We start from the raw sequence: 70343 nt of genomic DNA, 5'->3' as shown, positions 1-70343 counted from the left end.
TTTGAGGTACTGTGACTGTCGAAGATTATAATGGCGGATCAAGTGGAAGCTGGGCAAAAACAGCGCTTCCTATCCCAAAAATTGTGGATTCAAAATGAATCACCATAGAAGACAAACATATATACAGAAATAGGCAAAAAATTTTACGACATCTCGCAATTTATCTAAGAAAGACCTGCTTGCTAAACTAAGATAACACAATCTTAAACATACACATATTACGAGGAACGCAGAGCGAGAGGATTATATGCCACGAGCATGGATCGCATCGGATTATTCTGAAACAGTTGAGCTTGAATTCAAGTGCATCGAAAAGCCACTTGCTCGCAAAGTTCCCCATGGGATTTGATTCGTATAAGGTGCAACAGCATCATAGAAAAGAGCAGGCTCTCTATTGAAGTAGAATCCCTCGGTAACGTTACAGCTGGATTTAAAAAAGAATGAAAAGCTAGAACGTGAATAAACATCTAGTAGACGTCGATGAAAGTGAATGTCTTCCAGAGCAAGCGGAGGAGGTAATGGGGGAGAGTCACTGCGCAGAGCAATCTATCCCGCCACCTCCTTTCCCTTGAGGAGAGTAGAAGCGTCGGATTCCTTAAAATTTTTTAATAGACAACCTTCAAGACAAGCCCCCATAGTGGGACTGCAGGTACGTACAGGAGCGGGCCATATTTTCTGTTTGCACTGCCTTACTTTTCGGCCCAGGCAAAAGGCTACAGACCCATACAGGCTGTTTCAGCTATGCTGGGCCAAACTTTAAAAAAAGTGCAAGTATGAGTTACTACAAGGCAACCAAGTTGGTATTATTCACTTTCATCTTGACCAAATAAAATATTTCTTGGTCGGACCCCGTTTAATTACTTAACGATACTTAATTATTCAACATTTAAAGCCTTATTTTAAACGCAAAACATTCAATCTTGAAGCTGCAGAACCTACTGAGTATATCCAAATAATCTATTTCTGTGCTGATAGCTGCTATCATTTTCATCTTTCCGGTCTCAAAAAAAAAGCGCACAATATTTGGAAATAATACAACGTGACTACGCGATTATGCGCACTGACATTACTCCCCTCAAAGGTTCCACCAACGAAGAGCCGACGCAGCATGAAGACTGAAGGCATGAGTAGGCCGCACAAAAAAAATTACAGGCGATGACCATACCCTTCATCTTACAATACATTCCCATCTGCTGCCAAAACCTCCGCACCCTTTACGCTGCCAACAGCAAAAACCCTGACAGAGCTTCAACAATCACCTTGTGTGATTTATCGCACATTCCATCGCTTCAACCGACAAGATATCTCTGCAAGAGTGGTGAGAGTGACGAGGGATCCATCTCAGTTGCTCAAGGCCTGCTCTTGCCGTCGGCCTGCGTGCAGCATCGATCATTTGTTCCTGGGATGTTTGAATGCACTAATGCCACCATGACTGTGTGCGTATTCACGCGGTACTTTTTTTTACAGTGAAGCTGTATACCTCTACCGTCCAAGGAAATTTTCGTGTCATTGTAAGAAAAAGAACTCCCCATACGTGGGCCGATCCAGAAGATAGCTAAATGCCGGGCCGACCCGCGGCGTAGGTGAAGCAGCTGGACGTTAAGCACTCACCATACGTGGGCCGATCCCGAAGGAAGTGCGATGCCGGGCCGACCCGCGGCAGGAGGTGCAGGTCGCCATTAAGGGGCCCACATGCACAGTTTCGCTGGCCATCCTTCTTCACAGAGTGGAAGGGCTCTGAGATTTTTTTTCCAATCTCACGCACCTTCTTTAACGCGCGAAAGAATGAAAACGGCAGCAGCTATCCAAACAGAAAAAAGATAATTTGGTCTCAAACGCTCTGAAAACTTATACATTGAAGATTTCGCCTTTAAATTGACGCTTAAAATGTTGCTTAATTAAACGTGGTATTTAATTTCCTAAGCTCACATTAAAGATACATTCAGTTGCTTAACAGAGCAGTAAACAATACCAAGTTAGCTGTATCCTCGCAACATCGCGTATTTTCTAAAGTTTGGCCGACTTAGCTGAAACAACATGTATTCCCGATGCGCAAAACTGGGCGCAACTCGCTGTGAAGACGTTGGCTTCAGGCAATGCGCCCGATTCGGCAGCCTTGTGGCAAATTGCTAATCATCTGGCACGCCGTTCACAGTTGCTCTTTGTTTGAAGGATTCTTGATTACGTTACCTCTGGGAAGCAAGAAGTAGAATGATCAAGAGTAGCCTTCGCGCCTTCATAGCGATGCCCAGTAGACCACGCGTACGCCAGGCCGATCTAGCACACAGGCCTCACAGCCGGCCCCTGGAAATCAAGTTTGCAGTTTGTCGCTTAGCAACTTGCTGAAGGTCGACGGTGCAGCACCAACGTTGCAACAAATTTCTCGAGTGATTGCAAACTGACGTGTGCCAGGCACTTTGTTAACACGGTGCGATTGATTTTTCCTGGACAAGGTAATAACACGGCGTTTATTCTGTGCGTAGATGGCCTGTTATTCGTCGGAATTTCTGTCATGCTGCTATGTAATAATATTCTTGTGAATCGATGACCTAATGTTGTGCACGTGGTTGATGTTTAAGAGGCACCTTATCCTTGGCAGTTGCCATCAAAATACATGGTATCTGAGAAATCGTTGTTCTCAGCAACCACTGCACCGAATTTATTGAAGTTTGTTACATTTAACACAAAAAGGTTAACATCTTGTGACTGTATCATGCATAGTTCTGTATTAAAGCCGTCAAATGCCCCTTGCGAAAGATTTTTATAAATGGGAGGAATGAAAAAGCACGCGTCTATCACACTTACAACTGTATAGAACAGCCCCAGAAACTTGGAGGGCGCATAAACTTCACCTTTAAGATTGGAAAGCGGTAGCATTCAAAGATCCCTCACTGCTTCTCACGCTTGCCGGCAACTGCAGCTTACGTAATCGCAATCTTCATTGGGAAACGCCAGCGACGAACGCTATGCACGAAGGCGAGCTTACTGGTAGAAACGCGACCTCCTGCGTGGACTAATGCCGGTCGTTGTGCACCGCTGCGCCAGAAAATTTACATAATTTTCAGGTTTATGTTATCGTTTCGCACTTCTAATATTTCAGTCTGACAAGCTTTCACATAAAAGACATGCACTGTTGTTGTATAGTTTCATGACATTTGTTTATGGGCTGTTATTCTCAAACTTATGAGGGCTAACTTTATCAAGAATGTAGGACAACGTGCGAGCAACTTTAGTCGTATAATGGTGCGACAATATAACCCGCTTATACCGCATGTCATATAGCAAGGCGTGGCATATACATATACTTAAATATATACGGAAGTTTTTGCTCACGGGTACGCTAGCGCCGAACATAAACACCGAATATTCTGCGACATAGGGCCCTTGACGCTATCGCATTAATACTGCTATCACAATTTTGTAAACTGTTCGAATAACACATATAAAGTGAAAAAAATTTTTGCATTAATACTAGCGCTCTCAAATATACCATTATGGTGATAGGGCTTTTGCAATACCGTTGAGAAAATGCTAAACAATTCACATTCGCTGCCAAACGTGTCTCATTTGGATGCTCTATAACGGACGCAGTTTACAGAACTGCGATAACTGATTTTGGTGAGGGGTTACAGATTTGTACACTTCAAACTTATGTTTTCAGAAAATTACTAATTTTTGGCAATGCGGGGAAAGAAATGCAAGTACTAAATAAACATTTCACTTCCTGTAGTCAATAGAAATCAACTCTGTAACGCAATCAATGTCATTCTATCTTTGAAGGGGCTGTGTCGGTCATAATTTATTTGTGCTATTTAGATCAATTTGTGTCGGGAATTTATAATTGGTACAGATCTAATGCTTGCTCTTATCACTTGCGCCATGGAAAACCCTCTTCACTGTCACGAACCTCAACTTTGCCCACGAAAGTCTGTACTCAGAAAGTGGACGGTGTTAACGTGGTGTACACTGTGTTTTTGAATCCACAATTACGCGCGTAATAATATGCCTGGTCAATTTTATTGTTAACGATCTTATTGAATTGTGCTGTGTGCATTGTGTGACAATTTGTATTTTTTAATCGCGATGCAGGGTCATGATGACTTTTCCTTGCTTTCAGAAAGCCGGTTTTAAAGACGCCTCCTTTTTCTTTTTTTTGTAACAGAAAGTGTTTCCATGTCAGCGAGATTTTGTGTGATTTGGAGTGGTGTTCTCTTTTATATCAATTTAACACCGCGGTGACTTTCTTTGTGTCACTTAAACTTTGTGTACTTTGAGGTGAACTGAAACTTTTGCAGCTACACATGATTGCGAATATATTTTCAAGTCTATGTTACTTTCTTAGTTATTAGTGAGTGTCGTTTATGTCACCTTACTATGTTTCAAATGTTTCTGTTCATATTCAACTATGTTTTCTTGTTTACAGCTTATTAGCTGTGATATTGGGATAGCGGCCTTTTTTATAGACGTGTCTGTTTTGCCGCAGTTAAAACCTATTATAATCATATGTGGATTTATAAACGTCATTAAGAGGTAGTGTCATTTATTTATTTATTTATAGATACTGCAGCCCTAACCTCCGTATTCAGAAATGCAACTTGAAGCTCATGCTCGACTCGATATAAGTGACGCCTGGTGCGAACGCGCCCAAGACGCTTATTGCGTTTCTTTTGCTGCGTTGACGACAAGCGTCGTTGAAATCAAGTCAAGCATGGGCTTCAAATTAAGATGCATTTCTGAATACGGGGGTAAGAGGGTTATCGCAGGAGTGGGGTACAAAATCAAGGGTGCCATACACAGAGCAAAAGGGGGTACACAAGTCAAAGGTACAAAGCAAGGCACTAGTATAAAGAATTTGCTAAGAAAGAAAAAAGAAATGGTTTCAATACGTACATATGTGTATATAAACATAGTGAATAATACATGGTTTTAGGAATCACGGACATCAACCAGTGATTGCCTTAACAAAATTATCAAATGACAATTTTCGTATGTTTGAAGGAAGTTGGTTCCAGAATTCATTGAATCAGGGAAAAAACTATATTAGAGTTTGTCAGTGTGGGTGTACAGGGTTGTTATATTTAGAGGGTGAAAATTTTGTGCGTTAGAAGCTTTAGCAAACTTAATGTAGTCCAAGGATGGGTAACGTTCACAGGTAACACTGGTGCAAAACAGTTTAAGACTTTCTACGTTACGCCGGTCTAGTAGCAAAGGGAGGTTCAAGGAGGGAAGTTTAGAAGAAGGGAAGAAGTCCTTGTCGTAATGCCGGCGTATAAATCAGATAGCTTTTTTTGGACGGATTCGAGTTTCTTTATGTCGGATTTCAGGTATGGATTCCAAATGGAACACCCGTAATCCGAGATGGGCTGCACAAAGGTTTTATAATCGAGCAATTTTGTTTCTTTGGGGGCTGAGCGCAGAGAACGCTTTAGGTAATCTAGACGTGCTAGAGCTTTAGAACAGGTTGCTTCAATATGTTTGGACCAGGATAGGTCGTGTGTAAATAGAATGCCAAGGTACTTATATTGTGAAACGTTTTCTGGAGGAATAAAATTGAAGCGATAATAAAGACACAGTTGCGTAGTACTAGTCTAGAAGGGCATAGAGACAGTTTTGCGAAAACTTATATTCATCTGGCACTCGTTACGCCAAGTACAAAAGTTGGAAAGTGCTTTATTCAGAATGCCGTGATATTCATGGCTGGTAATTGTGTGATAGATAACGCAGTCCTCGGTGTAAAGACGGATTTTAGCTGGTAGCACGTTCTTAGGTAGGTCATTTATATACAGGAGGAAGAGAAGCGGGCCTAAGACGGAGCTCTGAGGAACGCCAGAGGTAACGGCCACCGTAGGTAATTTTGCAGAATTGAAACAAACGTATTGCGATCTATCTGAGTGAAAACTAGAGATCCAGGCAACTAGGCTAGGATTAATTGAAATACTGTTGAGTTTATGCATAAGCTTGCAATGTACAACTTTCTCAAAAGCTTTGGAAAAGTCTACGAATATGGAATCGATTTGAAGGCCTAGGCCAAGTGGGTTGAGGAAGGCGGAAGGAATAGTTCACTAAATTGAATCTTGGCTGCTGGGCCCATTCATTCTGCGTGCAGTGTTTTTTTTGATAAACGCTTACTATAGGGCACTGCGTTTGATAATATTTTATATGAGGCGTGCACTGAGAGGCCTTTCGTCACTCTTGACACAATTTTAGGAAGGTAGCCACGAATCGTCGACGCGTGGTCATAAGCGCGCTCTTCAAACGAAGAATATTCCATCTAGCGACGTCATCGCACAGTGACTTTTGAGCACAATTTTGAGCGCACCGCAGAATGGTCAAAACAGCTCAATTGTGCGGCACCCACAGTATTATCTCTCACACCTGCATAGAAGCGGTTAACGGAGATGAACCATACTGAATTTGGTTAGATTTATATTATTTAGGCTACAAGAAACAAATACTCGCAACCGGAAACAGACGAGTCGTTGCAGCATGCATCTTGTTTCATCAATAGGGAAATTTCTTGGTATACATTGTACGGCATGCAGCGCGTCATGTGGAAGATATAGGGTTGATGGGCCCCAGCGGCAATTTGTCTATTCTTTTCTTGAACTCTTATTTCATTCATCTAACTATAAGAGCACACACGTCAAAATGCAATGAGTAAAAAACAGTCCGAACCATCGCAACACTAGCTCTCTAAATACCACTTTGTACTAGCTCTCATTGTTAGTTACAGCTCGCTTACAAATTGGACCAATGTCACGTCTCGGAGCTGCGCACGAATACGTCACAGGTGACGTCACACAGTCATTTACCGAAGTGACGTTGCTCTACCTTGTAACTCTCGCAATTTCGTACACGCCATGACGATATTGCGTACGAAATATGGTCATGGTCATCACATTTGGAGTGTTTTATTAGATACGCCGAATGTTTGTGAAGTCCGCATGTAAAGCTATAAAGAAACATAAAAAGCGGGATGGTTCGTGGGAATAAATATGTCTTCCAGCACAGCAGCTCAATGCTATAATCATTAGTCCTCGATCGCAGGACGCTTATCTTGTGCCAAGGTCCCTGTTGAGTGATTCCACGCGAAACGTCCCAGACCAAGAAATGGACCATCGCCGATTCTCCTGGGAAAATTGGGCTTGTTGGCGATTGTGTGTACAAGGTTTCACCAATGTGTTTTCCTCGCAGAAAAAAAGGTGATAGTTTTGGTGTCGCAAACGCTCACTTGAAGTTTTCGCGAAGGAGCAAAAGTCGGTTAGAGGTAAACGTTTTTTAATCAATTGTGAAACTAGGTGAAATGAGAAATCTTATTGTAGAATATTGTGCGGGGTTGGTTCATCTGTGCGACGTCATAGGGGAACACATTTATCAATTTCCCCCATTTCCTAGGCTCAGTAAAAAAAGAAAGCAAGGAATTGTGCGTTTCGGGAAGAATTTTCTGAGAAAACTTCACAGACCGCTTACGTCAGCAAAAAAAAAAGTTTTTTTTTTTCGCCAAAAGTAGTTTGGCGGAGCCTCATTCATACGATAGCCAGCTAGCCGATTTTTTCCCCGAGACATCCGGCGATGGCCGCTTTTTGAGTCTGAGACGTTTTGCGTGGAATGAGCCTCCTTGAAACTTCAAGCGCGTGCTTCACGTGCTATTTTCTCGTGTTCTTCCTTAATGATATCTAACGCTCTGAGACGCTGCGTTATAGATTGCAAATAAAGACTTTATTTGTAAAACTCCAAGAAAGTCGAAGAAGCCGCGCCGCATTGTTTCAAAGGAGGTCCCGGTTGCGTCCCTTTCAGGAGGCGTGCAAATCTTGGCAGAAGCGCTCCGTTTACCGACGCCAAGAGAGTACATTTTGAAGAATTCGAGGTGTTTTTATTGGAAGGTAAAGTATTAGTTGCCTATCTTCAATAAACCTATTGCCTAATTTTCCGGACACATCCTATATCCGCATGCCAGAAGTTCCGAAATGATACTGATGAGAAATTCGCCGTAGACTTAGCGCAATTGTTTCTGGGCTTAGGCAAACTGCAAGCTATTGTTCATGCTTTAGCTATTAGTTATACATCGCAAATAAACGAAACCATTCATTTCTCTTGACTTTCTTTGGCTGTATGGTCTGTCGGCTTTTATTCGTTGTTATTGAGAATTTATCAAGCTCCACGGTTCCCGTGAATATTCGAATGTAAGTAGTGGTTCGCATTCCCTCTGCAAATAAACTCCTTCTTTTCATTGATTCATGGCTGGGAAAGCTGGCACGTATGTTGCAAGTGCTACGCCAAGAGAGGCAGAGAAATTACGCCAGACGCTTATGCGTCTCGGCGTTGCCCACAGCAATATATAACGGCTGCACATAATAGCGGTCTAGAGGACTTTCAACAATGATATAGCTTTTATTGTTATGTTGGTGGCACAGATTCGCATTGCGATCATCAGCGAAGTGCTCCTTTCAATGGAGCCCGAAAACTCACTGCAACAACTGCGAGGCTCAGGTCGAGGCGTTTAATCTTCGCAGATGTGGGGGCGGAGCTTGGTGTTTTTATTTAATCAACGCTGGCATTGGCCTTCGGCCACAACGGCATTTCACGCTAGGCTGGAAACGTAGCGGGCCTGAGGAAACAGTTGTCCGGAATTGCTGACGTCCGCATTTGTCAGGAAACCTGACAAATTCTGCACGGACATGAGTGAGTACGGAATTCACTGATTTCAAAAAACAGGGTCTCACTGAATAGCATTTATTTTTTTCCCTTCAGATCTTAGCGTAATCTACAAAACATAACTTGCAACCGATTACGCGGTGTACCTTGCCTGGTGGAGATTATTCGAGAAGGCGGACAATAATTGCATGAGAAGTCAGGTTAGTTACCCAGTTAATTGTCAAAGATTTTTTAAATATATTTTGAACAAATGACACTACGATGTGTGTGGTGGTGATCGACCGAAACATGTGTATACTTAAGCCATGTGCATTTGGAATGAATGAAATAATAGCAGCAGCTGCTATTTTGCCGCCAGCTGCTTTAAACTGGCGGCAAAATAGACTGTTGTTCACTGTCCTTTCATCAAAACGCCTTGTGAAGTGTTGCAGTACAAATTTAGTTGCCATACAAATGGGATTCGTTGTGCAGTTTATAGGAAGGGTCATGTTGAGCTGGTAGCAGTTTCATAATTTATTTTGAATGCGAATTGCTTGCGAACTTGCCGGGTGGAATTTGTGGATTTTAATGGTTGTCCTCAAGAGATTTGGTAGCTTTTTATCGATCATATGGTACCAGTTAAATACGCATTTCGTTTTCTCGGGCAAGTAGTTCGTCAAGAACCGCCAAGAACAGTAACCTATAATGGTTTTATTTATTCGTACCTAGGTCTCAAGGAATGTAAATGCAGCCCATAACTTTCAATATAAAACAAGGGACTAAGGAGCAGCGCTCACAGACGTCTTAAAAATAATTGGCGGCAGAGAGGGAAGCTTCTGTTTATATTTCTGTTTTCATAACTACAAAAGGCCAACCCTTTCCGCGCAAATAATACACCTTAGAATACCACACCACTGTTTGTAGCACCACTGAAGATTAAAGGAATCGTTCATGTGTCTTTTGACAGGACCTTTGAAGCCTGTCATTTGGCCGGCGAATACGCCGGCAAAGAAGCGCGGCAGCCTTTGGAGGAAGCTTCTCAACTGCAATCCAGCTACCGTTTGCAATCACGATGACAAAGATTTGCGACGTAAACACGCCAGTGGCACAATGTCACTCATGGCTCGAAGCTTCCGATGTCACGCCCTGCTCTGCCGCCTCGGTGGTTGCTTCTTCATCCGCGACCTGTTCCGAAAGGACGACAAACGCTCACCTAGGGTCGTCTGGAAGAGCTGGTACACACTTTACTCCGGCTGCTGCATCGGCTTCCTCGTATGGATGCAGGTCGGCAACGTCGCGAGCGCTGGCCACCAGGCGACCAGGGCCAATCACAGCTTCGAAGGCTCGCTCAACGTAGTGGCCCACGTCGTGCTTTTCGTCAAGGTTATCGTCAACGCGACGTCCATGGTCGCCGGCTCTTCCAAGATGCTGGAATTCTACCTGCGCGCCTCAGTGTTCGAGAAGCGGGTCGGTATTCGCGGGTGCTCCTGCTGCGCCCCCAAGCGGTACTTTTGGTCCGACGTCCGACGATGCTGCGTCTTCGTCGCCTACTGCGCCGCATTCTCGGCAGCCCGACCGCTGGTGTCCCAATCGCACGTACTTTCGAGCGTGAGAGTGCAAAGCTCCTGGACGCAGGTCTCGTCCTGGTTCAAGGTCCTGCTACTTGTCATGCTCTATTTTGTCTACGACAGCGTCCACATCGTGGCGCTGCGATCGGCTGGCAAGGTCCTTGTCGAGTACCTCAAGAACCAGCTCGGGGCTCTCGAGGAGTGCCTCGCTGGTCACGTGCGGGGCGTCGAGTTTTTGTCGATTCGAACGAGCGACGCTGTGCGCCGCGTGGAAGCCATTCGGTTCAACTTTTACGAGATACAAGAGCTGAAGGATGCCGTCAACCAAGTGTGGAGCTGGTCTCTAGTAGTGTCGAGCACCTGCACGCTGCTGGTGTTGTGCACGTCACTCTACGAGATGTGCAAGAACGGTCGGGCCGTGTGGGAAAACTACACGGCGTTCCTGTACTCTTCATACATCACGTACGACTTCATCACACTAGCTAGCACCAGCCAGTCGATGACGGACATGGTGAGTCAAAAATATCTGCAATCCTTTGAGAGCGAAAAACAAATGCAAGAAGAAAACTCTGCCAGAAAGACCCCATATCTTATATTCAGTTATTACAGGTTAACTTACGGGGGATACCATATCAAACCCCGCATGTTACCACATATATTATGAGGCATGTCCCGTATCATAGAATACCTGTCCCGTATAATATATGGAAAAACATCCTTTTTTATATGAAATTCCCGCATGTTCATACAATTGTACGGAACATGATTGATATGATATATGGAACCATAGTGAGTTTTATGGTGGAATCCACATTTCTTCATGTGGGATTAGCAAGAAAGAGTGCGTTACGACAATCATGCGGTAACAATTCTCACGTAAGCTAATGTTCTTTAGAAGCGGAGCCGAGCTATTGGACTCACTGTGTAGACTTCTCTCACGGCCACGAGCCTATCTAGAACTGGAGATTCAAAAAGAGCACTGCCTTCCAACTTATCGAGGGCAGTCTCTATGCGCCTGCCTATACGCCTGTCTGCATTTAAACGGGAGAATTCGCTCATAATATGTTCGATCTTTTCATCAGAACCGCATGATTCCTTCACTATATTCAACAGCTTAAAGCGAATCGTACCCTTTAGCGGTCTTCCTTAGCTCTACAATATTGGAAATAGTTGCCGTCAGCAACAGATTCGTGGGGGACATTTTCCAACAGCGCGAGAAAATGTGCTAACAGTGGCACTGCCTCAAGAAGCAGTAATTGTTGTGCATGCATATCGTGAGAGTACGTAGTCCTTGAGTGCCTGGAACCGTGTTACAGTTTATGGAAGAGCGAAGCACTAGAGACGACGACAGCACACTGGTGGTCCCATGTTATGCGCTAAAACGTTCTTGCGTTTCGTGTGCTGCTCACGTCGAAGCCGAAAGATCCACTAAACAATAATGTTGACGCTGCCGCCGACGGCTATTATGCCGTCAACTGTGTGCTATACACAGTCCGTCAATGTATTAATAATTTTCCACGCTCTCTTGTTGAACTGAGAGTGAGTACATGGCAGAACTGGCGCTGGTGTTCGTAGTTCAAATCGATACCCTCAGTCTCCTGTCAAATGATTACGTTCACGGACAGGCTAAAAGTTCCTGGAAACAAACGAGCATCAATGTAGACGAAGTAACTACGGTCCCGCGGTTCGAAGTTAAAGGAGAAGTTTAACTTGTCTATGAACTTATCAGAGGTTACGAAATACCAAGTTAACTGAAACATGGACAGATGTAGCAACGCTGTTGGCGACATCCGGTGGGGAAGAATTGAACCATATTCATATTGGCTGCTGATGTAAAGTTTCGGCAGCATAAAAATCGTTATAGCGCTGCCTTTGAGAAAAAAAGCTTTTTGAACACCTGCGCAAATACATCTCTAACGGGTCATTACTCGACAAAGCGCCACATTCTACCGCTAACGCCGTTGTTACTTATCATGCTCGTCTGTGATAAGCCGGTATTCTGTAGAAGATGCGCGGGCAAACCCAATATCTCTAGAAACAGCATGAGAGTCTGCAAGAGCAATGAAGCATGAAAATCTGCGTGTTCCAAGCACATTGTTCAAACCCTCGTGCAACTGATTACAAAATTTTGTGTGCCAGTTTCGTGGCGCGTATTAACACATTAGTTTTTGTTGAAAATGCAATGTATTTTTGATGAAATCAGTCCTTTATTTCTGTTGTTTTTTGTTTTCTCAATTACTCTGCAGGGGAAAAAAGTCAAAGAAGCGTGTAAGACTACCGGTAGCCTCAGCGACGACCAGTACAGATATCAAGTACCTTTCATTATCTTCCTAAAAACGAACAGCTCTGCATTCCTACATCTGTATATAGAATGTCTTGCTTTTACTGTACATCACAAGCATTTCTGTAGCAGGTACACCACGCCAGAAACAAAAGAATAGGCTTGGTGCCGCGTAGGCTTCGCTGTAATTTTTGTCGTTCGAGAAGCTCATATGTCTCTGTATATATGTCTCTACGAGCTTACTTCACTGAATGACAAAAATGTGAATTGACATCGCTCGTTAAAATGAGTTATCGTCTAGATAGCAAAGAAAAAGTATAAGGGACGCAAAGTTCTAACATTTCTTGTCTATTCCTCAGAATATAGGTATTAAAAGTCCATACTGCGAGAGAAAGTGTGGATGGATGGGTGGTAAGGAAGCTAGTAAGGTTTAAGATGGCGGCGCTCCAGGCACTACTATACTACAAGAAAAAGTGACTAGCATGGTGTGTCGCACACTGAACATATCCCACTCACACACTATATATATTCACATGGACTTACAATATTGTTGTGGTAACTATCAGTTATCATTGGACAGATATACGAGAAGGGACACGAATGACCCACCGGACAGGCGCTAGTGCCTGTTTTACTATGAGAATGAACCAAGTAGCCTAGAAGCAAGAAGCAGTGACTACCAAACACACCATTCATACTATTATCCTCCCCTTTCTCCCCCCTTCTTCCCCGCATTCCAGAGAATTCAGAGCATGCAAGAAAATTTCAGCTCGTAGGATAGGAACGAAGTCAGGTCTGAAAAGACGTAGTTAAAAAGTAGAGACCAGAAGATACGTGCCTCGACAGCGTTCGCTCATTTCATTACGGAATGCAACCCAACCTTAATATGAGAGTGTGGTGTTTCAACTAAGCTTTCTGGTCCAGTTGCTCCTAGATGGTCGTTGTGTGCTGGCCAACGCAGATCGAGTACCTTCACAGCTGCATTGATCCGGAAGAGCTGAGTCTGCATGGTGGCGACTTCTTCAAGCTGAACATGTCGTTACTCGTGTCGGTGAGTACCTGTGCGAAGAAATTTAAATGCGCCGGAGCTGTGTGTAACGCTGCACGTGAGAGACTGCAATTAGCAAGGTAAATGTACATCCCAGTTTGGAAGTACAGCAGTCCCGTATAAGCACAAAGATAGAAAAACATGAGAAGTTGTAGAGGCCCGCGGGATAAAGAAAAAGGGGGCAGGGTGTGTCAGTTTTTCTTGGCGTGCTAACAACGAATAATAGTCATGGATTTTTTTACCTGCTCTTTTCATGACGTAGGACATGTCGGATTTATAAAATCGCTAACCTTTCCGATAAACTTCGAGCTGCAAGTGCTTCCACGCCAAATCGGCCATTTTTCACTTTTGATTAAGTTAAACATCAGCTAACTGCAGAACGCCGAGCCGCCGATCCATTGCGGTGGATGCCCTCTCCTGACAAGGATTGTCGTACCTCCCGTCAGCACGAGGTTGCATATTGAATGACCAACCACGTTCGCTGCTGTTCAATGGCGGTGGAATGCAGAAATCCTCGTGTGCTGAGACGATGACGTAGAAAGAGCGTGAGGTGGTTAAATGCTATCCGGAGCCTTCAGTCATAGCGGCACTTATGGCTCGAGTGTTCGTAACCCCGAACTAGATCTACAAATAAATAAATAAATAAATAAATAAATAAATAAATAAATAAATAAATAAATAAATATTCAGTCACTGAATCAACCGATCAGTCAATCAATCTTACAACACTAGGCACGTGCTGCTCACACTTGGTGAACGAACTCAGGAAACGCAGAGAGCGTTCTAGAACTCCTTATCCCAAAATTACGTTAATATGACATTTTGTGTGATAATTTTCCGACGCTACATTTTCCTACTGATATCTCCCCTCACAAAGAGGATTGCGCCTGACTGACCACCCGTGTACGTAAAAAAAGTAATAATAAAGTGTCTTTTCAGAACTGTTTCAGCGAACTTACGCGGCGTTGTTTTTCGGCACAACGGCGGAGACGCGAGCTTTTTTGCAAAAATTGTTGTTTGCTCCCTTGTGTTTCTGACCACGCTCCTTCACCTGTAGCCTGCGTCAGCCAGGATATTGCTGTACCACAGGAAGAGCTGTTATATCGTAGAACGCTGAACATAGTCGTCTTTTCTTTTGATTCACTTTATTTGACATCTGTGCTTCTGTTATCAATCGTTGAATGTATTTGATTCCATTACTAATAATTAAATAAACCATGGCATGTACGTATAATATATATATCTTGCAAAACAATCGTCAACTGTGTGTCAGCGCTTGTTTGTGCTTGCCTTATTTTTCGAGAGTTGGAATTAATGCATTCGACTGCCCTTAATGACCTTTGACTGTGTTTCCTGCAGATGGCGGCAGCGATAATTACTTACACCGTCATACTTGTGCAGACGAGCCAGAGTGTGAGAGACATTCTTCAGCAGAACACAACCTGTCCGGTAAACAACACTGCAATGGCTTGACGGGTGTCTCTAAAGCCTGTTGCCATGCAAATAAGGGTGAAGACAAATTACATATGTGTACGAGTACTGAACTCATGCAAAAAACTTTGCGATTTATGCACTGTTGGACTGTATATTTTTGATTCTTCCAGTGTCCTACTGGGTGTCATATTTTGTATCGCTATTCTGCCTTTTTACGCAAATTTGTTTCCTTTGCCATGTGACAAGGAGTAGCCGCGGTGCCACCATAAAGGCGTCAACCTCTCCTAATATCCATTTCAATAAAAATAAAAGAGATCAACGCATTGCGTGTATAAAAGAAGATAATCAGGACTGGAAACAACCGTTTGAAGAGAAAATCTCAACCGCGCAAGAAAAAGGGACAATGTAGTAAAAATGAACGGAATGCTATGAAATAGATGCGCAAACAAATGTCGCACAGCTCGTATTTTGATCGTGTTGAGTCATATTATACTTACATGCAGTTTATATGTTATCTCCTCAACTGCATCTGCCCTGAATTTCTTTCATGCAATAACCAATTATTGTACTTTTTTTGTTCTAATGTACGCAATTTAGCTTACATTATTGCTAACTACATCTACTTCACATGTTTCCTACATGTGTTGCAATGTGTAGGATCTTACAAATAGTTGAAAGTTGGATGCTGAACATAAAAAATAGACATAAAAAGACATTTCAAATGATGTAGGATTCAGGGTTGCCAGATTGGGCTATTAATAGGCAAATTGGGCTACTTTTTGCCCAAGTTGGCGTCAGAATTTTCCTCTTGGCTATGTCGCTGTATTAGGGCTATATCTTTTTCCTGTGTGAAAAAAGTAAAAATAGTTAAAATAGTTAAGCACAAATGAAAAGCACGCTCGAATCAAAATGCAGACGAGAGCAGGTTAAAGAAAGTGAGCGCGCCTGCTACAAAATCAAAATTTGCAAGTTCTATGTTAGAGAACACATATGCATGTCAAAAAGTCAACGATCGCGGCCTTTTGACAATTTCGATTAAGAAAGCTGGCCTCAGGAAACACGCCTCAATCCGCAAACTAACGCTACCCGCTCGCCCGCGCCAGCGAACATAGACTGTTGCTGTCTCCAGAAGTGAGTTTTCGGCGTCCTACATTTTAAGCATGAGATGCTTTTAGCTCCCGTTGACGGTGCGCCGCGGGGGACCTCGGCGCCAGAACGGAGGGAGAACACCGAGATGAACCTAACCGAAATTTGCCGAATGTTCTGCCTGCCGCATGGCGCCTGCATGGCGATTCGCGAGGACCCTTTCTGCCCAAATTCATCTGCTCTGACGCCAACAAAGAACATATCCTCTTCCGCTGCCCCACAGCCACCACAACCATGCGTTCCCTACACAACTTCAAACACACCTCCTGTCTTTTCCATCACCGCCGGTATCAAATGCCGCCGTCGAACGAATGTTCAGCCAGGTCTCGCTCATTAAAACCGACCTTCGAAATAGAATGTTGAACGACACATTGGTAGCGCTCCTCCTCGTCAAGTTTAGCCTGGCCAGGAATGGAGGCTGCTGTAAGGATTTTAAACCAGGCCAAGAATTTTTGTCCCGTTTCAGCTCTGACATTTTGTACGGACCAAGCACTTCCACTTCAAAATAAGCTCGTGATGCTTAATCATAGCATACTTTTTACGCCTGTATAGCGTACTAGATTTTGTACCGACCGCCATCTATTGTGTTAGACCTTGCCTTGCAATTTTTTGTAGTTTTTCGTTTAGTGCATTGTGTGGTGTTAAGCGAAATAATCATGAGCTGTAAGTAATATTACTGAACGCCTGCATGCATGCCTTTGCTTAGCGTGTTTATTGCGCGGTGCTATTTGTGTGTTGTTCTTTTTGAGATTTTTTGTTGCTCTGGGAAAAAATAAAACAGTGCATTTGCAACGAAGACCACATTTGCCTTATCATGAATTTACCTGCATGCCTGCATTTCTGCACTTCTTGCGCTTGTGCAGAATCTGTTTTCCGTGCCGCATGGGCTCCGCGACGATGCGCGCGGAGGTCATGGGTTGTCATGCGTGGAAGAACCAATATGTACGTATTCTTGCCGAAAATTTGTTCAGTATGCTTAAGAAATGACTTCACAAAAAGGCAGAGCCTATTGGCTAATCTTGGGCTACCCAAAAGTTTAGCTTTTGGCTACATTTGGGCTACCGCGGAGGCCAATTTGGCTACCTGTGGTTGGATCGATCTGGCAACCCTGGTAGGAATTTCATGCAAGTTTATTTACGTGTTTGTGCATTGCTCTCCTAAAAATGATACGCAGCTCTAAATAAAATTAATGCATTCTGCAGTCATCAGAATTCACTTTTTTTTCTTCTTTTGAATATAACAAATCTCATTCAAATAGATTCAGTGTTTGCTTCACGTGAGAATTTCTGGGATGCCAGTGAATAGCAAAATCAAAGTTGGCCATGAACTAAAGTCTCTTCTTAACAATTTCACTGCCAAGCCCTAGCCGTACTTGGCCAGGCTTCTGTATTGCTTGCAGAAGTTCAGCCCGCCAATTCACTTCGTGTCATACGCTTCAACTTAGGCATTTGAACCTTTTCTTGAACGCTTTCGATCGCTATCGCTGCCTCTTGAGTTAACGATCGAACAATAAACGTCTGCCTAAGAAAAAAGCCTTTTTAAGCAATATGGTTTCATTGGGATTGTGTGAATCTTGGATATATACCCCAAACGTAATATGTTTTTCGCATCTGGATATAATGTCAAATTATTTAAATTGAAAGGTAGATTCTGTATAATATCCTTACGAACAAAAACCTTGGAAGATAAAGGGTTAACAGGTCAGACGTTTCGGTGCAAGATGATTGACTCTGCTATTTCTGATCTGAGGCCAATCTTTACGAAGAGCAGAGGTGGTCCACTTGCTTCTGAAGTTACACGATTACGTGCGCTTTGTCAAAGTGACGGTTTCCTTGCTTTTGTTTTTATCATTGGTATTATAGTCATTCACAATTTACAAGACGCTCGGAGTTAGCAGTGCCTTACTACTTCGCGAGCCTTACCCTGCATGCGTATGAACTAGAATCTAGCTATAACTCACTCACTCACTCACTCACTCACTCACTCACTCACTCACTCACTCACTCACTCACTCACTCACTCACTCACTCACTCACTCACTCACTCACTCACTCACTCACTCACTCACTCACTCACTCACTCACTCACTCACTCACCGATCTTATAGCAGGCACTCTTGGCGACAGCCACTTACGCTATCAGTTCACCCACTGATACGCACGAATGTAAACGAACACGTCGTCCACAGAGAAAGGGCATTTGTTTTGTTGACATCATTTTGTTCACGACGAACAAATGCGCTATTTCTGTATCGCTTGCCCAATTGCATTAACTTAGGACGTCAGAGAAGTACAGATCGCCTGCCACTGGCATTGCGATGCTATGGCGCTAATGGAGTAAGTCAACAAACGGGCCGACCGCACGCATTCAAAGAACACGGTTACGTAGGCACCGCCCGAGCGGTCAATACACGCACTACAATCACCGGTCACATGTTCGCAGCTTCCCTTTGCATAAATAACGCACGCCCAAGCCCACTCGCAAGCTCCCTGCGTGACTCATTCAAGAGCGTCATGGCAACGGCTGCCGCTCTGTCCACACCGGCCACTAAGGTTAGCAAGAAGATTCATGAGGCAACATTAACTGTTCCTCATTACTGCGCTCGCAGCCGCCCACGTGTGAGCAAGCCGAAGGTTCTTTCTTCTGCGTTCAGACACGAAGCGCAAAAGAGAAAGTATACGTACAACAAGTGACAAGCTTCGCACGCATGCGCTGTAATGGGCTCCTCGCAGTTCAGATGCCTGTGGAGACAGGGTTTTCACCTTAGCCTATGCACAACGCCGCGAAGCACTGCGGGCTGGAGGGTAGATTGTCACGCGAAAGGGGCATTCAGCCAACGATGGTATGATCTTCACTAGGCGAGCATCACTCGGTTTGGAAGTGTGGCTGGGACGCTGTGAGCGAAGGACAGGTTCTCGTCCTCCGCGCTGGACCGCGGCGTGTTTTTGTGAGGGAGCTCCTGGAATTGGTGTGCTTCACCAGCAGTTTCTTTGGGGGCACCCTCGTTCTACGAGCGTGCGTTCTTGTGGACGAGTAGAAACGTGCCCAAAACAGGACTGGATCGAAGGCGTCCCTGAGAAGGTATGCATCTACATACGCTTGCTCTTTCATTGCGCGACTCGGCAACAAACAGTAAGCGCCAAACGTCACTGTTGTGCATTAGAAAAAAGAACATGTGTATGTTTTCACACAAGAAAGACGTATTTTTACACGTTGTAAATAAGTTGAGGTAAAAAATGTGAGAGACTCGACGCACTAGAGTATAAATGAAAGGAACAGATTTAAAATACCAATGAAAATACGTCAAAACAGAAGAGAAACATCGTAAAATAGGATAAAGTTATGGGCACGCTAACTATGAACTAAACGTTACGATGCGAGCGTATGGTCGTTGTCACAGTCAGCGCCGAAGTTGAGAATGCATGTTTCCGACAATTGAAGAAAATACTTGATTAGCTTAAGCAAGCCACAGCTGTCAATCCTAATTCTTGCGCTACAATTTTCGACACTTCTACGTAGAATTTAAAATTTAGGATAATTTTAAACAACTAAAGAATAAATCAAAGGCTTCAACACATCTTTACTCTTGTTGATTCGATGACTTGGTGGCCAACGGTGTGATTCAAGCTAAGGTAGATAGTCTTAGGGCTATGTCGACGACTTCTTGCTCTTCTGGGTTCCTTTCATAAATAAAAAAATCGGGGAATTCCATGTCTATGTGTGAATCTCTTAAGCTGTGCTTTCTTTGACACTTTCGGAAGTGTTAAAATGTTACTTGAACGTAACGCTAACGGGAGAAGTGCTTGTTTTAAACGACGCCAATTCAATGCAATTTTGCACAAACATAACGCTAATGACCGCAATGTGATTCAATGTATATTCGTTTCGTCCACTTCTCATGTTTCGCTTCCAGAGAGTTTCTTCACCTCTTCTTTCATAGATGACCGCAGGCTGAAGATGTACTGCTCTGCAAAAACAAGCTGCAGCAAGGAATTTCACTTGGGTGTGTGTTTGAATGTCCCTTTTCGAAGCAGAACCTCCCAATCATCACTCATAATCATTTTGGCAGTCATGCGTTTGGTTTTGCCCGCTACGTTCCGTGCTCTACCATATTACGCTAGACAAGCTCGGACACTTTACTTGAACTTCCCTTTTGTCATTATTCATAAATATTTGTATATGGCGTCATTGTGTGTTGGCTTTATATGATCATGACGAAAAATATTTGAGCCCTTTGGTTTCTCTTCCTCTTTATATATATATATATATATATATATATATATATATATATATGTGTGTGTGTGTGTGTGTGTGTGTGTGTGTGTGTGAACGAGAAGAAAGGGAACCCATGGGCTCGAGGTTTGTTCTCATCATATCAAAAGAAGGCAAAAAAGAAAGACCCCCGAACAAAATTGGGGAAATTAATTGTACTTATTGAGTTAAAGAAAGGGCAAATTAATGGAAATGATAGAGTGAACTGGCCCCAGATGGGATACAAACCCACGTCTCCGCATTAAGCGTGCGGTGCTCTTGCCAATTGAGCCACTGCGGCGCAGTTTTCCCATTCACTTTCTGAGGCATTTATGGTTTACTCCCAGAACTAAGCATGGGAGTGTTAGCCAGCGCCACCACATACCAACCTTGGCGGCTGATATGGAACATCCTTACTGTCGCAGCGTACAGTGATACTGTACTCTCATGAAGGCTGGTCAACCAGCCGAAAACGTTAAGTAAACACGTGTTACTTCCAAAAGGTTCGTCATCCTTTTCCTGCATATGTTTCGTCGGGTCTTGCGTGCTGAACTTTGAAGAACCCCCCACTATATATATATATATATATATATATATATATATATATATATATATATATATATATATATATATATATATAGAAGGAAAGACGGGAAACGCAAGGGCTCGATTTTTGTAATCATGAACCACGCACCTCTGAGTGTGTTCAGCTCTCCTTAAAGGTTTTGACGTAGTTTTCAATGTAGAATACTGAAACCCTTCCCGCGGAAATGTCGCCGCTTCATTATGACTGTGGAAAAAAAAGCTTCGTTCTTAATATTTCATTCGCAGGTTCACCATGAGCGCTAACATGCAGGGCTTCTACAAAGCGGAAAAACACAAGCGATCTCCGTACAGCAACATGCTTCGAAGCTTCGCTCTCCAAGCCCGGGCATGTCGCCTCTGTGGCTGCCTGTTCATCAAAGACCTTTTCGCAAAGCCACCGAGGTATGATCGAGATATTCTTTTGTTGCACTCGTTGAATGGCTTGCCCCCAGCTCAACCTCTTCACCTACATTGAAAACCGCGTTTCATTGCTGGTTCATTATATTTTATTTCCGTTTCTTAGCGTAACGCTCATCGAACTGCAGGGTAGGGCTTTACCCAGAGTTAATTTCTTCTTTTTTTAGCCATACCACTTTGTGAACAGTGTCTCAAATCCCGGGAATACTGTGATAGCTGTCTACGGGGCGTGAAAGTTCGGATTCGGCACTAGACAGCGTGAACATCAAACTCATCACCTCTTACCGGTTGTAAAAAAATTACTCGAAATTGTTTATCTCACAGAAAAAGTGATGATTGGGAGCACTGCCTGGTTGGCTTTGCTTAGAGTATGCTGCGACGCCTCAGTTTTTTATCGCGTATTCTATTCTACGTGGCGTTCTAACGCGACAGCGTTAAGGACCCCGTGCCAAAAAAATTCGCCATTCGCGTCCCGCGTGCGGCGTCGGATATCCATAAAGCAAAGAGAATTATTTCGAACCTAATTCTGAACCACGCATACTAAAGCACTGCTTTACCACCAAAGTTTCTCAGACCTTGTCCTTCGTTCTTTGCAAAATTATTCCTCGGAGTTTTGAGAATGGCAGCCCAGAAACAAATGTCATGAAAAAAGAAACACCGAAAGCGCTCATCCTTTATTTTAGCTCTTGTCAGCCTGAAATATTAAAAGTGCGAAACAATAACAGGCGATCGACCCGCGCAAGAGGCCTCGTTTCAGCCAGAAAGCTTGCCTTCGTACGTAGCGTTCGCCGCCCGCGTTTCCCGTTAAAGGTTGCGGTTACATAAGCTGCAGTTGTTGGAAAGCATGAAAAGCAGTGAATGTTCTTTGAATGCTATCACCTTCCACTCTTAAAGGCGAAGCTTAAGCCTACTGCGAATATTACTGTGGTCGCTACCAGTGCGCAAATTTGGGGACACTTTTTTTCTAAAGCCAAGCACTCCTGAGCGAAAAGTTGAGAGGCATTCAAATTGCGCGCCTTTCTCACCCTGGACCATGGTTTACTCTTCTTCTAAAGGGGGGCACTATATTTCGGCTGCGGCGGAAGTTAAAAAGAAAGATGGCTGCGAGCATTCTCGCAAATGTTCTTCGCTATCGGTGTCCACGGGTCTGGACACTTTTCTTTATACCCAAGTACGTCTCAGTTAAAGGGTTAGAGGCATTCAAATTGGGTACCTTTATCAGCGGGGATCATGTTTTACTCTGCCTCAAAAGGAGAGCGTAATATTTCGGTTGAAGCGTCCGTAACAAAAATAAAAGTAAATGGCTGCGACGAGTCCACGAGATGTTTCAGCAACTTGTGCCCTCATTCGCGAACGAAGCTGTACGTTTTCCAAAGGCTTTCTAGGTTACCAATTCCTTTTAGCTCTTCAATCAGTGTAAAATAAACTTTTAAGAACAGTTACTCACTCCGTTGCCTACATTTGTTTTGCTGCATTCAATAGCTTATATTGAGTTTTCTTGTCAAGATGGGACGTGAACGCCAGCTGGCACCACGGAGGAAGGAAAAACAAAGAATACGCCCTGAGATCACTCTATGAAGCTCGGTGACGCCGGCAGTTGTCGCTACTTGGCCATCTTTTAGGGGCAGATTCCCCTCACTCGTTTACATATATCGCCTTCACCGCTCAACCACGCCGGGCTTCGCGCACGTGCGCACGCCATATTGATCCGACCAACGGATCCAATCGCGGTGTATGCCATCGCGATATCGCTGCGTAAGTCCATTTCCTCCGAGCATTGTGCTCTAGCGTTCAAAGGAGTTCATAACGAACTACGCAAGTTGGAACGTCAGGCCATTCTCTCGCTACTCCTTCGGCCTTTTCTGAAAATAAATCTGCGCACTCCAACTGTACTGCAAGAATGCACAGGCGATGAGCAGCAGCACACTTTACGCACACCACGACCAAATGGCTAGTCCATCTGCAGTTTATGAGAAAAAAAAAGAACACGTAAGCTGGTCGTGGCTTTATATTGGAATGGTTTTGCTTTATTCAACGCGTTTCGGGCGATCGCGCACCGTAGAGATGTGACGAGCCACACCTCACCGACGAAGAGGCCAGTAGAGGAGAACGGCGTTACGCGTTAAACCACAACCGCTGCGGTTGTGAAGTAAGTAAGTAAGTGAAGGTTCACATAAACAAAGTTCTGCGATGCTGAACAGCAAGCGCGTATGCGTGTGGCCAGCGCGTTGACCGCGCCCACCTGCGACCATCAGCCGTTTGACGCACGCGCAGGCATACGTTCTTGTCAAGCCTTATTCACTTTTGCGCCGCACTGGCCAACCTTCACTTCCCTGTACTCCTCGACCTGACATATAAGATTTCCGCGCTAAGGAGGACTCTCCCTTTCATTAACCAGAGCAGCCGCTTCTTTCGCATCCTTCGACATGGCTGTCTTACGAGCCACAAATGCACCGTCCGCTGTCTTAAGCGGAAACACTGCACAGCTAGCTGTAACTGACGAGAAATACATTTATCCTACACATTCTGAAGCGCAGTTGTTTCAGTGTGTGACGACGCGTTAGCATGAATCCACCGAAGACAGGAAGTACGCTCGTATATTTCCAGTCCTTCCTTCGTGCGTGGCGTGGTACGTAGCATACTGCGTTGCATGTGGTCTTGTTTCACGCTTTTTTCTTCCAGTCCCACCCGGCCTCAACAGCCGGAAGAGCATGGTGTAGATAACGCACAACACGGCGACTAACGCAAACCTGCCAATACAACGCCTTCACCATGGTACGAGATCTACGGGGCAGCACACGCGTGAGCACACGCCGCCAAAGCAAAACCACCATTGGGTCCAGACAGCACGGCCGCTGCAGCGGAAAAATAACACGTGCCTTCCTTCATACTTTTCTCCTGGCACGCGCAGGGGGTACGGCCTCTCCTTAGTTTTTTCATTTTCCTTTCTCCAAAGCTGGCACACTGTTCGCGAACCGCTCTGTCCGGTAAAAAAAAAAAAATGTAAGTGGGGAGTTCTGCAAATGGCATGATTGATGGGCTCTGGTCACTAGCAGCATGATTTAGAACACAGAAAGGTGCAGGACACTTCAATAAAACACTAATTAAATTCAGAGAGTAGAGTAGTTCCCTTCTGAACGCCCCACTTCTGGCTGCAGGTCGCCGAGAATCGTGTGGCTCCACTGGTACACGCTGTACGCGGCGGCCTGCTTCTTCTTCTACGTCTGGTTCGAGATCGACGTGGTGACGCGGAACGCGATCGAACTCAGCGACACGCACAGATTCTTCACCAAATCTCTGCTCGTCCTGCTGCACGTAGTGGTCATCGTCAAGGCCTGCAGCAACTTTCTCACCATGCTGCTGGGCTGCCGCAGGATTCTCGACTTCCTTGCCATGGCGGGCAGCTTCGAGAGGGATGTGGACATACCGTCCTGCAAGTGCTGCGCCCAGAGGCACTTTTTTTGGCACGACGTCGCCGGTTTGCTGACTCTAGTCGTCTACTTCGTCAGTTACACCGTGGCGCTCTTTCACCAGGAGCAGAAGGTGGACGACGACGGCGAAAAGTGGACGATCCGCGAGATCGTGGACAGGGTTTGTAGCCTATTCGCGGCCATCCTGTTCTTCACCTACGACAGCGTCAACTTCATCGCCCTGAGACACTCGGCCGAGGTGCTGGTCGGCTACGTGACGCACCTTAGGGAACGCATGGAGGAGTACGTGGGCGACAGAGCGTTCCCGTGCGAGGTGGAGGCGGCCAAAGAGGTGCAGGCGATGCGGCTGCACCTTTGCACTGTCCTGGAACTGAAGAACTGCGTCAACGGCATCTGGCAGAGATCGGTGGTCGTGTCCAGCGTCGGCCTCTTGCTGGTGACGTGCATATCACTTTACACCATAATCACCGAGGGGCTGCAGAGGACTGAGCTGTGGATCGCCATCGGCTACTCGGCTTTCAATTCGTACGAGTTCCTCATGCTGGCGCAAGTGAGCCAGTCCTTGTCTAACGCTGTGAGTACTCGCTGCGGCCCCATTAGATCGTGTACAAACTACATTCAGAGTATTTGAAGGAAGTATGGTTGCATGACATATATCAAGCGTATAAGCACTATAAGCAACATAACATTCCTCTTTACAATCGTCATCACTAAGAACGACAGCCACTACCACCATTAGTACCCTCCACCACTACCATTTTGTCATGTACGTTGTCAGGACGAAAAAAAAACGCGTTGTGTCCTGTAAATCAAAAATAGCACAGGGACATAATTGATTTCAATTCGATTTTTATTACTTATTTGTATATAAACGTGAATTTTTTTAAATATAGACGACTGTTAGATACCAAAACCAGTATCTCCTTGTATGAGTACAATGTAACCGTCTCGTCCTACTATCCGAGCATTTGTTATAATGTTTGCTATAGTAGAGTGTTGTTATAGTATAGTTTACTTTTCGCGAGAACATCCTGGTTGGTCGCCACTTTAATGATGTTTTCTAAATTTTCACGTCACTACACAGTTTTGGAAACGTGTTTCACCACTGCTTTTTTTCGCCTGCGTTGACATGAAGGTATCGACTAAGTTAGAGCAAATTTTCAATAGAGCTGTTAGCAAGAGCAATAAATCACTTTCATGCAGTTCATGCAACTTCACTGCTGCGAGTAAAATTCATACTAAATACTTAGAATACCCTTTTGAAAATAATAGGTTGAAGCAACGTGAAATTATATTACAACGTGTCTCAGTACGTTATGGCAAGAAACAGCGGGCATGTGCTATACTTATTCCAGAAGCGTAATACATTCAGTAGGGTGATTTACTATTGCCAATAACTTTCCACAGTTCCAAGAAATCAAGAATTTGTGCCGAAGAACTCTGACTTTGGAGCGCACAATCGGCTACAGCCAGCAGGTGAGCAAGTTGTCCGGTATATGTCAAGCTTACTTGAAGTGTGAAAGCTGATTTCGGTAATCTGAATTATCAAATACAAAAGAAAGTGTCCGTGAAATAGAAGTTTACAGGTTACACATATCTATTAAGATATCATCTCACTATCACGTTCACCTACTTATTTCTGCACGAATGATTTAGAATATTGAACTTCCGTTTTACTTGCGTTTTATAAGAACGCCATATAATGAAACTGCAGGGAATAAATTTTGGCGCGTTGGTTAGTTGTGACTGATTTCTTGAAATATTAGATTAGGAAATGAATGGATGATGTCATCAATGGAGAAGCAGTGTTTGCTTGCGCGCTGTTCCGAATATCGGTCCGAGAGCTGTGCGGCCAAGTTTGCGACGTCTATTTGACGGGAATGGCCTCCACCGAAGTGAGCCTGATTTCGCTAAATAGTTACTCACCCATTAAAGGGGTTGCTGGAGGAAAAAGAAATCTGCGTAACAAGATGAAGAGTAGTAGGTGTCTTATGCTTAATAGCGCAAAACTAACTGTTCTTTCTCGAACAGGGTCTTTCATGCGATCGAAATCCAAAAAGCAGGCGCCTATAAATGAATCACACCATGCATTGACAAACACTGACGCATGTTGCAGCGTAGATCCGGCATTTTTATTTATTTTTTCTCGGGTGTTTGATTTTCAGCTTGGAATTATATTGCACGTATCAAGTTGCACGATTTGCGTCTGCGGCTACTATCCAGAAATTTACGTCTGCGCAGGTGCAGTATTTGCACAACAGCATAAACCCAGAAGACATCAGTCTGAATGGGAGCGACTTCTTCAAGATCAACCTGGCTCTGCTTGTTTCTGTAAGTGCTCGCAAACTATCAATCAAATCAAATGAATCTGATTATCAGCGCTGGCGTGTAGTCCCTGTGGTCCATGCCATTCACTAAATTTTGGAACTTACCGATAAAATGTCAATCAGCTTGTAGACGTGTACGTTCAACGAGCATTAGTTCAGTCGTCGCTTTAATTCTGTAGATGCCTATCGCTCACAGAAAACTATGCCGACAAATGAGTGTTCCGCAATAAAGGAAGGTCATGATGTGTGTGTTTATTTATAGGAAGCGAAGGAGCGCTCATTCGAGTGTCACTAGCTTGGCTAGTTCCTGATAACACGCTTCCTAATACGCTGCATTCGTGAGCAACGGTGTACTATACGCTGCGTTTGAAATATCTAGTCAAGTACAAAATATAAGTCAAGGCACGACAGTGCATTTGTACGTCTTTGCGTGGGCACGTCTCTTTTGTATGCGTATTATGCACTTGGCGTTATAGTGTCGACCGTCTAGACTACCCCACGTGGATTTTTATAGGTAAAATTTACTAGTGACAGAACAGGGGCATTACTCGGCCTCTTTGTCATGGCTGTTCCATTACAAAAAAAAATAGAACCAATTGCCTTGAATATCGGTCCTATGCAATGGATGTTGGAGCTGTTCGTCAAAGAATTCTAGGCGGTGCATGCAATGGCACACACTTTTCCAGAAGGTGAGAAAAAATAAAGAAATGCCATTCTCTCAATATTGTGGTTTCGCTGATGATTCTTTATTTTTTTCACGTCTGACCCACTTCGCTCTTGAAGCATTAGGACATGAGAAACTCAATTCCGAACTTCTTTTATTGCGTGAGCCAAGCTGGTAACCTAGCCACTAGGCGTTAGAGGAACAGGGTGAAAATGGAGAAGTAGGACATCGGCATACCAACCGGTGGTTATAAACACGTGCATTGAGCGAGGGTGGCGAGCGATATCTATTATGCAGGTGATGTCAGAAACTTTCATGGTTTACCAAGCACACATGTACTCATATATATCCATGTTACACATGTACAGAAATGTATTCAAAGTTAGACAAGGAATGGGCCAGAGGAAGATGGAAACCTGAAGTCATAGCTTGTCTTCCTCAAAACTAGGTCCAAATCTAGGTCTGGAAACTGGGCACTCGTCTTAACGGGGACGAAGAGAAGTGGCTTTGTCGAAATAGTCGCGCCGGCTTAAGGCTTTCCTGGCTAGTTCATTGTTGCTCGCGTGTAGATGAAGGGTCATTAAGCGACGAAGAGGCAAGAGCAAGCTATTCCGGAATCGCTAACGCATTCCCCAGAAAGCGGTCAATTTTGCCTGTACGAAGTAGTGGCTATGGCGTTTCACTACTATAAACCTGATGGTTTGGCATAGAAACCCGGCTGTGGCGGTCCGCATTTTGGGGGTGAAATACAGAAATATGCTCGTGTACCGTGCGTTCAGTGGGCGTTCAAGAAACCCAGCTGTTCAAAATTAATTCAGAGTCGCTCACTACGGCGTGCCTACTAATCGAATAGCGGTTTCAATACGTAAAACCCGAGGATATAATGTTCATCTATTATGTTACGTAGATTTATGTATGGAACAACCCGTAATGTTCCGAGTCAAGACGAAAATTAGCCTATCGAAGTAGAGAGAATCGTCAATATTTCTTAAACGTTAACAATTATTCGAACCATGGATTCGCACTTTGACCAAAGCAAGTATACCTTATTCACACTGACAGTGCAAGTACACGAGTCATTTTTTTTTACTTGCGTACAAGATTCTTGTGCTGCCTTACACTAACGCGTTTCCTGCGCAGATGGCCGGCTCAATCATAACGTACACGGTGATTCTGGTGCAGACAAGTCCAGATCTTGAGGCTACAACCACTTGCGGACCTGACACCACAACTGTGACTATCGCACTTTCTACCTGAACAATAAGACGAATAAAAAGAATAAAATCAACATCAACATGCTTTGAGCGTCTACTGTGGAGGTGTTCCAATTTTGGCCACACCTAAGAAGAAAGCTTTGAGCCAAACTAATGGAACCAATATGGAACGTTCTAGGAGACGTCTCTGCGATATGACGCCACTCCACGTCGACATGAACAAAACTAAGAAACGAACCTAGCTGTATTTTACCCGTTTGTGTGTGCAAAATAATAAAAAAACACGAAGTAGGTTGCGGAAAGAGCTTAAGAAAACGTGTCTACCTTATTCTGTGAGCCAGATGACCATGCCGTCGAGTTTCGAAGCCTTCTGCTCAGCCGCCATTATGTTTCGGCAGCAGAGTAACCGCATCGTGTTTTACTTTCATACTTAATTCGCTAAGCTGTCTTTTTTCTGGCTTCGTCAGAACTAAAAGAAGGTTTAAAATGGGAATTGTCTCCTTAGCTGCGCATTAAGCCGTCAATGGCGAGAGATAGAGAGAGAGAAACAAGCGGCGAAAGGCAGAGGGGTTAACCAGATTGAGTGTCCGGTTGGCTACTATGCACAGGGAGACAGGTTAATGGCAGAAAAGATGAGAAAACAAGAAAAGATAAGAAATCAAAAGCGAGTATTGGAACACAGTCTACTTTTGAGAAAGAGAAAATAGTTTATCATGATTATTGTTTGAATATAAGTTGTACTGACGAATAAGCTAACGGTAAGCAATGACTTAATATTTTGTTCCCATAGCGAACTAAGGGCGATCTCCCGTCGTGGGTGAGTGCCATATGTTGACGGTGACAACTACCACAACAAGCTTATACGGCTTGCTGACAAAGACACTTTTAAAACTGTCACCTTCTGCAGATTCGCAGTAGCGGGTGAGGGTCATAAAAGCCTGCTGATGTTCAGAGCCATATAGGCTTGTTGTTGTTGCTGTTTTGAGGCAACAACAACACCAAGCGTATATGGCTCTGAACTTACAGGGACATCAACAGGCTTTTACGACGCTGACCACTATTGCGAATCGGCAGAAGCCGACAGTTTTAAAAGCGTTGTGAATAATGTTTCAACAAAAATAACACCAGCAATTAATATATAGGTGTGCAATATGCTTCTAATGAGACATTAAAAATATGGCCGACGTTGAATGAACCTTAAAATGCAAAATATTGAGAAAGAATAAAAAACGGAAATAACAAATAAAATGGTAGAGTACAAATTTTCCACTGTGATGCAAAAAACGTCGTCGTCGTCTGCAACGGTGTTGCCTGCTGTCGCCTCTGAAATGCATGTACACAGGCCCTTCCCATTTCGGAGACCGCTTGGCGACAACACACCGCACAAGTTTCCGTGTTCAAAAGCTACACGACAGCTAAGCCGTTAGCGTGTCCGACTTTCATCTGCACTATGTTCCAGGAGTATTTGTTGAGCTGAGGATGAAGTGGTTGCCTGAGGACGTCAACACGAATAATGATGTGAGAAAAACGCCGTGCGGGAAAGGAAGGACGGACATGCGAAACTCAGGTTCGTGTTATTTAACATACGTGATTTCGTATTGTTCCGATGAACGGTGTTGTGAACGGATGAACGGCGTAATTAGGGTGTCTGTCCGGCGAACCAGTTCATCGCTCAGTTTGGAAGGGATCAACGACTACGCAAACTAAAAACAGCACAAAGGAGAAAATGCGTAGCTCAGAAATTTGTAGGACCAGAGCTTCGACAAAGCGCGATCAATAAAACACGCATATTTATGCTATGCTACGTGTGTTTATATTTGCAGATGTGTTGTGCCACAGCAAATGTCTGAAGTTTATGACCTCTTGAACGAGAAAGGTCCCAACGACCTCAGGCAAGATTGGTGCTTAGTTTCGGAAACGCTCATTTCCGCCGCGTCCCCTTTTCCAAGAATGAGGATCAATACGGTGCACAGGGATTCCGGTTGTCTTATATCTATAGTTGACGGGTCGTAAGCCACTCAGGAGGCCGAGATTGTCTTGATGACGGCGGGAATGAGAAGGACACCAAAGAGAAGGTAATTTCCGTTTCGCTAAATAGTTCGCACGCATGCTAGTTTCTCAGCTACTGTTACGAAATTGATGTGAGGTGCAATAGCGTACTCAGGTGCACCGTACTCACGGAATGTCACGTGTTACACTATGAGAGTGACTGCTAATCGCGTGTGATCAAACAGACAAGTAATTTGTGCCTTGAACACAGCTACATGCAAAACACACCCTTACGTGAAGCTGCTTTCTGAGAAAACGAGCAAAGGCAATTGTGAAACGAAAATGAGACATTGCGTGGTTTCAACAACACTTCATTTCTGGGTTACATATAGGGATAATAGGTTTACGGCTGTCTGTGATAGTGTCGATGTTGCAAAAAATAAATATATATAAAAAATGCCGACCCGTTAAATGGTGACAACTTGACAAGAAGAAAAAATATTCTCTTCGGCAACTCAACTCATTGAGTTGAGAGATCAGGTTCCACCAAATTATAAATAGTGCTTCAGCACGGCACCACGTTATTTCATCCTGTAAAACCATAACAACAACAACAACAATCGTGGCAACAAAACCCACCACCAAAAAGCAGGCCGACTCCTTTTGTGAGCAACCTCTTTTGTCACTGACGAGGTGTTTTTATTTCAGTAGCTTGAATTTCTTTTGCCTGAGTTTCACTCTATATTCCTATACGAGATATAGCCCAGACGCATGCAATGTCTTGCATGATTATTTCTTTTTATTTCAGTAAGTGAAAAAATAGCGTCCCTTTTGCGCTTACCGTAGCAGTAATATTTTTTATAGTCTGCGTATCGAACAAGCGCTAAGTGTTTTTTTAATGCCCACTTGGAGCAGCGATGCCGCACTCTCAGGGCGGATATTAAATCCCACTGCTTGAGCATGCCGTGCTACGCACAACGAAATGTTTCATTCGGACGTTGTTAGCACGCCACCCGGCGTTTAGAATATGCATGCACGTCAACAACATTGATACAGCAGGAATCTACATATTGTTCTTATCGACACCGTTCTGGTCGGAAATAAGAAAACGGGAAGTTTTTCTACAGAGAAAAATTCAAGACACACAAAAGAAGAGTTGGCGACAATCCGAGGAACAGGTATCACTTCTTAGCTGTCGTTCTTTTGAGTGAAGTCTCTCGCGTTGAAGCATTGAATTACCGGGTCCCTGCCGATGTTTTACTAGTGAAGGGGTCAACAGCACGGAAAAATACCAAAACACTACAAGCCTTCACTTCTCTCGCGGTTCAAGTGTCTTGCCTTCCAAGTCTCATGCATTCTACGAAGTGTCATCGGTTTTATTACGCGTGGAGCATTTCATGCTGTCGAACGCCCAACACAAGTTGCCGTATCATATCAACGTGCGCCGCCTTTCTCTGCGGCACCCGGCGTGACGCATGCACCACCAATCCAGCCAAATATAGTGCTTTCTGTCGTAAGTAACTAAGCCCCCCGCAACTCTCCGACGTGACCCTGTTTTTCTTTTTTCGGAGCCTCGTATCATCCAAGGTCCTCCAGTCTCGCTAATCGGTCGTGCGTCAGATAACTTGGGTGTTCTAAATTTTACCAGCTCACCAAGTGGTCTCCGCCGCCGCCCTACAAACCGCAACGGTGACACAATCGAACAAAACCAAGTTGTCACCGACGCAGCCACCAACAGGACACACGCGCGAGAGGTCTAATCATGCCTAATGACATATTTAATAACATCAAATCCTCGATCAATCCTAATCGTAGCATGGTTATACGTAAGCACAAGCCACCCAGCTGCTCTTCGCTGATGGCGCGTAGCTTCCGGTTACATGCCCGACTGTGTCAGCTGTGCGGTTGCTTCTTCGTTCGGGACATCTTCAAGGGCGTGCAACACCAAGCACGCACGGTTCGTTGGAAAAGCTTGTACGCCCTCTACAGCTGCGGATGCGTCTCCCTGCTGGCATTGCTGGGGTACGAAGCGCTTGCTGCCTGGATTGCCGAATGGTCGGGACATCAAGGACACCTCGAGATTGTCATTCGCATCACTCTTCACACCATGCTGTTTCTCAGGTAAATGTAACGTAAAGAAAACGAACAACCTAAGGCCCGTCGGCAATTGTCAGCTGCGGGAAACTGCTCTTTGCGTACGTTTTCGCGATAGTATGTATGCGCAATACAAAAACGTGGGAGTCATATATATAATTTTTTTCCGTACTTGAGAAGGCCCTAATGCGCGTGCTTGGCCGCGGGAGCAAATGCTCATGTGGCTGTGCGTTAAGCAAACTGCGAGTCCTTGTCCTCATTTGTAAGAACTAGGGTAAATTTCAGATTTACGTTTTGCTTTATCGTCTTTATATGTTTCGGCCACGGTCGTCTTCACTAGTTATAATGTTCTGGTTCCCGCTTCCAAGAAACTAAAGAGAAACATTGAATCTACACCAGGCTCCATGATGTAGGAGCTGTAAGTTATCTGGGGAACGTAAACCCATGCTCCGAGGCCGTCGAGGGAAGAAACCGAAGAAACACTCACGAGCTCAAGTGACTCGTTATGCTTCACTAATCTTCGCAGTATTTCTTCACCTCACGTACCCGCCTAAAATATCACCAAAATGTCCTTAAAGGCGTGCTACACGGCTAAAGGCAATGTTTAAAAAAGATACAATTTTTGTTTTTTGTTTTCTGTTTTTTCTCTGCGCCGCAGCAATGTCACAAAGGGCTCTGAATGGCTGCCAGTGCAGTTATTAGACATCTAGACACTTGTAATGCCACAGGAGATCGCGCGTGCAAGCGATTTTGTTAAGGGACGTGTTCTGTGTTCTGTCGGTCTCGTGTACGGTATGCGGAAAGTGGGCAAAAGCAGGTCACAACGGCTCGAGAAACAGCTCTCAATGGTTACCAGTACAGATATTAGACGAATCGACGTTAGTACTGTGATAGGAACTGAATCTTGCGCGCATGTAGGAGGAGGTACAGTCAATCACAAAAATTTAAGAACCACGGGACCTCAGAAAACATTCAATTTCCGAGCAGCCGTTAACAGGAGCTAGTAAAACCCAACATCACAATGTTATTCACATGTACTGGTAGAGGCTGTAGATGCAAATACTAGGCTGCGTTTGAGGCTGTGCAGATATTCAGCTTTTTGTGAGATTTCGTGTGCCGTAATATTTTGTGGTTGACTGTACTATGTCCCGTTACCGAGGCTTTCTTTAACCTCTTATATGATTCTCCGTATAACACAGCTTTACGGGGGCGAAGCTGAGTTAACCAGCCATTATGCCAGTCATATTACACCATTGCGCCAGTCGCATATCTCAATCTGAAGTTAACAGAGTTATGCCTACACTGCCTACACAAAAATGATTTGGATTTATATTGGATTTCGGTTGGCTGCCTAGAGTGTAATAGCAATTAAAATGGGGCTGTGATGCTTTAGGAGCTTTTTATATGATTTTTTCCGCGGCCAGGTAGGGGCAGTTCTAGGGGAGGTTTATCGCCGTGTCCATACAATAGGGAGTACTGGTCGAAATTTGGGGTTCACCGGAGAAACCAAGAGAGTCGGAAGGTACGGGCAACGCAACAATGGATTAACGAAAAGTATAAACAATCACTTGAACTGTTTTCTAAATTTGCTTCGGTTCACCTAATCGCGCAAATGCCAGATACGTTCTTATTCCAGTTAGTCCATCATTCAGTAAGCACCATCCTTTACGTGCAGGATTGTCGTGAACTACCTGTGTATGCTGTTGGGCTCTTCCAAGCTCGCGTCATTCTACCAGAGCGCCTCTGCCTACGAAACGAGAACCAACATAACGTCTTGCGAGTGCTGTGCTACCATGAACATCTTCTGGTGTGACGTGCGAAGATGTTGCATCTGCGTACTCTACTCCATAGCAATAGCACTGACAGAGCCCCGAGGATCAAACGGACCGGAGAGTCCCCTGTCGGAAACCTTGTACTGGTTTCAAATTTTGCTCGCCACGCTTTTCTATTTAGTCTACGACAGTATGTACGCCGTTGCCTTGAAGTCGTCCGGCCAAGTCCTCTGCCGGTACATCGACCAAGAAGAGGAAGCTTTAAGGGTTTTCGAGGGTAACCACTGCATTGGCTTCGACCACCGCGCTGACATGGCCAGACGGGTTGAAGAAGTTAGACTTAACGTCCTTACGGTGCTGCAGTTGAAACGGGAAATGAACGCTATATGGATGTGGTCGCTCGTCGTTACGAGCGTGTACGTCCTACTGCTGCCCTGCATCTGCGTGCACGAAGTCTGTTATTCATCGTATGCTGCCGAACAGCGCTACGGCTTGGCCCTGTACGCCGTGTACATTGCCTATGACTTCACCACACTCACCCACGCGAGCCAGTCACTGATAAACAGAGTAAGCGTTTGCAGTGTCTTTTACGGAACTGTGCTTCTATTCGCAGTTGAAATCCAACCTAAATCACCACACATCACAGTCTAAAAAGTGACATGCGTTGAAAAATTTCTTGATCGTTGTTAGTGAAATTGGTTTGGTCATTGACAAAATGTAATGCATTTTTCCAAAGATGGCTCAGACCTTTGTGTTGTTGTCGTGTATAATTCTTAACAAAGTGCGTTCTAAAGGCTGCTATGCATTGAATAGCAACCTTTACAGCGCAGTATATGCTTATGTCACTACTACGGTACAAGCGTGCAGTATATAGAAAAGGCTAAGCTGCTCGCAGTGTATTGCCATGTGTGGGCATTGCTTACCTCAAGCTGTAGCGAATTTGAACGCTCAGTTCTTTATGGATTATTGTATTCTGTTCGAATAAATAAGAAGCTTTCTGCTAACAATTTTTGTCATCTCACGAAGAAGGATTGCGCCCAATGTGAAGGAGGAGTTCTCGCTTGCTAACAACACCGTAGGTTAGAGGAGCTGCTTAGAGCAAAGGGGACTCCAGCGCGAAGGTGGCTCAGTGTCGGAAATCACACATGACAATAGGCAGAGATGTGGTCTCGGACGGCTGTGGTCTCTCGAACAAATCCCTTTTACAGAAAAAAAACGTAGTTGCAATCACCTGCTGCTTCTAGTGTAAACCATTTTTCCATTCCTTTAGGACACCTTGAGTACACTGAAATTCTTTTGCATTTCGCGAAAGAGGAATAAAAAGTATTATAGGCCTTTGATTCTCAAATACTTACTCCACTTCTCCTTGCTCAATAAACGTTCTTGTTGAAGAACTGTAAATTGGGAATTAGGAAGTGTAAAATATAAATTTGTAAAGTGTAAACCTTAAAATGTAATTTTAAAGCCAAACTAATGATACAGAACCCGTTAAAATTAATTGTACTATGATCCGTGACACTTCAAGCTTCTTGCTAATTGAAGAATGTTCTATTCAGCGAGAAAAATAAGCAACGTTAAAAAACCTCGTACTGTTTCAATAATAGAGTAAACGTTTTTTCAGCCTTCTAGTGTTCATGAAGAAAGTTCGAAAACTAAAATGAAAATTCGGGCGAACTGGTTTTGATAATCGCTAAATGTGTGCGCGTTACAAGAGGTACGAATTCAGAAACATGACGCACAGCGTAGTATGGCTTCTCTTTGTAGTCGTCTCTTGTTGAAAGAGCTGTGATTTGCCATTAGTTAAAGAGCTATTACTTTATCAAAGCATACAAAATCTCAGGATCTCCTGGAATTATATCGCGATCATTACATTATACAACAATGTGCATGTGCATATGTACATAGTACGTTACCTTCCTTTTTTTAGGCTAAAGAGTTGAAGAATGTTTGCAGGAGAGCCCGAAGTTTTGGAAACGCTGCCTTAGGATATCAGGTGAGTAACATAAAAGTGACAAATATGCGGGAAACGTTTGCTCGGCTGAACGTGTTTCTGCCGAGCAAACTAAAAGCTCACTTTGGACTTACTAACTAGTGGTAGTGACAAAGGACGCTTCTAGCTTGAATTAAACAGCGCTGCAGCACACGCTAAATCACATTGATGCTTACTCCACCGACGGATGAGAAAGCGCATAAGGGATTATTGGTATCGATTGCCACGTAAATAAATCATACGCATAACGTCAGAACAAATTAAAAGGAAGGCGTAAAAACAGTAGCAAAACACTGTGCGTTTCTGAACTACTTTTCTCGCTGAGAAGGCTCCAATTGTGCTCTGATGAAGAAACATTCTGTCAGATAAACGCAATCAAAGCGAAGAATAGTAAGAAGAAAACACAAAGGCGAAATTCATTGCCCTATATTCCATACTCTATTTCAGCAATGTATAGTGTGGAACATGTTAACCCTTCACCTGGCAGCTGAACAGTATTGTTGACCTTACAAAAATAACTGGAAAAATAATAGAAAACAAAGTATTAGTCTATGCCTTTCTATTAAGTTTGTTTACCGGCTCAACAGTGATACCACAAAAATGTCGACTGTGAGCAGCAGCAGATGTTTTTGTGACAAAACTCGAAGACCTCGTCGACATCGTCCTAACGGACATGGTGATCCTATCGTTAATGCAAATACTTTTCCTTTGCTCAAGAAAGCTTACTTCCCCCCCCCCCCCTTTTGAGGTGGATCTCAGGGACTCATATCTACTTTGTCAAAGCAAGTACCAAACACATGTTCTGAACCATATGTTGGTCTCTAATCAGCTGGTCAACAATATTTTCGATCAGCTGTATGTCACCTAGTTTTCAGAGAAAAACTTTCATATTTCATCTGGTATGTATTTGAACAATATCAAGAAGAAATAAACCAATCAAAAAATTCTAGGTCAGGCCTTTCTCGCCAGTTAGAGGGTTAAAGGAGGTAAAGCTAAATCTGAATAAAGTAAGTCTAAAGTAAATCAAAGCGAACGTATATATAAAGACGTATAATCAATAAAGAATATTTGATCGCTCTGAACAAAATGTAATTTAAAGGAGCCGTATGCAGAAAGATCCCTTCTTATACTTCGACATCTTCTGACTCGTGATGGCGACCATACCCAGGCGTTCCGTGAAACACATGTGCTGCACCAGTGGGTTTAAATGCACGTTATTCCCACATTTCATTTCTACATGGAACAATCTGTCTGAAACGATTACTGATTGCGATTGTGAGGGCACGGAACGTGCATGCCTTACCGAGTACGCCTTTGCTGTTCAATATTTTTATTGCTTTTGCTTAGCTTTGTGCTTTTTGTATTTGGTGGTCCGTTCAATTTGGTGCCACTCTCCACGTTACTTCTGCAATAATGCCTTGTTGGCGCTAAAGGAAGCGTTAATAAATAAATACGTAGCTGAATAACTAACTGCACAAAAAATTAATAAAGATCCTAAATTTGTGCTTGTTTTAAGATGTCTGCTAATCAGACTGGACGTTCTATACATATCGTAAAACGAATAATCGGAAACCTTACCAGTAAATCTTAACTGCAGACGGGCATTTTTTGGTAGGTATAATGTCCGCCTGTTCAGGGAGTCCACCAAACTGACCGAAGCACGCTGTAGCGGTCGTGCATTTCTTGAAAAATCTTCTCAGACTAAGTCAGTAGCACAGTGTATCAAAAAGACTGTCGTGTTCGCAAATTTCAATCGCATACGTTTTCTTCTTGTGTTCCAACGTTGCCAACGCCCAATAGGTCGTAGAAGCGGTGGTTTCGCAAATAATCAGCGTGATCGTGATGGCTTTGATAACTTGGCGAAAAGAAATGTGGTCTTGCTTATCCCGCAGATTCAACTGCTCTATGACACCATTAATCCCGAGGATATGGCTTTTGAAGGCGCCAACTTTTTTCGACTCAAGGTGTCCCTATTAGTTTCGGTAAGCAACAGATTGCTTCGACATTTCGCTGACGACGCGAAATTTTTGCTTGCCGAATAGCTCGGCATGCGGCGATGAACAGAGTGTTTAATGTTGTAAAGATTGTCAGGTCAGCTTTAAGGACGTGTTTCCTACATGCAAATACGCATGGTGGGGAAGCAAGAAATCCATATACCTCTTCTGTAAGACGTCTCTTACAAAAATTGATGTTCAGGAATGAAGAAAGTAATGCATGATGTCACTCACACGTGTGGTAACTCACAGAAAGCAGCCAGAATTATGTACTCGGCATCGAGTACTTTCACTTCCGTTTTAGTCACAGGCATGTGATTGTTTTAAACCAGAAAGTAGCTGAGTATGTCCTTGACGGGGTGAGCGTAGTCTGTACTGAGAAATACACGGGCCTTTTACGAATTGTACATTATACCCGCTGCAGTTGTCAATAAAGACTGCTGGTTCACCGACAGAACGATGCAGAACGGATGAACTGAATTCGTGAAGCTGATCGGACACAACGGTATCGGGAGGTTCGCGAAAAAAAATATTGAGTTTTGTTTTTTGGATAGCTCAGAGTAATGCATTTTGTGGCAAGCTAGTCATGGTACATACCGCAGGTTTGAAGGCCCTTTAGCTTGTGTAAATCTGTATGTGCTTCCTTACGTGCGTTATGCCATTAATGCTTCACTTCGACAAGCACAGCCTATGAAATAATCTCGTAGACGTAACGATAATTCAGATGACTATATGGGTAAATCATATGAAAAAAAGTTATTTATATATGACTATTGACCTGCATATACGGGAACAATGGCAAACGTCTTGTTGTATTTTGCTGGGGATGAGAAATATTCGTTCTGATTGAAGTTTAAGGGTGTCGATTCAATAGAAAAACAAAAGCTAAGCTTCAGAATATAAGACACTCAAGCAAGTACAATTTTTTCCTGTTTTGCTGTTTCAGATGACAGCTTCCGTGATAACGTATGCTGTAATACTCCGACAGACAAGTCAAGGTATCAACAGGTCGCGTGACACTGTTGCATGACACTTTTATAAATAAAAACGACAACATACATTGAAAGAGAATTTATGACAGCTAAATGTAGCGCTAATTCTCGACTGCCTAGCAACATATCTGTACGTGTGTAAAAAATTTTTGAATTTGGCTGTGGTGTTTCAGCAGTATTTCGTCTTCGTGAATATGAAAATTCGGAACTTGTTTTATGAGTTCCGAAAGGTTGCTTCAGATTTCGAGGCTTCATGAGTTTGATTATGTATTTAAAGAAATCAACCGGTTTCAGAATTAGAGTCATCAGAAGACGTATAAGGGGTCTGCACATTATGAAATAAAACAATACAATAAAATATGAAGAAATTAATAATAGTAAATTTATTAGTAATCTTACTTCAGTAAATGAAATACTACATGCAGCAAGCTAGTCGACGTCTTAAGAGCTCGAAAAGCGCTATGCCTAGGAGAGAACAGACAGCCTCACTAAGTTCAAATAAAAATGAAACACAAGAATAAGGTATAATAATACAACTGAAAAATACCACGGCAACATATTCTATGAAACAAGTCATTGTCACAGCCATAACATTGACCTAACGTGAAAAATACAGGTAAGAAACAAAAACGCAGGCTGAACTGCCAGGTAATTAGGAAGCAATGGCGATTCAGCAGTACGAGTGCCGAAATCTGCTAAATAATTCAAATCAGCCGCTGCTTCCACCCATGTCAATCATTCATGCGCACACCTCATCGTTGTAAGTCGAAGACAAAATGTAGTGTTTATGGTACCAAGGAAAGAAGTGCTCAAGGTCATTGGAATCATTTCTTGGAGCAGGCTTGTTCGCTATTAGGGGCAAAATGTTGCAAACAAATATCTACTACACAGCACTACGACACAGGGTGTTTTAGTGAACGCTTAAAAAAATTTTAAGGTTGCCTGTGCCAGGTAAAACAATTGTAGCTAATCAACAGGTCTGCTCGAAGAGGCGTACATTACTTGCAGAAATCAGTAAAACGCATAATCGACTAATCACCAAAAATTTGCCAATTAAGTTTTTAACTAATTACCATATAGCCCATATTTCAATCTACAAGTTCTAGCCACGGAGAATTCGCAAGACGGACCCACTTGGAACGAATTCTCAGCATGACACGAGTTTCGAGATATTAATTCCAGAACTTTGCGCAGAAATGCATTGGCGTTCCATTTATTTTCTTCAGAAATTCCGCAGCTTTTTCCAGTAGTGGAAATAGCACAACGGCGTAAAAGAGAAAAGAGACACACATTTAGCGCCCGTGTGTGTCTGTTTTCTCTTCTGCGTCTTTGTGTTATTTGAACTAGAGGAAAAAACTGCTAAATCTTACACCGACAAGCCCATTATATACGCTGATGGACTTTATTTCTTAAGAAAACGTCGTTTCATGCATTGCAGACAAAAGTAATTGAGCTGCGCTGAAGCAAGAGAAGAACATGTCACAGGACATTTTCAAAATTTTTGAAAGTGTTTGCTTAACACTCTGTATATAGCATACCACAAGGCAGAAAAAGAAACACAGTGCCCTTCCACTCTGTGAAGAAGGAGGACCAGCGAAGCTGTGTATGTGGGCCCCTTAATGGTGAACTGCACCTCCGCCGCGGGTCGGCTCGGCATTGCACTATCACCGGGATCGGCCCAAGTATGGGAGTTTTTCGCTTACGACACGAAAATGTCCTTGGACGGTAGAGGTATACAGCTTCGCTGTAATAATTTGTGGCTAACGGTCGCTACAATCACTTGTGTTTAATATCCCGGATTTTTACAACCGATACAAACACTGCGGTAGTTGCTGTTTGTATAACATTTATCCGCGTTGCTGCAATATATCGCGTAACAGGAGTACAATATAGCCGTTTTTATTGCGAATGACAGCTGATAGTTTATGCCCAAGTCAAGTATAGCTACCAACGCGCTGTAAGCTATATATGCTGTAATAATTTTCGTGTTTTACTCACTCAGCTTAAATTTTTAATTGAAAAAGACTTTTTTGTTTGAAATCCTTTAGTACTCTCTATTTGCCCTATTGGAAGTACAAAGAAACTGGCAATGCTCATGTATTTCCTACCTACAAGCGCGTAATTTCATTTCTTTGCTGTGACTCATTCTATCTTCAAACAAAAAAATGATGAGTCATTCCACTCTGTGAAGGTGGGCGACCAGCGAAGCTGTTTAGCAGATGATACAGAGGTGACACAGAACTTTGAACAAAGGCACAAACGCATTTATTGACTTAATTTGTGCTCATCGTGACGAAAGGCACGCACAAATACAGCGTTGGGCACGTTTTTAGACAGAGTCAAATCTCACACGACCAATGGTTCATGCTCAATGAAACGCGATGCTCGGCCGCTGCTGGTTTTATTATCGTGCTCCAGCATTGACGACTACCGCCATCTCGGGGAGTTAAAAGGAACAAGCCATGCACGTGGTTGAAGCACAGAACACCTATACAAACTTAGAGAAGGGAAACTATCTTCCCCAGTGCAACGGAAATAAGCGTAGCGGTGGCGTCGTGAACTAAAGTATGCGACCACAGATGGCGCTGTACAACAGGAAACGGAAACGAGGTTTTGCACAGTATGGCCGCTTTAGCAGGTGTTCTGTGGCTTTACTGGGTTTCTGGCTGCTGCGCCTCGATCGTGCTCCCGCCAGTTTGGTTGTTGTGTGTCAAATGTAGTGCCAACATAGATAAATATATGTAGCGCTGAGTCATATTGAGTTAAGGCACATTCTCAACTGACTTTTAAGGGCATCCCGAGTTGCATTTCGTGTAGGGCTACTGACAGAATGCGGTTTCCAGGAGGCACGATGGCCTCGACTGGAATAAATGCACACGACACCAAAGATTGAGTAAGCCTGAAAATATTTTATTTGCGTTTTACATGTACAACAAAAAGCACACGTCTACGCATCCACACAAACGCGGTTACATAGTCAAGAACATAGTAAAGAAATGGCTCATTAATAAGGGTAGCACAAACGCACAAGAAAGAAGACCAAAGCTACAAAACGTACGGTCGGCTGCTAAGTATAATAATTTCCCTGTCACCACGTGTCACTTTTATACAGCATCTTTACAGCACTACCAGGCTGGGTAGTTTGGCGGAAAGAACGCAACAGCTTACGGCCGTCAGCTTACAGCTGACGGAATGACACACTGTAAGTGAAGCACAAGAGAACAAGGACAAAAGGAGGATACAACACTTGAAGAAGAAATGAAGGATTAGTAGGCGTACAGCAAACAAGCGATGGCGGAGAACACACAATGATGCATCGGGTGTTCTGTGACATCGGTTTGCGTACTTACGGTGTTATGGAGATCAACGGCATAAAAACGTACCTTCAAGCGTACTCCCTCAACCTCCGCCGCATTCAATATGATAATCAACGCCTAAACAATATGAGGCACTATTTTTTGCCAAGAGTAGGCCTCTTTATAGCTAGTCTATGTAATGACTCGCAGACGAAACCAGCATGCTTTTCGAAAATGTTTTACCGCCGTAGTATTCGAACGCCAACGGCCAGGAAACACATCGATACCAATAGGCTGTCGGCTGTCGGTGGTAAATCAAGTACAAAAACCTTGACGCTATGATTAAAAAGCAGCTTCAACCATCCAATTTAAAAAAAAAGTCAACTTCCTATTTGCCTGAGGTAAAAAACTTCCTTAGACACCTCGATTGTTTATGTCAATGGTTTGTGTAAAGTAAAAAAAAAATCAGCATGTTCAGTGCCCCTAGCAGAGAAAGCACAAATTAAAGTATGCGACCAAATTACAGCAGATCCACTTGCGCGCTTACGCTGAAATGCGCCTCGATTGATTTTTCGCCCTCTGTGGCCATTTGTTCAACTTGAGAGTGTGCGGAGCCTGGTTGAAGCGCTTCTGTTCCGAGCAGCCGTCAGAAAGGAGACACGCGTGACATTTTGATGGGACCGCCCACCGGCCCAAAGTAGACGCGCGATTTGCCCGCCCCCCCGGGAGAGCGAGAGAACACGAATCACGCATTGCATTGGAATGACAACAAAGGGAGGGTGCTCAGTTTTTGCTCGCGCAAATGAAAATTCTACGGTAGGCTAGTCATAAACAGCCTAGTTGTAGCAGCACAAAAACACTAAGAAACAGGGAAGAACTTCTTTTCCAAAGAAAATTGTGTTAGGCATAAGTGATCGCCTAGCCTCCGTGCTTCTGAATGCGATTAAACACATGCTTCTACTAAATAGCGCGTACGTTTTCATTCGCTCGTCACATTTTCTAATTCTCCAGCTACTTCCGATCGACGTATTGAGCCATGCAATGGACAAGATTGGTCATTTCTTTATGAATAGACAGTGTTATTTCCCAAGCGAGTACAAATGGCAGACATGCACTTCTTGTCGATTGGGTCTGCTCACACTTATGGCCAATGCCGTTGGCCTTCGCCTTTGAACTGGTGCATTGCGCGCCGTTTCTCATAAAGAAGCAATTTTTCATGTCATAGTGCCTTGATGAACGTTCTCCCGGCCACGGCGGCCGCATTTCGATGGGGGCGAAATGCGAAAACACCCGTGTGCTTAGGTTTAAGAGCACGTTAAAGAACCACAGGTGGTCAAAATTTCCGGAGTCCTCCCCTACGGCGTGCCTCATAATCAGAAAGTGGTTTTGGCACGTAAAACCCCAAATATTATTATTGATGAACGTTCAACATGCAGCATACAGATGTGCAGTTTGCCTCAACCGCTTATTGTGCAATAAAGGCGAGGCATGTTAAAGGGTGGGACAATCACCTTGTCTTAGCATTGCAGCATCAGCATAGAAATAGATCATGTGCTAGTACAAGGACTTTTGGTTGCGCGAAGGCCCGATATTGTTTTGTGGTTGCATGAGAGCGTGTATAAGCTAATGTGGTCAGCTGGATTAGTTGGCACGTCTTGGCAAAAAGAAAATGGGATTAGTGTGATACAAGTTACAGAAGAGCCACAAAGGCACAGCACTGGTCAACAACAATATGCTTTATTTTCGAAAGCAGCGCATGGGTGGTGTGTGTTACGTCATGAACTATGCTGATAACACAAATTCAGTAGCTGAAGATATGTTCGTTGGTCTCGTCATAATCACAAAATCCTACTCACAGCCTATTGAATTCTGCTGACTGGAACACAGCGGGTTGCACGCGTATTTATTCTTCTGTAGCATTTGAGGGCATCTTTTTGACCACAAGAATGGCGCAGCATATGACATTGTTACTTGGTTGTTGAGGTCGAGTTTACACTTTCGCTGGTTTGCACAAGAATGACAGTGTAGGTGATCACGGAACCTGCGAGCTGAAAAAGAAAGAAAAACCACGGGTAGAAGAGCGAACCATGGGTTGAAGCCGACGGAACAATATTCATATAAAAAGAGTGGTCAAACACCTTTTGTAACATTTTGTCACCTGATTACTGACATATCACCGCTGAGGCGTTTTTACTGGTCATTATATGCATAACTTTTCTGTTCTAATTGCAAGATAACGTTATCCGAGAAATTGATCTGACAGCGAACAACGCATCATTCGGCCGCCAGCAAGTATCTGCGTTACGCTTAACTCACGAAAGCTAGCAATGCTCGTGGATTATATATATCAATACTATATAAAGACAGTCACCCCAATTTTTCGGAACTAAGGGGCTTGAACGGGTGTAGCATCTTATTTACAATTACATGCGCGAATTCATCAGAAAACAGATCTTCAGTGCAAGCGTCAACTATCAAATTTATTCTACAAACAGACTGGTAAGAGTGCTATAGCCATGCATAACAAATGAGCTTTCAAACAAGTGTGTTACTGATGTCGCTCTGATGTTGCACGAAATTATTCGTGCAAGTTACGAAACTTTCTTACGTAACGTATCTGTTCACGCTCGACTCACGTTTGGGACCGGTGTCCCGCCCAGCAACAAAAAAGACTTCTTACTAAGGAATACGGGCTGTCGCTTACCGACACTATCAATGGCAGATTTAGTGAGAAAAATCCAGCTCCAGATATTGCCATCTCCTTGGGTTTTATGCTATCTCGTAGATAACATACCTGTAATACAATATGAATGACCACGGTCAAAGCGATTACTTCGCAGGTAGGCACTTTACCATAAAAGAAGTCATGACAAATGCTGCGCACCTGATTAAAGTAGTCCCCATTCTGAAAGCACATTTGTGCACCCTGAAGACTCTGTCGCACGCTTCGCATCTGCAAAAGCATGAAGTTCGACATCTTTACTGTGCCGCAACACGCGACCTAGGCCTAAGTCATGTATCGCGAGAATTTGACGGAACATTTCGCCATTGTGAAATATATCTTTACAGATTTAGTGGCTACATACAGGTCCCCCTTACAAAATATGAAAAGAAATGAACCTTCGAGGACGCTCTGTGAGCACGGTTACAATATTGACTTATTGATTAAATTACGTAGCCGAGCCTCATTCTTCGTTTCAAGTGCCGAAGTGTTTGCGTAGTGGGGTGTTTGCTCAACTACCAACCATAATGACCAGTGTGGTGCTGATAGAAGTTGTTCCAAAACATAGCCGGAGCCCGCACATGCACAGACACATGCGCAGACATTAAAAACTAAACGCAAGTACAAAGTTAGAATTTAGGATTAGCAAAACAAATTGATCAACAAAAACATGCGGTTCCTCGTCATATTTAAATGCTGGTCAAACTTTCTAGGCTTTCCTATGCGCGAGAAAAAGTCACAGAATAAGCGTGACAACGTCAGAGAAAAAATACTTTGATAGCCAAGATTACTCACTCACTTCGTTCACCATCTCCTGACTCAATCCGGCTATATCCAGGATGTCCAGGATGGATAAAACACAATATAATATGCCGAGCAGAGTCTGAAGAGTTGAGAAACCCTCGACAAACGCCGTGTATACGCATACGCACGTTAGGAGCAGGACGACTGCACCGGAAACCATGATGCACCAATGCCAGATGCTGTTGAGCTGTCTCTTAAGCAGTGCTACGACACATATGGCCATCCTGATCTCTTGGACTTTCATAGCTCGATTCACGAAAAGCGCACCATCGCCTCCGTCGACCAAGCACCGAAGAGCCTGGTGCTGCTGCCCAATGTACAACAGCAGGACTTCGAGACAAGGTCTCAGGACAATAAAGTCTACCATTTGGTACACGTAGAATATTGCGTTACCGGCGACGCAGGCTACCTTCAGAATGACGCCTGGGGCACCTCTATACTGAAGGTTGTCGATGAAGTCGCAAACGAGGTAGCTGCAAATGGCCACATTGCCAACAAATGCAAGACACTGCAGAAGTCGCCTGGCGTAGCAACTTGGGGTTTGCCTGTAGCGATCCGGTGGTACAAAGTTTACCGAGTTCTCGTACCTCGCGGATTCCTTGAAGAAATCGAAGAGGTAACGTGACTTGCGGGCCATGCAGAGGATATTGAGCGCTACTTTGAAACTGACGATTGTGAAAACGGTAATGTAGAGCCACTTCGTGAAAACTTGGACATCTGTCAAGAACATTAGAGCCACGTGATGAAAGTAGAAAGCTTGAATCAACGCGAAAAGAATAAAACAGGTGAGCGAGTAAAATAAGTAGCAAACTTTCCGAACTCCATTTCTCTTATCTTCGTCCGTTGCTTGAAGTTTGTGGAAAAGCATAAGCCCAGAAACTACCAAGATCCAGCAATATGGTTTGAAGTGTCCCTTCATCAAGGACATCGTGGCCCGTTCATTCGAATCGCGCTATACTTCTGAGATGAGAACTCTGAATGTCGCAGGAATGGTTTACTTTGCATTCGCTGCAGAGAGTTCTGCTACCAGGGCCCCTGCAACAAAGAAAGTTACAAAGATTTGACAAGTCTAAACATCCGCTCTGAACATGTCAAGTCTTGATGACGCGTATCGGGTGAGCCCTTTTGTCAATTTCAAAGGGTCCACTCAACCGCAACACTAAATAAGTTTATAGTAGTCCAACATTGCTCAATAAAATGCATTTGGTTATCTTTCAGAGAATCATTGAGCTTTACTTTGGAAAATGATGACCAACTTTCTTTTGAGTTTTTAGGCCAGAAAGTTGATTTTAGGCCAGAAGTCAGTTTGTCAGTATGACATCAGGAATGCCAACATGTTTTCGACTACGTGGACTACCTTGGTAGAGGAAAACTATTTTAAAACTTACTGAGTAAAGAACTAGCTTCTTTTATAATATAATATAGTTTCCTTTATCGATAAACAAGCAACAAGACTCTGGGTGGGGGTGCCAAATCAGTGACGTCATAACGAGCTAGTGCGGGAACTTTAGTACGGTCTCAGCAGCCGTCTTTGCCATTTTCCTTTATTCCTCGTTCACGAAGCCTCCTCTCATTGCATTGGTAGCCATTCTGCTGGTGTGGAAGCCCAATTTAGTCGCTAAGCATTGTTGATTTTCTGAAGTGTAAATTAAACTGCATGTGCCTCAAAAAGGCCCGGCAACACAATTATCCAATGCGTCGGTGCCTTTCAATCTGATATGAAACTGGGAACCGGATAATCGGTGATACGTCATTCGCGGCGTCACTAGTGGCTTTATTGTCTGTCTTGTGCTCTATAGGTGTAGTCGAGGAAATAATCTAGATATTGATAGAATGCATTGAAGCAGTACAGATGATAGTTCCGCCTTGTCCTATTTTTTCATTGTGTCATGGTCCAACGCCTGTAAATGACAAAAGTAATGCCAAGCTCCAAAGCATTCTAGAATCACATAGAGAATGATCCGCCATGATATTGCGACAATGTCCATGACGCCAGATCCGATGTCGCCCAATGAGTTTAGTATCAAATCTAGGCTAGCTTCTATTTATTTCCCGACATTTGTACTTATTAAACATGGTTCATTTATGTCCGAGAGCCATCTGGCAGAGTTTACGATAATTCAAAATACTCTCGGTGTTTCTTTAACAAGCTTAACTGATTTATGAAAGGGAAAGATTGTCATTTATCAAAGAGTCGCCCGCTACCACAAAGAAAGGCTATACCTGTATCACGGAAAACTTCCTAAAAGCAGAAAAAAATGCTGTATGGTCTGGGCACCGAAACTGTGACTAACGGCTTGCCGGGGTGGTCAATCGAAACATCTTGTGCTCATGTTTCGAGTTGGCGGGTGACTCAGCATCGCTTTTTCAATCTCCTGCTACAGTTAGATTGTAGAGTGACTGCCACGGGTAGGTTTTTAGTCCCTGCTTGGATACGCAAATCAACCCAAATTTCCCTTTAGTTCTGAAACTTTCTGAATGCCCAGCCGTTCGAGTATTTCTGCTACTGTCAGTCTGATGAAAATTTTCCTCTTTCATGAGCCGAGGAGGTGGCTGTAAGGCATTGGCTGGTAGCCACTCCTCACTAAATCAAACTGACAAAATAAGGTTGTCTTCACCTCCTCCTCCTCTTTCTTGAAACTTTCTCAACCTTGCAAGTTCCCTGAGAACTGATTTGAGAAACTGATTTTTTTCAGTATAATTTTAAAACAAAGATATTTTACTGGACATACTGCTTTATGATGACAAAGTGCTTCGTTTACGTCATGCATAGATGCCCTTCACAGGACTTTAGTGACTTGAGGCGATTGCCATGTTTGAAGTGTTTATGAACTACCGTAGTACACGTTCCTACTGCGCAGGTAATAAATAGACCAATTGCGGGTGCATTACATAATAGGACACATGCATTACATGCCTAATCGCGCAAACCTGAAGCCTACAACAGCACATTGACGTCGTGCACATATTTAACTGGTTCATTATTTTAAAACTTTAAGTAAAAGCATACATTAGGCAAATGTTTGAGCACAGTACATACCTCAGAGGTAGAGTTCTTCCTAGCTCTGTCGATGTGCTCTCGCAGATTTACCTGGTCCAACAGCGAATTCTGTTTTGGGTTTGCAGACGCTTGAGATTCCAGTGATTGGCGGCTCTCCGAAATCAGTGCAGTCATGAACCTTACTGGAACCAATCGCTTCGTCAACTGTGGTGATATTAGGTGATCGCTTGAGCCTTTCAACGAGTAGGGTAAATATCTTTTCCGCGGGTCGTGTTCGCGTTTCAGGGCACCACCGGATTTTGTGCGCGTATCGACTGACTTGCGTGAGCCTTGAAGCAACTGTGGGGAACCACGCTATGTGTGCCGGAGCTACTCCTTTAATAATGTACACTATGCCCGGCACAGAGCTCCAATGTCAATGCCATTGCTAATGATATTTGCGCAAACAGCAACCTTGCCACCTTTGCAGGGTCACCTGGAACATCGCGCGCAGTAATCAACGCCAGTGAACGAATCGATCGCACTGGTTTCCTGCAGTATACCGCGAACGAAGACTTTTTCCCGTCCTAAGCCGATTATGCTGGTCACTTGATCACGTTCAGTGGCTTGAAAAAAAGTTTTTGAAAAAGCAACTCTATGCCTATTAAGCGATTATTGCAATCAAATTAGTCAATGACATTTTCTTCTTTCAGGATGATATGATAAAGAAGTGTTACAAATTGAAGTGGAGGGAACTGCATGAAAGACATGATTAAGTGACACTATGTCCTCCAAATGGTAAACAGAACGCTACCGCATTTGCAATATTTCTGCTATAACAACAATTTTACTCCCGAAACAGCATCGAACCAGAAACTGAAATTGTTCTTCTGTGGCAAAGCTCCTTTCCCATGACAGAATTTCATATGGTTTTTTCATCTCTGCGCATGCACGCTATACGCATTGCAATGTTTCAATGTACTGTTTCATACTACACGAATGTGTGCCGTTTTATTTTTCGTCTTTTCCTTCATTATGTAGCGCTTTTTACTTGCAGTTTTTTCATGTTTGTACGTTTCCTTTAACATTGGTATATCATGCAGTTAACAAACTTTTTATTTCTATAGTTACTTATTCTCACAGTTGTCGACAAGTTATCGCTGCATTACTATTACTATTACTATTTGTTTGTGGTTCTTATGTTTCCATGCCAAAAGTGTTCTGTTTCTTCGATTTTGTACTCTGGGGAGCTGGGAACTAGTCAAACTGACTTGTCAGCTTTTTTTTCCGCACTCCCTCACTTCATGAGTGAAATAAAGATTATTATTATTAAAAGAGTAGAAAGACACAAGCTTTCTGAGCATTAATGCGCCCTGGAATAATGTTCCGAGGGGTGGTTGAAATCTTGTCCTAAAAGTTGGTGCTTTTGAAAGGCTCTAGAAAGTATCATGCAATATATATATATATATATATATATATATATATATATATATATATATATATATATATATATATATATATATATATATATATATATATATATATATACATACATATAATCATCAGCATGGTTACGCCCTCTGCAGGTCGAAAGCCTGTCGCATACTTCTCCAACTATCATGTACTAATTGTGGCCAGGTTGTCCCTGCAAACTTCTTAATCTCACCCGCCCACCTAACTTTCTGCCGTCCCCTGCTACGCTTTCCATCCCTTGGAATCTAGTCCGTAACCCTTAATGACCATCGGTTATCTTCCCCCCTCATTACATGTCCTGCCCATGCCCCATTTCTTTTTCTTGATTTCGACTAAGATGTCACTAACTTGCGTTTGTACCCTCACGCAATCTGCTCTTTCCTTATTCCTTAACGAAACACCCATCATTCTTCTTTCCATAGCCCGTTGCGTCGTCCTCAATTTAAGTAGAACCCTTTTCGTAAGCCTCCAGGTTTCTGCCCCGTACGTCAGTACTGGTAAGACACAGCTGTTATACACTTTTCTCTTGAGTGATAATGGCAATCTGCTGTTCATGATTTGAGAATGCCTGCCAAACGCACCCCAGCCCATTCTTACTCTTCTGATTATTTCAGCCTCTTGCTCCGAATCCGCAGTCACTACCTGCCCTAATAGAGGTATTCTCTTACCACTTCCAGTGCTTCGCTACCTATCGTAAACTGCTGTTCCCTTCCGAGACTGTTAAAATGTATTACTTTAGTTTTCTGCAGAATAATTTTTAGACCCACCCTTCTGCTTTGCCTCTCCAGGTCAGTGAGCATGCATTGCAATTGGCCCCCTGAGTTGCAAAGCAAGGCAATATCATCATGGAATCGCAAGTTACTAAGGTATTCTCCATTACCTCTTATCCCCAATGCTTCCCAATCCAGGTCTCTGAATACTTCCTGTGAACACGCTGTGAATAGCATTGGAGAGATCGTACTTCCCTGCCTGACGCCTTTCTTTATTGGGATTTTGTCACTTTTTTATGGAGTAGTACGGTGGCGGTGGATCCGCCTGAGATATCTCTCAGTATTTTACATACGGCCCGTCTACACCCTGATTCCGCAATGCCTCCATGACTGCTGAGTTTTCGACTGAATCAAACGCTTTCTCGTAATCAATGAAAGCTATATATAAGGGTTGGTTATATTCCGCACATTTCTCTATTACCTGATTGATAGTGTGAATATGTTCTATTGTTGAGTAGCCTTTACGGAGTCCTGCCTGGTCTTTTGGTTGACAAAAGTCTAAGGTGTTCCTGATTATATATTTACGATTGCCTTAGTAAATATTTTGTAGGCAACGGACAGTAAGCTGATCGGTCTGTAATTTTTCAAGTCCTTGGCGTCCCCTTTCTTATGAATTAGGATTATGTTAGCGTTCTTCCAAGATTCCGGTACGCTGGAGGTCATGAGGCATTGCGTATATAGGGTGGCCAGTTTATCTAGACCAATCTGCCCACCATCCTTCAACAAATCTGCTGTCACCTGATCGTCCCCAGCTGCCTTCCACCTTTGCATAGCTCCCAAGGCTTTCTTTACTTCTTCCGGCGTTACTTGGGAGATTTCAAATACCTCTATGCTATTCTCTCTTCCATTTTCGTCGTGGGTGCCGCTGGTACTGTATAAATCTCTATAGAACTCCTGAGCCACTTGAACAAGCTCATCCATACTAGTAATGATTTTGCCGGCTTTTTCTCTTGACGCATACATCTTATTCTTGCCTATTCCTTGTTTCTTCTTCACTGCTTTTAGACTTCCTTCATTCTTGAGAGCATGTCCGGTTCTAACCATATTTTCTCCCTTATGTCAGTAGTCTTACGCTTGATGATTAACTTCTAAAGTTCTGCCAGTTCTAGCTGTAGGGTTAGAGGGTTTCATACATTGGTGTTTCTTGATCAGATCTTTCTTCTGCTGCGATACCTTAGTGGTATCCTGTCCAACGGAGTTACCACCGACTTCTATTGTAGACTCCTTAATGATGCCCATAAGAGTCTCGTTCATTGCTTCAACACTAAGGTACTCTTCCTGAGTTAAAGCCGAATACCTGTTCAGTAGCTTCATCCGGAATTCATCTATGTTACCTCTTACCGCTAACTCATTCATCGGCTTCTTATGTACCAGTTTCTTCCGTTTAGGCTAATGTCTAGGCTAATTCGAGTTCTTACCATCCTATGGTCTTTGCAGCGCACCTTGGAGAGCACGTCCACATCTTGTTTGATGCCAGGGTCAGAGTGGAGTATGAGGTCTATTTCATTTCTAGTCTCGCCATTCTGGCTCCTCCAGGTCCACTTTCAGCTATCCCGCTTGTGGAAGAAGGTATTCATTATTGGCTTATTATTCTGTCCTGCAAACTCTACTAATAATTCACCCCTGATATTCCTAGAGCCTGTGCCATATTCCCCCACTGACTTGTCTCCGGCCTGCTTGTTGCCTACCCTGGTATTGAAGTCGCCCATCAGTATAGTGTATTTTGTTTTGACTTTACCCATCATCGATTACACGTCTTCATAGAAGCTTTCGACTTCGTGGTCATCGTGACTGCATGTAGGGGCGTAGACGTGTACGACCTTCAATTTGTACCTCTTTTATTGCGCCTCTCATATATATATATATATATATATATATATATATATATATATATATATATATATATATATATATATATATATATATATATATATATATAGTGATCGCAGGGAGCTGCCTTCGTCCTGCAAAGGACATAAAACAGACTGACGATTATGATGATGATGATGTCATAAGAAGTCAACAGACACCTAGAACCAAATAGGGTAAATTACTTGCACTTATTATTGGAATTAAGAAAATTCTAAATTATTGGAAGTGTAATTGGAGGAAAGAAAAACTGGCCGCAGGTGGCATACGAACCCATGTCTTCTCCTCACGCCTGCAACGCTCTTACTAATTGAGCTACTGCCCTGCCTTTTTCCGATCCACTTTCTGGGGTATACCGGGTGTCCCAGCTAACTTCAGCCAGAGTTTAAAAATATGCATATACAACGTAGCTGGGGAGAACAAAGGTAATGTCCCTACTAGAACTACTAGAACTAACTCCGGAAGTGATAGCCAGCGCCACCAAGAAGAAGTCTTGGCGGCGGAGGATGACGCGGCCATTCGCGCGAAAATTTTACGTGCATTTGCGGACTTCTCTTAGTTCGGAAAAACATTTTTATGTATCTCGAATTGAGCAAGAGAAAGCGGTATGGGGAGTTTTTCATGTCGCTCTACAGTCTTCTCATAGACACTTTTCATCTAATTATAATATTTGAGAAGTTGAATAAATAATTACGACTAATTATCAAGTAGGCGGAATGAAAAAAATTTGACTATCTCCAAGTTACGGCAAACAACGCTACCTTGATTCTGTCCTGCTATGTGGCATTCGCATATTGTTCGCATCCGTCTGTCTGTCGGTCCATCCGTTCGTCTGTCTGTCTGTTCGTCTGTTCGTCTGTCTGTCTGTCCGTCTGTCGGTCCGTCCATCTCTTTGTTGGTGCGCCCACCCGTGAGTCAGTAAGTCTGTTTGTCGGTCCGTCCGTCCGTAGGGAAATTACTTAAACATAGGGGGAATTACTTGTACTTGTACAAGCACAAGTAATTTCCCCTATGTTGTCCTTGGTGTCAGTGTTTGTTGGCTTCTTATGATATGACTAATAAAAATCTGGCCCCTCGGTTAACCCCCTTTCTTCTCGTTTATTACATAACGAGGGTCTCGAATCCGGCAACATTGATGCCTTCAGGTAGCATATGTGGGTTTACTGACCAGTTGCCTTCACGCGAAAAGATCACGTTCTCGTGGCGCCTGCGGCAAGAAGGACGTGCCACGTCCGCCGCCAAGGTCTGTGTGTGGTTGTGCTGGCTAACACACCCAGGGTTATACTGGGACACATAAATACCCAAGAAAGTGGATGGGGAAACCGCGCCGCGGTAGCTCAATTGGTAGAGCATCGCACGCGAAATGCGAAGGTTGTGGGTTCGGTTCCCACCTGCGGCAAGTTGTTTTTTCATCCACATTAATTTCCATTAAGTTTGCGTTTCTTCATTTCATTTATTAAGCACAAGTAATTTCCCCTATGTTGTCCTTGGTGTTAGTGTTTGTTGGCTTCTTATGATACGTGATGAAATAAATGACACAATTGGTATGTAATCATGATTGTTTCTTTCTTTGGATATATGTCAAGATAGGCACGACATACAGGCATGACATGAATGACATGGGAAACGTGTCATGACAAGAATGGCACGGATGACAAAAATTACACTACCGGAATCTCGTGAATCTGATGTCACGACATCACATTCACATAATGGCACGTGATGTGTGTCATAATATCGGTGGCATAAATGACATGCATGACGTGACATGAATGACACGAATAGCTTGGACGCCATGGCATGATTGACACGAAATGCATTGCATGACACGACATGAGGAACATGTCATAACACGATTGACACGCATGGGATGCATGCATCACATGAACGTTGCCAAGTCATGCATATCACACATTCATGTAGTTCCTATGTGCTTATGTGGACCCAGTGACCCCAGTTGTCTCCGTCCACTAGTTATGTGCTCGTGTTCGGGATGATGTCGTGGTCACTGCATCGTTGTCGTACCAGCTCCGCCATCCGACTTTCGGTTATGACTCGCGCGCTGTATGCGCTAGAACCATGCAGCTCACGTGATTAGTTCGAGGCCACTCTGCAGCTGCAGCTGCAGTGCGCGCCGTCGATTCAAAAGCAAGTTTTCCGACAAATTTTTATTTCCCAGCGCCGTAAAGCAGCACCATGCAGCCTCGCTTAGCAACATAATGTTGAGTCCTACAGTAATGACGATCTTCATAAAGTTTTTGCTCTGCATCTAAGCACTTGTGCTCCCTTCCCCGCCCGCCCGTGCAGGCATGGGCCAAAATCTAGCCTTTCCTATAACCACGTGACTTTGGCATCACTCTTTTCAAAGTTAATACAATTGTAGAGGAGCGCTCTACTTCTCTTCTTTTTTTCTCGGACTCTCATTTCCTTTCTTTTTACGCGCAGGAACATGTCATTGTCCAGTATTCTGTGCACTGTGGACTGCGCAGTGTAGTGTCGTGATGTAACTAGCGTCTCCCTCGCAATATATAGACGCGTCAACGCAGCTCATCTAGTTCTTAGGTTGTACGTTTTGTTTTCTTGCATAACATTCAAGAAATAATCAACGGTGTTGCAAATCAAACGTTACAAACATTTATTTTTTGCGACGCAGTTTTGCTCTAAAGAGGAATAGGGTTGGGTATGCAGTATGCGCGTGCTGTATGAGACGGGTGTTGGGCATAAATTCAGCCATTCTTCAGTGGTATCTGTTGTCGAGCACCCAGAAGTTCTTAAAACTGACCGCACCTTCTGCAGGATACAACATGTGCACACTGTTTCCTTCCAGTGACGGAAATAGACGTTTACCATTTAGCATGAATTTGTCCAGACTTGCAAGTGGAACGCTCCCGTCTGCTACTGCAAACCTGGCCTTTATTACACCGCCGCAACCAAGATAATGTACTGCGCTTTAGGCCTGGTGCATTTCAGTTACGTCAAGGCGAAAATGGCCGCTCTGCGGCCACTTTCTGCGGCCGCGTTTTAGGCTCTTCTCTCGCGGCAAGAAACAGGGCTGTACTGTGCTTTTAATTGGCTGTTGTCTTCACACTTTCGCTTGTTTGCACTAGAATGACAGTGTAGGTGATGGCTGACCCGGCGAGCTGAAAATTGAAAAAAATATAAATGGAAGTCTATATATCTATACATACATACATGAAAGAACATTGGCTATTATAACGACATTCACGTTGTCTTATATTATATTTTACACCTAGTTTATACTTTACTTTATACTTTACTTTATACTTTCTTTATATTTTAACGCTCGACCGCAAGCCAAGCAAATGGAGCACATGCTGCTGTTAATGCCTTCGCCTGCAGCAGCAGCAGCAGCCATATTGGTCTCCGAGAAAAAAAAAGTATCACAATAATACAACATTTTGCAAGCACACCCAATTGCAAACATACGTTATTAGTAGCATTAAAATATATATCATGGAATACTACTTTAATAACATCGGCAAAAACATTTTAAAAATTAGTTACGTGCTAACACACCAGCATCCACCAAACACTTCGCAGTCAGAAGGTGACAACATTTATATAGTACATTTTAAACCGCGAGTCACTTTACAATTTCTAGCTTGGTCAGCAATGACGGGGCTCCCATCGCATAAACTCATATTCTCATATTTAATATATTTTTGTGCCCGTCGCATGTCTCCGTTTCCTTATTATAGTATTGAATTAACAAAGGTTGTACTCATTGTTTATGTTGAGCCCACAAAAAATCGACAAAACGTATTTGATCAGCAGTAGTGACCAAATGCATTCCTCAACCTGCTCAATAAGCAAATTTTATCGACGCTTATGTATTGCACTTTACCGCTTGGGGACGACCACAATCACTGCTATACAACAAACGAAAACAAATGTAACATCGGCCTTGGGACCGAACAATGAAAGATGTTGTTTGTACACTTCAGTGATTTGCATAAGCGCTTATTGCATTAATAAACATCGCTAAGAAGATAGTTGTAGTGACATCTGCCAAAAAAAAGTACACCGAAACCATGTTCCTTGTTAAACGTACTGAACCAGCCGCTGCTATAGGGGCATACGAGACTGTCATTAATGCAACTGCCGAAAGGAACATTTTCCCATCTCCGTCTGTTTAGGAACGCTGTATTAACGTGGAAACATGTTAAAAAGAATAAAGCGATCTACACTTGATATTCGTGGATGACAAGTGCTCTTACGCTCGGTCAGTAATTTCTGATATAAGCACAATACGATGTTAAAAGACGATTCCACCTCATTGACAACGCGAAGAACCTGACGCATTGCTATACAGCCCATATTAGATATGCATTTCATTTTACAATTACAAACTCAATCCCTTATTACTCCACAAGCTCTACACCTTGGCGCCAACGAGTCCTTGCGTTAAATCAGCAAAACCATGCACTTGCCTTGATTAAATTATAACAACACAATAAAGGTCAGCAGCAAGACGATTTCTGAGCAGAAGTTCCTGAAAATATGAACCAACGTTTTAATTGCAATGGAGTAAGTTAACTCAAGACAAGACAGCTATTCCGTGTCTTGTTTAAATTTAAAATGCCTTCTGGGAAGCTTCAGTAGGAAGGCTAATACATGTATGCATACCTCAGATTTCAAACATATGTTCACTTACCGTACTCACTCATATGTAGACTGAAACCTTTCGTTAAACGAAAATGCGCGAAAGGCGAGAGTCCACCTCAGATTCGAGGATTTGGTTTGGCCGCAGCCTCCAGCCACCACCGACCACGAAAAGATCGATGCCATGAGGTGGGAAAAGAAACTGCCGATTTTATAAGAACAAATGCAGAAGAGAGAATTCCTACAGAAGAAACTCTGCATTCTCCATAATTTGTATATGCAGTAACATCATATAACAATGGGGAGGGATAGAGCGAAATAATAAACCTTTTTTTTTCTGAGCAAGCGCAGTCTGCGGCCTTGGTGGTCGGCCTTGATACGATCTCGACCGCTTGAGGTGGGTCTTCACCGCAGGAATCAGGAAACGGCGACGAAGCCGGGCATAGCGATGATGAAAAAAGAAGTATAAGGATTCTAGTCATTGGTACATGGATGTGATTCTCATCTGAGTCTCGAGCCGCTCTTATTAACACGTGGGCCAGCACAGTCTTAAATAACCACTGCCGGTCCTGTCTTCGTCGCCGTCTTCCTCCGGAGCCTGCTTTTCTCTTTTGTCCATCCTTGGTGTCAGCTCGGCAAAAAGTGTGACATCATTTGACCTCTGGTTTCTTCTTCTATCCCTTTGTGTCAGAAGTGGAGCCTGTCTTTTTGCCCATCCTTGGTGCCAGCTCGAGTGAAAGCGTGAGGTCGTCTTGACGTTGGGTTTCTGCTTATATCGTTTTGTGTCAGCTCGTGGAGAAGGAGGTGGCGTCGATTCGGAGATGAGGGCAATTATGTTGATATGGGGAAGCCCGTTTGCATGCTTCACACTCTTGACAGGTTGATTATAAAGCCTCTTTATTCGCGGTAGCGGGTGGCCGAAGCCGTCTGCCTTGCCCGTTCGATCAGGCTGCGCTGTATCTTCGGGTCTTGGCCTCCCACTGCCCTTCGGTTAGTCTTTGGGAGTCTACGGTGCCATATTAACGTGACAGTGTTAGGGAGCTTGTGTCGCCGAAAAGCCGGTGTCGTCAGCATAGGCGTCGGCGGCGTTGGTCATGAGCGAAAAATCGCGGTAGGCAATTCATAAATAAAAACAACTTGCAAGACGGGCTGGGGGGAAATCTAACCAGGGTCTCCGTAGTGTGAGACGGAGACGCTACTACTCAGCCATGAGTTCGATGGTTCAAAGCGGGAGAAAAGCGCCTCTAGCGAATGCGGTGTTGCCTTAGAAACGTGCCGTAGAAAGTTATACTGCGGTGTATATCGGTAATTATGAGCATGTAAATTACAGAAGTCGCTGTTAAACGAGTAGCGAAGTACGTTTCCGCTACATTTCTTCTGCACTTGGTGCACATGCAGAGCCATCTTGCGGCAAACACAGAAGACCCACTCCTCGCAATGTACGGCGCTGCTCTGACTGGTGGCGAGCCACTCCCCGTAATCTCGTTTGAGAGCATTGGAGCCGTGCGGGGACCGGTGCGAGGATGCCCCAAAGTTATGCTGTGGACTTAGAACTGTTCTATATGAAAACAATGTCAGTGTGACTCAAGAGCATGCCGAGCGAATGAGTGGGTGGTGCGAACGGGGTGCGATACCGCTATCGCGTTCCACTCTTGAAGGCGAAACTTAAGATTCCTCTAATTATTTTTTACACATCATCGTACTATTTGGCCTAGGTTGTCTGGGACATCACAGTACGCACACATATATGTATGAAAACTCAGTAGGTGAGGTTCGATGCAATAGGGTACCATGGACAAAGCTGTTGGTTTATAATTTCGTGAGGGTTACTGCCTCTTCTCTATTAAGGCTGGGGTGAGGTCGCGGATAAGTTTTTGGTCTAGCCTGCAGTGTTGCACAATGTCGATGTGTTTTTGGGGACTTCATCAGTCCTCCTTGACGCGTCCTGTGAGCAAGCCCGGTGAACGTGAGCTTTGGCGGAGGTGTCGGCTGCGTCATTCTCCAGCAGAGACTCGGGCTCCGAAGTCCAAGCGATGCATATATCTGGTTGGCGCTTCTTTGCCGTTTCTTTGAGGATTTGTAGGGCTTGCCATGAGATTATCCTTTTCTGAAAATCTTTATCCTTTTCAGTGAGTATGTCAAAAGCGGGTTTTTATATAGGGTTCCTTTATGTTCTATATCGTATTATTGGATTTCGCCATTATGTGGCAGATGTTTTTTTTTTCAATAAGGAATGTCGATAATAACGTACTTCATACGGGTGAAGGAAGTCACAAATGTTTCAGGTGTCGCTCGAGAAAAAGTCACTAGAGAAAGACGCTCTGTTGAAAAAGTCACTCGGAAAAAGACGCCAGTCTATTTCCATATGCGACGGACAGGTCTACATGGCTTAGTCAAGTATTCAATTGGATGTCGGTGGCATTGGAGGATACTGAGGCCTATCTCAAAATGTGTGCACTCCAAAAGTGCAACGTCTCCAGAAGCTTGCATGTTATCGTGAAAGTGGAATGGCGCTTTTGTTCAGCTGACATTGTAGGACGTCTTTCTTTTTCTTCGGACCTTCCAAATATCGAGCGTCGGCCTAGAATTGTGAACGGTCTAGATTCGGATAAACACTGTAGGTTGTTTAGATATGTACCAAAATATAGACATAAGAGTGGCTAAATTCTCGACGACGTAGCCATACACACCGCTCACGCTTGTATCAGGCGGTACAGCAACAACAACCAATTCCTGTGGAAAGAAGTACGGAAATTTGCTTACCGAAACAACTAATGGCAGATTTAACGAAAAGAAGCCAGCTCCAGATACAGCCATCTCCTTAGGCTTTATGGTATCTCGTAGATAGCTTATCTGTAACAACGAAACAGTGACCATGGTCAAGGTAATTGGCTCATTCGTTTACAATGAGGAGAAAGCCTTTAATTGGAGCCAAATATGATTTGGCTATTCAAATATGTGTGATGCGCATGCATGCTTTCATTAGATAACTGTTAGACCAATGTGAAAGAAATTTCTGGCTTTTACGTTAAATATTTATATTCTGTAGACAAGCACAGTTTAGGGCCTAAATTTGTAACAAGAAGTTTCTGAAATAGGGAAGTACAAAAACGAATAAAGAAGGTCCCGAAGCAGGATAACTGTGCACGAATGACAGCAACGGCAGTTCTGAAAACTCCGTCTGCTAGAGCACTTGAAGCGGAAAAATGTGATACAGAAGTTTAGAACTTGGACGTGAATAGTTACAACTCTTACAATTGTTTTACAAAAATTCTACTCATAAATTCACGTCTTGTATCTGAACAATGTAAAACACATTAGTATTTCCCGCTTGAGATGTCTGAATGCCGCCAGTTTACATAATTGTGACATATTTTCTTATTGCTGAGCAGAGTTGTAAACGCCATACGTCAGTATTTTTATTTCGCGATTCGGGAAAAAATCCTTAAGGATTAAAGGCTAAATAAAGAAACCTAGCTGCCTCCATAAGTGGATCAATCTTACATATTAAATTTAGGAGTCGCAAACCTCAGCAAAATTAGTTAGGATTCTTTGTATTTAGACAAGAGTTCCTGATGTAAAGCTTTATCTTCACCACACACTTAAGACGTAATATTTTTTTTCTTAAGCATGAATATTAACAATAACGACAACAAACTACGCACCTGAGTAAAATAAGCTCCGTTTTGTTGGCCGGTTGGAGCGCTCTGAAGAGTTTGTCGCATGCTTCGCAGCTGCAAGAAGCAGTAAGTCAACATGGTTCTTCGTGTTGGAAGGACTTAGGCCTAAGTAACGTGCTACCCAAGAATGATGAAGCCCCTAGCTGGAACGAAATACGCCCGTAAATGTTACGGCTACGTAAAGTTTTATTAAGACGTTGTTCTATCAAAGCAGAAACGTATTTTGAGTTGTGATGTGTTTACTTCAATAGATGCGCGACCGCATGGTTTATTTTATAATAAATTGTACATGTTTGTAACAAACGCAATATGTTGCCGGCTTCTCCGTTATGCTATATTGTCAAATGAACGAATGATGATGAGTGGTAAAATAAACTTTCCAGCGATTTAGGGGCTTGTAGCCGTAGATGGTGCACCATGCTGGCACAAGTTATGTCAACTAATCCTGTACGCACGCACACTGGCACACACACACACACACACACACACACACACACATGCGCACGCACAATGATACGCAAGTTTTCTCCACTTTATACACCTCAAATTCCCAAGTACAAATGGGAAAACGTGCAAACAATTTATATTGTTGACCTTGTACTCACTTCGTTGACCATGTCCTGGCTCAATCCGGCGATGTCCAGAGTGTCCAGGACCAACAAAACACTGTAGAGTACGCCGATTATAGACTGAAACGTTGAAAGCCCCTCTACGAACGCCGAATATGTGCTGATACAGGCAAATAAGAGGACGGCTCCACCGGAGACCATAATTGACCACCGCCAAATGCCGTTCAGCTGCGTCTTGAGCAACGCTATAGCACAAATGTTCATCCTAACCTCTTCGACTTTCATTGCTCGGTTGACGAAAACCAAGCTGCCGCCGCCGTCGATCATGCAGCGAACAACCTCGTGCTGCTGCCGAATGTACAAGAGCAGAACTTCTAGGCACGGTCTTAGAACAATGAAGTCAACCATTTGGTACACGTAGAAGATGAAGTTACCAGCGACGCAGAATACCTTCAGAACGACGCCCGGGATACCACTATATTCGAGGTAGTCGATGAAGTCGCAAACGAGGTAGCTGCTAACGCACAAATTTCCTACAAATGTAAGACAATGCAGAAGTCGTATGACATAGCAGCTTTTGGTTTGCCGGCAGCACTGTGGCGGCACAAAATTTACCGAGCTTTCGTACCTCACCGATTTTTTGAAGAAATCGAAGAGGTGGCGTGACTTGAGGGCAATGCTGAGAACGTTCAGCAAAACTTTGAAACTGACGACAGTGAAAACGAGAATGTAGAGCCACCTGGTGAAAGCCTGAACACCGATCAAGAACGTTAGAGTCATCTCATAAAAAAAGAAGCCGTTAATCAATATGAATAGAAGAAAGGAGATGAAGGCGTAAAACAGGTGGGAGGCTTTACAAATCATGTTCGTGTGATGTTGTTCTACTGCTAGAAGTCCTCGGAAAATCAGAAGTCCAGAAACTAAGCAGATCCAGCAATACGGCTTGAAGTGTCGGGTCATGAAGGATGTCATGGCGCTGTTATACGATCGGTCCTCTAATGATAACTCGAAAAATCAGTCCAAAGGTCGCAGGAGAGCATTAGATCGTGTTCGGCGTCATGACTGCAGCTACCAGGACATCTGAAGTAGAAAAGAAACAAGAAAAACTACTTCCCGCCTAAATATTCGAAAAGAAGTTTGCATTGCGTAACCTTTGTGCACCTTAAATAAAGGAGCACTAAATGCTGCAGCATGCGATCTATTTCGTGTACTTTAATAAAACGCCACTAAACGGCCGCACATAACGTGTCTATATTAGCAAAGGAACATTTGTATATTTATTCATTAGGCGACAAAAAATGATTCTCACGAGAAAGAAAAATTAAGCCTGACCATTTTTACATTTCCCACAGAATTATCACTGCCAGTACGACAATGTGACGTCACGGATTTCTAAGTATCTTGCAGGAATTGGACGACTCTGGCACAGAAACACGAACAACTTGCTAGTTATCAACCCTTTGATTTCTGTATAATACAATACAGATTTAGATTGCCGATAGTCATAACTATACCCAAGGAAATGCTGTCATATCAATGACCTCATGAGGAGCTAGTGCGGGAACTTCATGACGGTGTCGCCACCTGTCTTCAGCTTTTTCGTTCAGCTTTCGCCTATTAAGCCTACTCCACGACAAGGACAGCCGCTTCGCTGGTTGCGGAAGTGTAATTTGGTCAAACAACCTAACATAATATTTTCCTACTGCGCCCTTCAAACCATCTGTGCTCAGGGGCACAGGCTAAAATGAGCATGTTTTTCTCATTACATGTGGATATATATTTTTAATTCTTCCCTAAAAGTATCAAGAACAGGACCTTTGGGCCCCAAGCGGCAAAAACATGAAGCTGCAAAAGATGTCCACCACGTGACCTTCTACTAGTGTACGCGGTTTCTGGGCTATTTATTAGTATTGCAATGCAGTATATTTTTATCATAAGTTTTTGCAGACTTACAATGTGAAGATAAGCCTTCATTTTTAGTGAGAAAAAAAGTGGCACTGTCTTCGCCTTTGTTTTCGATTAGTTGGCTTGGCTCGTTTATCGACAGAACAACGACGACGGGGGCCAGCCAGCAATGACGTAGGCGTGTACTTGGGAAAGAACGCGGTGCTAATACAAGCAATGCGTGCACAGCGGAAACTTATTGCACCAACTTTTTATTTTCAAAAGTGTCTGAAAAGGTCAAAATGTAGGTGGTTAACAACAGTCACACTCACTGCTGTCAAAGCAGAACGATGGGCGGCTTTGACAATTAGCGAGTTGGGCTATCGACATAGGTCACATGTCTCTGCGTTGCTGGAGGAAGGACACGTATTTTAGAAACGGCTGAGATCGGTAAAAGCGGCCCACTAAATTCACGGGCTTTTGGAAGTAACTGTGGTATATGTAAAAACTACCGAGGGGGTGTTTTGCCTTGCGCCATAGAAAGCTGTCCTGAAACATCGTTTGTCAGTCCCTGTAAGGTTCACACCTCAAAGGCTCAAAGATTTAAGGTATATTATATATATATATATATATATATATATATATATATATATATATATATATATATATATATATATATATATATATATATATATATATATATATATATATATATATATAGTTATGGCTGCGGTTATAGAGTTGTGGCTTTGACGAAGGCTGCCTGGTCTACCAGCCGAAACGTCAGTGAAATATACTGTGCTTATTCAACGTACGTCGTACTCTTTCTCTTCACACACACACACACACACACACAGACACACACATATATATATATATATGTGTGTATGTGTGTGTGTGTGTGTGTGTGTGTGTGTGTGTGTGTGTGTGTGTGTGTGTGTGTGTGTGTGTGTGTGGGTGTGTGTGTGTGTGTGTGTGTGTGTGTGTGTGTGGGTGTGTGTGTGTGTGTGTGTGTGTGTGTGTGTGTGTGTGTGTGATTTGACACGTCCGTTCTATTGCCTAATCGGGCAAATCTGAATGCCTGCAACGATACCTAAGCTGCTTCGACTGAATCGCAGATGCCAAAGTAGTTGGGTATTCCGCAACTTCGAGCAAAAGCTGGCTTTTCGTTTGAGCTCTTTCGTTCATGGTCTTCGGATTATATAGAGTAGAGAGAACGACCACAAAAAGAAAAACAATGCGACACACGAGGCGCAGGTTGAGGTTTCAGCGTGGTACGTACCTTGGCGCCGGAGCTTTCCCTCGCTCGGTGAACGTCCTGCCGGAAATGAAAGGATATACGACGTGCAACGACGAGTTCAGTTTCTCAAAAAGCGTACACCTGCGGTTATACTGAATGATGGCTATCTCAATGCAGTACAGCAATGAGCCTTACTGGAACCCATCGGTCAGGTAACAATGTCCTTACTAAATGATCACTGTGCGCTTGAGGTTGCAAACGGGCAGGAGCGAATCCATCTTCCACGGGTCACGTTCCCGTTCTACACCTCCACCCTGATCGACCTATTGTGCACGTATTCATAGAATGGCGTGTGTCGTGGTCCGAGTGAGGCGAATGAGTGCAGCGTGAATGATGAGCTGTGAGTGCAGCAGCTGCTCCTTTAATAATGTATGCTATTATCAGCGCAGCGCGTCGAGGCCAATGTCAATGCTAATGATCGTAGCGCCAATAGAAACCTTGCAGGCAGGATCATTAAGGTCGTCGCGGGCAGCCATCAACGCCCGTGAACGCAATCGATCGTGCTCGTTTCCAACAGTATATCGCGATCGAAGCCTTTTCACGTCTCCAGGTGATTACGCTGGTCACTTTATGCATTTGGTGACGTAAAATTTTTATTTTGACAAGCTGGCTCAGCGCATTTTTAATGAACAGTAGGACCAATGAACTCATTTACCTTTATTCTTTCAGAATGACTTGATTAATAAACGCTACGGATTGAAGGGGATGAAACTGGAAAAAATAATAATAAAAAGGAGGACGTAGCGTAGATGGCGGGAAGATCACCCTACATAATTAAGAGAGAAAGAGCAAAATTGGTCAAGAAGATACAGGTCAACCTAAAGGCAGTAAGGGTGAAATTAGACAAATTGAGGCTGGCACTTGCAAACAAATATACAGGCTTAGAACTGAGAGACGATGACATAGAGCTAATGAGTGAAACCGTAACTAGGTTCGCTTCAGAGGCAGCAATTGAAGTGGGAGGCAAGGCACCAAGGCAACGAGTAGGTAAGCTCTCCTAAGTAACATAGGACCTGATAAAGAAAAGACAAAGAATGAAAGTGCTCAACTCAAGAGATAAGATAGAATTCGCGGAACTGACAAAACTGATCAACAAGGCGTAAATAAGTGATATTCTAAACTATAACGTGAGGAAAACTGAAGAAGCCGTACAAGATGAACGCACCCTGAAATCAGAGAGAAAGAAGATTGGCATAGGACAAACAAAGATGTATGCACTAAAGGATAAGCAGGACAATATCATCAACAATCTCGAAGATATAATAAAAGCAACAGAAGAATTCCATTCTGATCTGTACAGCACCCAGAGGGGAGTCAGGATACCTCAATTAGAAACAGTAATGAACAGGATACGGAAACTCCTCCTACAACTAGCGATGAGGTCAGAAGGGCATTGCAAGACATGAAACGAGGAAGAGCGTTAGGAGAAGATGGAATAACAGTAGATTTAATCAAAGATGGTGGAGACATAATGCTAGGAAAACTGGCAGCTCTCTATACGAAGTGTCTGTATCGACTGCAAGGGCCCCAGAAAGCTGTAAGAATGCAAACATATACAAATCCACGAAAAGGGAGACGTTAAAGAATTCAAAAATATATCCCATTAGCTTGCTCCCAATATTATATAAAATATTTACCAAAATATTCTCTAATAGAATAAGGGCAACACTAGACTTTTGTCAACCAAGAGAACAGGCTGGCTTCAGGAACGGATACTCTACAATGGATCACATACATGTCATTAATCAGGTTATCAAGAAATCTGCAGAGTATAATAAGCCTGTCTATATGGCTTTCATAGAATAAGAAAAGACATTTGATTCAGTAGAGATACCAACAGTCATAGCGGCATTACGTAATCAAGGAGTACAGAATGCTTACGTAAATACCTTGTAAAATATCTAGAGAGGTTCTACAGCTACCGTAATTCTACACAAGAAAAGGAGAAAGATACCTATAAAGAAATGGGTTAGACAGGGACACACAATCTTTCCAATGCTGTTCACTGCGTTCTTCGAAGTATCCAAGCTATTAAACTAGGAAGGCTTAGGAGTATAGATCGACGGCGAATATCTCCGCAACCTTCGGTTTGCCGATGACGTGGTTCTATTCAGCAACAATGCAGACGAGTTGCAAAAAATGATCGAGAAACTTTACAAAGAGAGTGTAAAAGTGGCATTAAAGATTGATAAGCAGAAGACAAAGGTAACGATAAATAGCAGGGCAAAGGAACAAGAGTTCAGGATCGCCAGTCGGCCTCCAGAGTCTGATCAGGATGATCAGGGTTTCCTTCGATCAATTGACCTAGGTACGTTTACCTAGGTCAATTGATCGAAGGAAACCCTGATCATACCAAGGAAATTCACAGCAGAATAAAAATGGGTTGGATCGCATACGGCAGACATTGTCAGCTCCTGACTGGAAGCTTAACATTATCATTAAAAAGGAAGATGTACAATCAGTGAATTCTACCAGTGTTTACATATGGAGCAGATACTTGGATACTGACAAAGAAGCTTGAGAACAAGTTAAGGACCGCGCAAAGAACGATGGAACGAATATTTCTAGGCATAACGTCAACACACAGAAAGATAGCTGTTTGGATCAGAGAGCAAACGGGTAAAGACGATATTCGAATTGACGTCATGAGGAAAAAATGGAGCTGGGGAGGTCATGTAATGCGCAGGTTAGACAACCGTTGGACCATTAGGGTAACAGAATGGGTACCAAGAGAAGGGAAACGCAATCGAGGACGGCAGAAGACTAAGGGGAGCGATGAAATTAGGAAATTCGCGGGCGCTAGTTGGAATCGGTTGGCGCAGGACAGAATAAATTGGAGATCGCAGGGGGAGACCTTCGTCCTACAATGGACATAAAACAGGCTGATGATGATGACTAAAATTAAAGAAATGATAAATTACTAGCAGCGAAAGTGGATGAAAAAAACAATAACTGGCCGCAGGTGGCATACGAGCCCACGTCTTCGCATGACGCCTACGACGCTCATACCAATTGAGCTAATGCGACGCCGTTTTCCTATCCACTTTCTCCGGTATACAGGGTGTCCCAGCTAGCTTTGGCCAGAGTTTAAAATAGGCAAATACCACGCAGCTGGACAGAACCCAGATGATGTTCCTACTAAAACTACTAGAACTAATTAACTACTAGGACTAACTCTATAAGTGTTAGCCAGCACTACCAATTATAAGCATTGGTGGCGGATGGGGAACATCCGTCTCGTTCACACACACACACACACACACACACACACACACACACACACACACACACACACACACACACACACACACACACACGCACACACACACATATATATATATATATATATATATATATATATATATATATATATATATATATATATATATATATATATATATATATATATATATATATATATATATATATATTGTAAGCATTTATGCGGACTTCATCGGCTCGTGTCCGTTTTTGCATCGGTGCCATTTTTCCTTCTTGGAATAAAGCGTCGTCTCGACCATGGTACTTCAAGCGGTGGAGGCGCTTTAAGATCCCTTGGACCTCAATCAACTTCAACATCTCTCCTGGAGCTACGTTCGGGACGCCGCTTACTCCAAGAGGCCGCCATGTAGTAAGACCAGACCGCAGCGTCCACCATCTTGGATCAACTGCCGGCCACTCCCACTCCCAGCCTTGCCAACAACCGGTATCTCGATCCTGAAATCTACTCTGGCTTGCTTGGTGAGGGCGTTGAAGACTGGCTCGACAACTACGACCGTGTCAGCGCATACAACTGGAACGAGACATCGAGGTTAAACAACGTACCATTTTACGTCTCTCAAGTAGCCAAGACATGGTTCCCGAATAACGAGAGGGATCGACTTCCGTGATTGGTCGTCTTTCAGGGAGCAGCTACGGCGGATTTTTGGCACATCCACGGTTCGTTCGGAAGTTGCGAAAAAGAGGCTGTCTGAGCGCGTCCAGCACTATGGCGAGTCGTATAATTCGTACATTGAGGACATCCTCGCGCAATTCGAGCCGCGCCATCTCCAATCACACCACCTGCGCCTGTTCACAATCACCTGGCAGCTTTAGTCGCCCGAGCTCCGAACCCGCCTTACTACTCTGCCTGGTGTTCGTCGAGGCCTGTCTGCTATTACTGTGGCTTTCGAGGACATATCTCCCGGTTTTTCCGACGCCGCCAGCAAGACGAACGTCGTGGTTACGCTGCCTTCGAACGCGATGAGCCACCTCGTCACGTTTACCGCACTTATGACGATACTCCTCCCGTTCGCCGATCTCCATCTCTGGCAGACTTGTCCAACACCGCACACAACACATGCGCCTCGAGACGCCGCTCCCCATCGCCGCTCCGACGTTCCGTTTCGCCACTTCAACCTGTCTCCCTACTCCATGTCCAGCGACCGGAAAACTAACCAGAGCAGTTGTCGGAGGGAAAACTGCATCACCGCGAAGTGCTCCAGGTTCTCATGAACGTCCTTCGAACATGTTATTGGTGTCTGTGGAGGGTGGTGCGTCTGT

The 70343-nt window shown here is 43.6% G+C and overlaps 1 protein-coding gene and 1 long non-coding RNA gene across 2 annotated transcripts; both read left to right on the top strand.

Annotated features, from left to right (window-relative positions):
• Positions 1–18921: 18921 nt before the first annotated feature.
• On the top strand, positions 18922–21222 carry LOC142563846 (uncharacterized). The gene is made up of 3 exons (XR_012824431.1): positions 18922–19192; positions 20052–20114; positions 21194–21222. It is a non-coding gene; the product is annotated as an uncharacterized LOC142563846 (long non-coding RNA).
• LOC142563845 (uncharacterized) lies at positions 21217–29046 on the top strand. Its single transcript, XM_075674508.1, has 5 exons — positions 21217–21349; positions 24523–25369; positions 26203–26271; positions 27037–27126; positions 28927–29046. The coding sequence occupies exons 1-5, from the start codon at positions 21264–21266 to the stop codon at positions 29041–29043; spliced, it is 1209 nt and encodes a 402-aa protein (XP_075530623.1). The 5' UTR covers positions 21217–21263; the 3' UTR covers positions 29044–29046.
• Positions 29047–70343: the final 41297 nt, after the last annotated feature.

Source organism: Dermacentor variabilis, chromosome 11 (genome assembly GCF_050947875.1).
Source record: "Dermacentor variabilis isolate Ectoservices chromosome 11, ASM5094787v1, whole genome shotgun sequence".
Lineage (NCBI taxonomy): Eukaryota > Metazoa > Arthropoda > Arachnida > Ixodida > Ixodidae > Dermacentor > Dermacentor variabilis.
This window is presented reverse-complemented; position numbering and strand designations above follow the sequence as displayed.

Excerpts from the sequence above, each read along its gene's own strand:
- LOC142563845 (XM_075674508.1), top strand. The coding sequence starts at position 21,264 with ATGCTTCGAAGCTTCGCTCTCCAAGCCCGGGCATGTCGCCTCTGTGGC. Across the intron at positions 25,370-26,202 it reads GCCAGTCCTTGTCTAACGCT|TTCCAAGAAATCAAGAATTT; the intron begins GTGAGTACTCGC and ends AACTTTCCACAG. Across the intron at positions 26,272-27,036 it reads CAATCGGCTACAGCCAGCAG|GTGCAGTATTTGCACAACAG; the intron begins GTGAGCAAGTTG and ends ACGTCTGCGCAG.